The sequence below is a fragment of the Bidens hawaiensis genome, unplaced genomic scaffold, assembly GCF_021521415.1.
Source record: "Bidens hawaiensis isolate Kalapana, Puna unplaced genomic scaffold, B.hawaiensis_p1.1 tig00022282_1, whole genome shotgun sequence".
NCBI lineage: Eukaryota > Viridiplantae > Streptophyta > Magnoliopsida > Asterales > Asteraceae > Bidens > Bidens hawaiensis.
In genome coordinates this window covers 279,831-348,526 of record NW_027493454.1, presented here as the reverse complement: position 1 = coordinate 348,526, position 68,696 = coordinate 279,831, and the positions used below count along the sequence as shown (strand labels likewise).

Below are 68,696 nucleotides of genomic sequence, written 5' to 3'. Positions count from 1 at the left end.
ATAAGAGCAAACCACTAACTACAATTGTGGTACAAAGAGACATAATAAAATATAAGCATTACAGAAGTTACTTTGAATGACCAAGACTTGTAAAAAAACTTTGACAAGGACCTACTATATACTAAGATCATGTGTAATATGTGTAATGGATGGAGCTTTTATGGGGTGTTTTCCACCATGTTGTCATAGGGTTTTTAACAAAAAGGGGTGTAGTGGATGGAGCCACTTCCAATCATTAGCTCGTTATTATTATTATTTTTTTAATAATGTTTCAATCATAAACTGGTCACCTCTATTAACTTAACATGTGCAATTAGCTTATTCATCATTTCAACAAGACTCCCATTTCCCTCTCTCTTGTCGTTTCACTGCCTAAATCAAATCTCCAGACACTAAACTCTTCCTTCTTCATCCTATCTTTTCATTTACACACACACAATGCTAGAGAGAGAGAGTCAGATGACTCGGCGCTTTACACATAATGCTCACACCCCTTTTTTTTAACCCAAAGCGTCCTGGGGCAGTGTTTCCCGGCTCTTTGGGGCTTTTTGGGAGCCCACTACACATAAGAAACCATAGTAAATACAAGTTCAAACCAACACATAAGAAACCATAGTAAATGAGCAGCATATTGTTTGTTATAACAGACAGGATGGTATCACACTAATATTTACAAACTAGGTTAAATAAAGAAAACGTATAATATATATGTGTTCGTTATATATTTTAATGAGTCGCAAATGTCATATCTATAAGAACAGATAATTTTACATAATTAAATTTAATTAAAACATAATAATTATTTGATTTTGGTCAGTAAGAATAAGAAAAAAATATGTAAATCGTTTGAATATTACACAATTTGTATATTGTAAATATGAAAATGCCAACAATTAAATATAATTTTGGTTTTATACATGAAGAGAGATACCATATTATATATGTTAAGTCAAAAAATCTATCATAATTACCATTGAAGTTGAGCTGGTAATCATCTTTAGTTTGAAATATGAGGTTTTGGGTTCAATACATGTATCACACAATAATTTATTTTTAGCCGGTATGACATTTACTTGGTATCCTATATGTAGAGCCAGAGAGCATAGTTGAATCTCATGTGGACAATAGCTCTTATTTTAAGTTGAATTTCTTGTTTAAAATCTATTTTACCTATTTTGATGGTGTCAGTTACAGATCTCGAGGGGGGCGCCCGGGAGCAAACACTTACCTCGGCCGGTGTAGCTGGGAAGGAAGATCCTGGTGGATTGTCCTTCCTAGCAGTTAGCAAGAGCTACCTGAGTATCATAACCATCTCTCTAGCTGGTGTAGCTAGGAAGGAAGATTATGTATGTAGACTGTAGAGGGTCTAGTTGAATATCATGTAAACAATGGGTCTTCTTTTATTAATATAGTTAGATGAATAAAATAACTGAATTACAAGCCGCAACTACTAAAGAAACCATACCTCTGCAACATCCGATTAACAAAAAAAACATCTATTAATTTAATTACCAAAGTAATTAATGTTGGCAAAACAACGACCGTAATGCAGCTGCTCTAAATCTTAATTATGTAAACCAAATTAACCTGACACTTTAGCCCTTAACCTTTACAATAATGGCAATTTTAGCCGTTTAACTTTCAGCATTGTACTTTAGCCCTTCAACTTTTGGATAATGACAAAGTAACCCTAACTTTTAGATAATGACAGGGTAGCCCTTAAACTTTTAGATAACAACACTTTAGCCTTTAAACTTTTAGATAACGACAAGTTGGCCCTTGAACTTTCAAATAATGACACTTATGCCCTTGAACTTACAAATAACTCATAGACCCTTGAAATTTGAGAAATGCCACTTTAGCCCTTGAGCTTTCTATTAATGAAACTTTAGCCCTTGAACTTTCTGATAATGACATTTTAGCCCTTTATATTTTAAATAATAACACTTTAGTCTTTGAGCTTTTGGGTAACAACACTTTAGCCCTTGATCTTTTGGATAATGACACTTTATACCTTGAGCTTTTGGATAAAGATACTTTAGCCCTTGTGTTTTCTGATAATTACCTTTAGCCCTTGAACTTTCTGATAATGACATATTAACCTTTGATCTTTCAGATATTGACACTTTGTCCTTGAACTTTCAGTTACTAACCCTTTAGCTCTTGAAATTTTTGATAATCACGCTTTAGCCCTTGAACTTTCAGCTTTTGACACTAGGTTTTGATTCAGGGCACCCTCTAACCCAAAATAAAATGAAGCCCCTGTTTAGGTCTCACTTGGAAAAGGCGGCCCCCAAATTTTATGAATTTTTATGTAGGGTAATTTGGACTAGCCCGATTAAGCGTGCGTATATAGCATTAAGATTAGGAATGATGAAATTAGGTTTCATGACTACCACAAAATGGTCGATTCTATTGAAGAGGGAGGAGGCGAAGAGCAATTCGTTGACTCCAACCGTCATGCCCTAATTTGATTATGTTCTTGGAAGTTGGAATAGACATGTTCTTACCTAATTTCCTCTTTTAATAGAAAATAAACTTTGTTATGTTGTTTAATCGAAGCTCTTAATCCATCAAGTCAAAGATGTTAATTATAGAAGGTTCGAATGTGCGGTGTTTTTCCCCCTAATTTCCCCTTAATTTGGTTTTTCCCCTAAACATTTACTGTTTTACAACATATTTGTTCTCAATTTTTTTTTTCTGAACTTAACTCATTTTTGCTACAATGCAATCTGAAATAGCCACACCCTTATTGCTGAACACATATATAGTAATTGGTGTAGTACTAATCTTCAAGAAACCTAAATGCGCCAAGAAAGAAAATAAGTACAAGAAGACGATTTATAATTCTAAGAAAATCATTACTAAAAGTTTATATAAAACATTACATCTCTTGTTATATAAAAGGCACCAAAATAAAAAATGTAACTTGAGGCCTCTGAATAGGTTGTTTTGATTTTAGGAGGTTTTTGACTTGTTTTCATAAAAACTTAATGAGCATTCTCTCCAAGTCCATTCGTGTTATCAAACATGATTTTAATTCACTAACTTTAAGTTATGAAAAAGAAAAAAAAACAAATAAATACATGTTTGTTACTAGCAAGCAAAATAAATAAAATATTTATTTGTGAAGAGGTATTTATTTCATGAAAGGAGAGAATGGGGAGTAAGATGGGGCAAGAGGCAAATGGAGAGATGTTTTTCTTTGTTTCAAAGATTATATTATGGGAGGAGTTTCATGATTGCGGGGTAATGTCGGATGCGTATGTGGCCATAAATTAAAGAGAGATCTAGGTGGTAATTTCTTTGGCTTCATTACGATGTTGGGGAAAGAAGATCCTTACGGTCGGAATTGTTACAATTAAAAAGGGGGATGACGGGGTTATGTGTGATAGTGGCGTTCAAAGTAAAATACATAGAAGTGCCAAGTGTATACATGTTCAAAGGGTAAGACCCTACCCTTTTACCTAATACACTACCCGGACCCTTTACTCTTTTAGGAAGAAATGTGGACCCGAGACCCTACCCTATAAACAATAAAAGGGTCGGGTATAAATAAGGGTTTCAAGGGTCCAACCCTTTACCCTTTAAAGCAGTAATCGCAGCTCATCTTCTGCATTACTAGTTGCATATATCATATATGACTTTAATATATAAATCCTAGAACAATTGTACTTTCATTTAATAACACAGTAAACTCTAACTTCGAAAGTTTATTAACCATTTGAACAGATGCAAATAATATCCACATTCACAAATTTCATGTAAAGAACAATTCAGTGATTTTCGGATATATATTATATGTTTCCAATTAGTAGTATGACCTTTTATTTTTATTTTTCTTAGGAGTTGGAAAATTTATGACGAATCATATATAGAATACAAACCTCTCATGCATTTTAGATTAATCACGAAGCTGATGTATATCTAGAAACTAGTAAACGGGTAAAGAGTCTGAAAAAGGGTCGGACCCTTGAAACTCTTTTACAAGGAGAAATTTAAATACCCTTTACCCGACCCTTACTATATATTTGGGTCTAATTAAGGGTTTTACGAGTCGGGTAAAAGGGTTTCAAGGGTATGACCCTTATCTTGCTCACCCCTAGCCAAGTGTATGGCGTTCGTGAAATTGGTTAAGCAAAGACCTTATTCAAAAATCTAGAATTCGGTGAAGGAGACGACAACTCTAGGTACTTCCATGCTATTTAAGAAAATAGCCGTTTACATGGCATTGCCAAATCCAATACTTTTAAAATATAAGGCTTATGAGTTTCTTGGTGTCCGGGCATAGAAACGGAAGAAGCGGGGGAGTTAGTTAAGGAGTTTTCAGAAGTGGAGGTTAAATAGGCAGTACGGGAGTGTGGATTTCATTTCAAATTCCTTAAACCATTTTGGATACTCAGATATTTGCTGAAATGTCCGGGGTTGAAGTATGTCTTTCTTTTTGGCTTTAATACCTAAGATCAAAGATCCGATGTCATGAGGGAAATAACAAACAAAGCTAGAAAATAATAGATAAAAGCAAAAGAATCGGTAAACTATGACTTCTTTCATGCACGTGCTTTATTCTATTCTTTTTTTATTCAGATCTTAATGGTAACAAAAGAATCCCCGCACAATTGAGGACCGTTTATATATGGAATCCAATTTTATATGTGGGTGTTGGGGCTGGTCACGTAATCCATTGAGGAGATGGAAGAATTCCCGTAGCTACCTACGGCATGTCAATCCGTGCTAATAGAAACTGGTGATGACAAACTTTGGTGGGATCTATTCTAGATGATATGGGGCTGTTTAATATCAAGAGTGTTAAATAGACACCTTTCAAATGCGCCTGAATTTCATTGGATACCAAAATGGTTAATTTGATGGCTCGGAGAACTGAATGAATTAGATCGACTACCTACACGGGTTGCATAAATATAGCAGTCCCCTCACTTTCTTGTGCACTTTGTGGAGATCAAAATGAATCGGTGGAACGTATCTTCGTATCATCTGGTCTTAGCCAACCTTCATGGTGGTTAAATGTGCTTCGTTGGTTGAATGAATTTGTGAAGTCTTTCAAAAATAAATAAATAAATAAAGCTAGGGGCGTCATGTTACAACTTTATGCTTTTCTTGAAAAAGATATCTTATTGAAGCCCATATCGTTCATGACCAAACTTTTTTTTCAATATTTAAAACCAATAATGTTGGAATAAAAAGAAGTTATTTTATATTTAATATTATTAAATATAAAATTAATATATCCAAATAAAACCATCTTATTAATATATAAAACTATTTTTTCTTTTTTTTTTATATAGAAAAAACTCTAATTAGATTAAAGATTATCCCCAACTCTCTGATCATACTTTCATTCAATCTTCATCATTGATTTCTTCTTGAGTATACAAGAATACTTCAATTCATCTATGTGCTAACCTTGGAGAGCGATTGGCAACGTCTATTTGTACCCCGATAGTGCTCAAATCGCTTTTAAGGCAGTGTGATTACACACAACACAGGTTCAATTTTATTATTGCTTTCGTTTATTCAATTGTTAGGCAGATTCCTCCAAAAAATTTAAAAGCGATTTTGATTTCAAATCACCCAATTAGAGATTATGAATCTGTCAAAAATTATTCCTGATTTGTTGAAACTCGAACCATTAGACGGAACCAATTACCGTCGTTGGTCTCAAAAGATGTTAATCTTTTTCGAGCATTTGGATATAGATTATGTTTTGCTTGAAGATCCATCCAAATATTATGTTCAATCAGCCCCTATTCAGATTATTGTTTCTTCTTCATCCATGCCATCAACAGAAACTGTAAAAAATATGAGAAGGATAACAAGACTGTTCGTGGTCACTTATTAAATCACATAACCAATAATTTATTTGACTTGTTTATTGAATACAAATATGCAAAGGATATTTGGGATACATTGAATAAAAGATACGGGTGATGATGCGGGAAGGAAAAAATATGTGGTAGGGAATTGGTTGCGGTTCCAAATTACTGATGACCGATCAATAATGGATCAAGTGCACGATTATGAAAATCTTGTGGCTGCTATTTTATCTGAAGGCGTGAAGATGTGTGAAGTCTGATAAGCAAATGTTCTGTTAGAGAAATTTCCTCCATCCCGAAATGATTACAAAAATTATCTCAAACACAAGAAAAAAGACATGTCTTTGCAAGAACTAATTGGTCATATGCGAACTGAAGAGGCTAACAGACTCAAAGATAAGCTTTCCAACATTTCTTTAAATACTTCTAATGCTAATCTTATTGAGTCCTTAGGAATTGAAAAAGGATAATAAGTATAAGGGGAAAGATAAGAAAAATAACAACTTTAAAAATTATGAGAAAGGAAAAGGGAAGCTTGGGATTTCAAAAAATGATGGAAAATTCAAGAAAAAACCATCTCAATGTTATGTATGTGGGAAAACTGGTCACAAAGCTTATCAATGTCATGAAAGGAAAGATCAAGGTGCTCAACTAAATGTTGCTGAAAATGAAGAAATAATTGCTGCTGTGATTGAATTGAATATGGTGGAAAGCAAAACTGAATGGATCTTAGACTCTGGGGCTTCAAGGCACTATTGCAACAACAAGAGTTTAATGTCTGATTTTCAAGAAGTGGTCAATGGTGAACCGGTTTACATAGGAACAAGGGACTCAGATGGAGTTCACGGCAAAGGGAAGGTTCTTCTAAAACTTACTTCTGGAAAAACTTTAGCTTAATATGATGTTTTATATGTTCCTTCTCATCGTAGGAATATAGTATCTAGGGTAGTTCTCAACAAAATTATAACATTCGTCAATTTTCGGATTCAAAAACCCGGCCCGTTAATTTTTTTACACTATTATCAAGACGTTTATTATTTAATAAAAATCAATAACTTATTATTTTAATTGGTCTTTGATCATTTATTTCATTACCCGCCACCCGACTTTAAATTTTGTTCGTTAAACCAAATTTTAAACTATTAAACTATTGCAAGAACCACCTTTGTCTATATCATAAACAGAATTGATTAGCTGATCTAACTCCAAAGGCTAGAGTGTAAAATATTCAAATTAATATATTTTTTTTTCTTTCTTTCTTCTTGTTCCTCCTCATCACGTCGGCAACCCCCCCCCCACTTGCTTGGTCCTCAATCTTCGGCCTAATCGAAAAATTGATCTTGCCAAATCTTTTGTTGATCAAAAGCGCGTACAACCGACATATTAAACATGGTAATCAAATCAAAATCATGGCTAATTCGTTAAATTAAACTCGCGGCTGCCTATGGCCTCATTACGCTATAAATACTCAACGAAAACACAATTAATCGTCCACACACAATCCCTACAACATCATGACCATAAGCCCTAAGCTAATCGATTCCTTCATCGCTTTTAAGATCCAATTCGTGTTCGAATTGGAACCGTAACCCTAAGTGGCCATTATCCATCAATCTGTTATCATACCAGGTATTAATAACGTGCATTCAGTTTGTTTTTAATCGTTTAACCAAAACCCTAACCTAATTCTAATCAAAATCAATTAGTTAAACGGATTTGAGATCTAGGGTTCATACTTGAGTTAGGGATGAATGCAGGTTAGATATTTGATATAACTTTTATCATACATTAATCCCGTGTATATTTATTTTATATTTTATTAGTTTATGTTCAGTTTCTCGTAAGATTTGTATACTACTAACACGGTTTTATGTTTTAGGTTTCGGGTTTTTAATTCCGGTGAAAAGAGGGTGAAAAACGAGCAAAAACAAGCCGAACCAGAGAACCGACGCGTTAGGAAACGAACTGGACCGAACCAGGAGTGAATCGGACCAGCTAGGATGAACCAGACCCCCCCCCCTTAGGCCGGAGCGCCGCATAACGGGGAGGGGGGAGCCCGCCGCGCGGCGTGGTGATGGCGGTGCCCAACTTCCAGAATCTTCCATGTGTTAACCGTCTTAACCTATTTTTGGACTCCTGTTGCCTATATAAAGACCCCTAAACTCACCCTTAATCATACCTTGAAGTCTAGACGAATTTGGTGTGTTCCGAGGCAACCGAGAGCAGTTTCCGGCAGCTTTGGAGTTGAAGAATCAGCTGGTGTTGCGCGTATTAGTTGAAGGCGAAGAACACGGGTTTTATCTTTTGTTTCTTTCGTTTTCATTATTTTATCGCCATGAATTCTTCATTGTTTGTTTTGCTTAAACCTAAGACGCTAGGCTAAATTGCATGAACTATCTAGGCTTATGATGAACTTATTTTGATGTTTTGATTTGACTTTGGGATTTATTTACGTTATGGTTATTATGATTTAGTAAAAAATTTATCTATAATTGATTGATGCGTATGAATGCTTAGGATTGTTTGATGAGTTTTATTCCATAGTTTACCTTGATTATTGTTTGTCATATGATAGGATTGTTATTAGGTCAATTACTTTGTGTTCTTAATTATTTTATGATTGATGTCATGATAAGATCATAGGAATAATATTGTCAAATAAACCTAAGTGTGCTGCTAACCTAAAATCTGTAAAGTGCTAGGTTATTGATAAGTCTTTACTATTTAATCTTGCTAGATTTAGTTCTTCGTAAGGAGTCTGTCTAGGGTTGATTGTTTATTATTGTTTATCAAATCAATTAAGTATAGTAAATTGCCTTTGATTTTCGCGTTGTAAGGTAGGATTTCGTATAAAGGAACTAAATTATAAACAATTGGGTGACCGTAAGCGAACTTGATTTTTAATACTGGTGTGCGTTAAAACTTGTTAGAAATCCATAGGTTTTTCTTGAGAAGGGTCAGGGGCCCTGTTCGGGTTTTCTTATAAGTGTTTATTTTACGATCCCAGTCCATAACTAAATATTTTCCCGAGTCAATTCATTACTGAAATTTAGGGGATTCTAGCCTAGGTAGTTTTCTCATCATCATCTTATTTTCATAACAAACTTCGTTTTCATTTAAATTACTTGTTTTCTTAATTTGTTTTTAATTATAGTATTAAATTAGTATTTTAAATAAAAAATCCCCCAAACAAATATAATTAATAAGTCGTGTTTTGTAGTCGAGTCTAATTAGCTAATAAACGTAATTTAAAGAGTCTCGTGGGTTCAATATCCGGACTTACTTAGCTTTACTAGAGTCGATCGGTTCACTTGCCGGTTAGTAGTTTAGTCGAGTTTTAGAGAGTCAAGAGTATTACTTAGTGTTTATTTTTAGTTAATTTAGTTAATAAATATTAAACTACTTCAAGCACATCAATATTTAACTAACTTAGTTCGTACAATACCCAAATTGAGGCACTGGCCTGATGGCCAGCGCATGTTCTTTAAGTTGGAAAACCGGCCTGGGGCGCGGGCTTGAGTCCCCTAGGCCTGGTTTTTAGAATTTTATTTTTTATATACTTTTTAACCATTAAATTAAATATATAACATTTAATAAACATTATTTTAGTAAAACCGAACCCAAGAAGTGTTATTTTGGCCAAGACTCCGCATATATACATATATATATTAGTCCTATTTATTAGTATGTATACATAAATACACTTAAACATACATATATATTACATATATAATATTTTTTTTATATACACTTACATACACATAAAACAAATATTATTTTATTTATTTATTCATTCATTTATATTTTTTTCCCCAAACCGATCTAGCTTAAAGAACTAAATAAATTCTCCCATGATATGTATACATATGAATATTTTTTTATATAATTAATATTAATGTTTCATTAAACACATATATAATATTATTAACACTTAATGCTGGTTAATTATTAGTAAAATTCGTCTACATGAAAATTATAAATATTGATAAAATATATCACTTGTATTAATTACCAAATAATAGTTTTAACACAAATAATAATAATAATAATAATAATAATAATAATAATAATCATCATCATCTTAATTATAATAACAATAAATAAGGCATCTAAACCCTAAACGACTCCCATATATTTCAAACCGATTAAAATACAATAATGACGTTGAAAATAATATATCTCATGAAATCTCAAATTGTTATTAATTCTTTTCCTCATTTAATACTATCGTTAAACAATTAGGGCATCCTTGTTGACGTATCTCGAAGGCTTGAACGTGTTCATCCCCACTTTTTATTATTATCTCATCCTCATTAATTCACCTATAAGATAAGTAATTCACATCCCCCTTTTTACCGTTTTATATTTTGGGGGCGTTATGCGTTAAATCATTTTTCACTTCAATTCCACTATTTGCGTTATATGATATTGCTCAATTAGTTATACGTGCAAATGTGACTATGTGTTTAATGTTCTGGTGGTTGGTATCTCAACCTCATCCTCATCATCATCCTCATTAGTATGATCATACGCCGTCGGAGTAGCTCGTTATCTATGGGATTCGAGTGAAAAGACAACTTTTATATTATTGTTATGCTAGTTGTAGTATTTCATATTATCGCAAGGAATTGTCATTTTTATATTATATGCATTAAAAAAAACCGTGATTACTTGCTCAACTTTATGTTGACAAACTATGTATTTTCCCGCATGACGCAGGTAGCTTTTTGGGATGAAGAAACAAGTTAAGGAATAGTTGACCTTAGGTTGCATGATGATTTAAAGACTTATTGATTTCTTGTTATTTCATTGTAATATTTATTTTGATGTCACAATGTTTGTGCTTTTGCGTACTCGAATAATATGAAATGAATAATTTAGATATTGACATGTGAATTTACTTTAGTGTTTTTTGAGCTATAATACAATTATGTCGCGCCCCGATATATTCCGCCGTAGGTTGGGGTGTGACAGATTGATATCAGAGCCGAAGGCTATAATATAGGTGGTTAGACGTAACGGCCTAGTAGCATGATTAGGGTCCCCATACATGTTTCTATACGTGCACCCTACTTGTTTAAATTTTTGTACATAGCTTAATTTATTTAAATTGTTTATCATATACAATTGTACACGAAAGCACATACTTATTCCGAGGCTATGCCTCAAAATCATTTTTAAAAATTTTTGGACGATTTTTAATCGGGAAATTCCTTAAGAATTCCCACCTTTTACCTCCCCTCTCCTTGAGGATGATTCGTGTAACAGATACGTAGTAACTGTAAGGGGGACACACCTGTACACCGATCCCTTGACACCAAGGCTTGCGAGCCTAAGGAAGTGCAATGCGCATACATCTCAATCAGTCGTGAGACCTGGTTGCCTTCCTGGAGGGTGAGGTGTGAGTGTGAAACTTGTTAAGTCAAAGTGTGTCACACCAAACATTCATGAATCTACTACCCTCATTGTATCAATTGTGGTCATGTGACGATCACATCCTTAATTTATAACCGAATTCATGGTGATACGTGGCTAAACTTGGTCTTCCGTATTGTGTTTTAATTGAATAGTTGGGTGAAGTACACAAATACGGGGTGATTCTCTACGCACTTCAACCATCTATCTCAACACCCCTCAAAACTCAAATTCTCATCAATTTTGTGAAGTTAATACATAAATATTTCAAAAATTTTTATTTGGTTTTCGATATTTTCATTTCATTAGAAGGAACCATGGTGATTTATGAAATCCTAACCAACAAATGAAACCTTCTATTCCAATTCTAAGTTATTTTATTTTAGGAATATTGGCCTCATATAATCCCAACTATGGCCCATTGGCAAATATAAGGACCAACTATCGAAATGGCAAAATATAATCCCAACTACGCATGTGGGTGGAAAATTAACGGGAAGTTAACCTTCCGCTAGTTTTTGTGATGTGGCGGCTGAGTTGTCACGTAACCGGCTGACTGGGATGCTGACGGGGCTGCTGAGCTGGCTATTAATTAAAAAAAATATTTTTTTTCACTCTTCCTTTCCACTCCACACCTTTCTTCCTTTCCACTCTTAATTTCCGCTCCACACCTTCCTTTCCTTTCCACCGTCGCCATGACGGACACCACCGCCGTCGCACAAATCTTCCTTAACCTCCGAGCAGCACCACCGACGGCAAATTGTCGCAGACTGGAACCACCGCACTACTGGACCGTTCGTTAACGCCGGTCCAGTACCAAATCTGAACTGCCTAGGGCTAGCCCTACCACTCCGTTATCATGGACCGCTGCCACTTCCGGCAGCTGCTATGCTGCAATTGCTGATATCTCGAGATCTAAGGTTTGTTATACGTGTTACATCTCAAGCCACCGAACCGAACGTATGGTTTTCCGATGGTTATTAGCTTATTATTAGTCATTATTCATTCATTTGGTTGGTTTGTTATACGGTTATTCCACCTCCAGAGTCGGGCTCAGACGATTCAATCGGATCTCCACCATCAGATTTGTCATCGGATCTCCACCATCAGATTTGTTACCAGATTATCCGACCTCACTGGATCTACCTTCGCCTCTGTCATCATCACCATCACCATTAGCATCACCGTTACCATCGGCGTTTGAAGCTAGTGATGTTACTGGAGAGTTAGAGAATGAGGATCAGAAGGAATCATCGTCGAGAGGAATGAGCGGATGAAATAAGGCAGGTGATGGTGGATTGGTGATGGTGATGGTGAGTATGAATTGAAATTGCAGTAAAATGGGTTGATGATATAAACAAAAACAAAGATTAATTGCAAGAAATATTTTTTTTTAATTAATAGCCAGCTCAGCAGCCCCGTCACCAGCCCAGTCAGCCAATTACGTGACAACTCAGCCGCCACGTCACAAAAACTAACAGAAGGTTAACTTCCCGTTAATTTTCCACCCACATGCGTAGTTGGGATTATATTTTGCCATTTCGATAGTCGGTCCTTATATTTGCCAATGGGCCATAGTTGGGATTATATGAGACCAATATTCCTTTATTTTAATATATTTCAACAACTTTTATTTGGTTTTGATATTTTCATTTTGTTGGAAGGAACCATGGTGATTCATGAAATCCTAATCAACAAATGAAACCCCTATGTTTCAATTTTAAGTTATGTTATAATTATTATTTATTTATTTTTAATGCATTTATTTATTACTCATAATGTCAACACTAATAAAATCACGTCTCATAAATGACTTCATCCTCAATCTCAACCACAAACTCAACCCCAAATTGTTAAATAGAATTCACAAGTATCAATTACACAAACTCATACATTTACAACACTTACCCGAGTCTCGTAAATTTTACACATTTTATCCTTGCAGCATGTCTTCTTCCCGCCTCATCAACCGTAAACGTCATATCGGTGACTTTGGTCGTAGCATGTCATCTCGCATTGCCAAGGGAATCGTGGAAGCCCTCCCGACACTCATTTCTCAACTTCAAACCGTGAATGCCACCGCTAATGTTCCCGTAAACCCTAATGTTTTCTCTATCAAGCAATTCACCCACGCTAATCCGACCGATTACTTTGGGACTGAGGGTGCTACAACCCTTCTTCAATGGTTCGAGCACATGGAGAGCGTGTTCCTCCACTGTGCTTGTCTGGATGACAATAAGACCATGTATGCATTAAGTGTTTTCAAATCGAATGCCCTTACTTGGTGGAATAGCAAAAAGAAGGACCTTGGGGCTGAGGTTGCCATGACCTTGCCATGGGATGACCTCAAGAAGCTCATGTTAGACCAGTTCTGCCCAAAATACGAACTCCGTAAGTTGGAAGAAGAATTCATGGAATTTGAAGCAAGAGAGAGGTGATAATACCGCCTACAACGATCGATTTCATGAATTGAGCTTCCTCATCCCGCACATGGTCACTCCCTTGGAGCGTGCCATTGACAGGTACATCATGGGTTTGTTGATGCAAATCCAAAATTTCGTCCTAAGTCGTGACCCGAAGGAACTTCATGATGCCATCACCCTAGCCGGTATCCTCACCGAAAATCATGTTAAGGTTGGGACTTTAAAGCGTAAAAGTACTAAAAAGCCACGACCGAACCTTCTAACAAGGACAATGTCAAAACCTCATCAAAACCCACTAACACCAATACCCACGCTAACACCACCACCAACAACAACGATAAACGTAAACACCGAAACTATGCCCTAACTAACCCGAACCCATCACTAACCCAAGCTATCCAAGGTCAATCCAACAAAAAGCCCTACACGGAAACACACCCTTTGTGTAACACGTGCAAGTTTCACCACCCTAATACCGCACAATGCCGAAAATGCTTCAGTTGTGGCCGCTTCGGTCACTTCATTAACTCAGTTCGGGAACCTATACAAACTCAAGACAACCCATCCTTCCCTTAACCCGTTATTCAACAATATCACCAATCATATGTCCCACCTTTTGCACCCATTATACGAGCATGCTATCATTGCGGTAGCCCAAACCATCTTCTCAACACATGCCCAAAACTTGTTTATCAAATTCAAACCTATCCAAGCCCCACCAACCAACTCCAAATATATCAAGCCCAAACCTTCCAACATAAAACCCAAGCCCAACCAATGCAAGCCTAACCCATCCAAGCTATTAAACCACAACCAAACCAAGACGAGCAAACCCAAATGAATCAAGTTAACCAAGGTACACAAGGACGTGTGTACATCAACGCCAATGAATTTCAACTTAGAAATCATGGCACCACTTCACACTAGTCCTTATGCCCAAAGACCTACATACCTCAAGAAGACAAACGCTGCAAGCAATTTTTTTTTATCCTTTTCGCATTTATTACTTTTGTTTTCTCATTGGAATAATATCTCATTGTACTTTCAATATTATTAATGAAATCATGATTACATTTGATATATCCATCTTCATTTACTCTCCTCCCAAAGCACGACACGCATTGCTTATATTAATCTTTAGAATTGTAATTGTTTACTAATGATTCAACTCAATTTAACGACCTATGACCAATGACCTCAAACGTAATCGTGAGTGGAAATCGGGACCATATGCATGGCTATGTACATGGTTATCTAATAGAAAACGAAATATGGGATGCCTATGACCGGTCACTCTGAACCGGGGCTATGTACTTGGTTAATGCATAGCTATCTAATAGGAGCCCTATGCATGCATTTTATTTTAATGATTTTCCCTTCTCATTTAAGATTTATCATTATCTCAATACAAGCGTCACAAACTTACACCCTCCCCGTAACGGCTAAAACTTCCTCGAGAATATCGCGACTAACAATTTTGCGTCATTATTTCTCTAATTTTGTTAGTTTCTTATGGTTATCATATGTTTACACAATTTTTTTTAGCCTCTCATGACCTCCAATGTTTCGCAGATTCAACTTAACTATTGTGATGATTATTTTATTATAACAAGAGTTTTTATTCTTGGTTTTAATACCCGACAACTTGTTATGTCTTTCCAACATTCTATCTCGATATTCATTAACTCTAAGAATTTTGATATTTAAGCTTGTTCAATCGTTTTGGTGTTGCACTAGTTATATTGATATTTCACTTCGGGGGTTTTCTTTATTTTTTTTTTCAATGGTCGTTAACTTTTGTTTCGCCTTTATTCTGAATTTTATCTTGATTTAAAAAAAGATTTTTCTTAAACATGTATGTATGATTTTTAACCCACCCAACGGAACGAAACATGCGGACCATGCGACGAAATAAGTAATTATGAGTGCACGCATAATTACCGAAACCTTCGCATGGACTCATGGTTGGGACGTTGGTGTGCGAACAACTTAGAACCGAGGGACTATAGGACAATGGTACAAATGATATATAATACGATAAGGTCATGGTGGATACGCCGCTGGTACATCCTATATATAAGTGGACTTGTCATATTACCCATTTGTAGCATTTTCCGGGTCACTCGAGTATCTGTGTTGTTTCGGTTATTACGAAAATATTTTAGTAATTGGGTTTATATTATTATTATTATTATTATTTTTTCTCGTATATATTTTAAAAAAAGTTGTGAATACTGTAACATTCGTCAATTTTCGGATTCAAAAACCCGGCCCATTAATTTTTTTTACACTATTATCAAGACGTTTATTATTTAATAAAAATCAATAACTTATTATTTTAATTGGTCTTTGATCATTTATTTCATTACCCGCCACCCGACTTTAAATTTTGTTCGTTAAACCGAATTTTAAACTATTAAACTATTGCAAGAACCACCTTTATCTATATCATAAACAGAAATGATTAGCTGATCTAACTCCAAGGACTAGAGTGTAAGATATTCAAATTAATATATATTTGTTTTCTTTCTTTCTTCTTGTTCCTCCTCATCACGTCGGCAAACCCCCCCCCCCCACTTGCTTGGTCCTCAATCTTCGGCCTAATCGAAAAAATGATCTTGCCAAATCTTTTGTTGATCAAAAACGCATCCAACCGACATATTAAACATGGTAATCGAATCAAAATCACGGCTAATTCGTTAAATTAAACTCGCGGCTGCCTATGGCCTCATTACGCTATAAATACTCAACGAAAACACAACTAATCGTGCACACACAATCCCTACAACATCACAACCATAAGCCCTAAGCTAATCGATTCCTTCATCGCTGTTAAGATCCAATTTGTGTTCGAATTGGAACCGTAACCCTAAGTGGCCATTATCCATCAATCCGTTATCATACCAGGTATTAATAACGTGCATTCAGTTCGTTTTTTATCGTTTAACCAAAACCCTAACCTAATTCTAATCAAAATCAATTAATTAAAAGGATTTGAGATCTAGGGTTCATACTTGAGTTAGGGATGAACGCAGGTTAGATATTTAACTAACTTAGTTCGTATTATACCCAAATTGAGGCACTAGCCTGATGGCCAGTGCATGTTCTTTAAATTGGAAAACCGGCCTGGGGCACGGGCTCGAGTCCCCTAGGCCCGGTTTTTAGAACTTTATTTTTTATATACTTTTTAACCATTAAATTAAATATATAACATTTAATAACATTATTTTAGTAAAACCGAACCCAAGAAGTGTTAGTTTGGCCAAGGCTCCGCATATATAAATATATATATATATTAGTCCTATTTATTAGTATGTATACATAAATACACTTAAACATACATATATATATATATATTACATATATAATATTTTTTTATATACACTAACATACACATATAACAAATATTATTTTATTTATTTATTCATTCATTTATATTTCTTTTCCCAACCTGATCTAGCTTAAAGAACCAAATAAATTCTCCCATGATATGTATACGTATGAATATTTTTTTTATATAATTAATATTAATGTTTCATTAAACACATATATAATATTATTAACACTTAATGCCGGTTAATTATTAGTAAAATTCGTCTACTTGAAAATTATAAATATTGATAAAACATATCACTTGTATTAATTACCAAATAATAGTATTAACACAAATAATAATAATAATAATAATAATAATAATAATAATCTTAATTATAATAACAATAAATAAGGCATCTAAACCCTAAAAGACTCCCATATATTTCAAACCGATTAAAATACAATAATGACGTTGAAAATAATAATATCTCATGAAATCTCAAATTGTTATTAATTGTTTTCCTCATTTAATACTATCGTTAAACAATTAGGGCATCCTTGTTGACGTATCTCGAAGGCTTGAACGTGTTCATCCTCACTTTTTATTATTATCTCATCCTCATTAATTCACCTATAAGATAAGTAATTCACATCCCCCTTTTTACCGTTTTATATTTTGGGGGCGTTACGCGTTAAATCATTTTTCACTACAATTTCACTATTTGCGTTATATGATATTGCTCATTTAGTTATACGTGCAAATGTGACTATGTGTTTAATGTTCTGGTGGTTGGTATCTCAACCTCATCCTCATCCTCATTAGTATGATCATACGCCGTCGGAGTAGCTCGTGATCCATGGGATTCGAGTTAAAAGACAACTTTTATATTATTGTTATATTATTGTTATGCTAGTTGTAGTATTTCATATTATCACAAGGAATTGTCATTTTTATATTATATGTATTCAAAAAAAACTGTGATTACTTGCTCAACTTTATATTGACAAACTATGTATTTTCTCGCATGGCGCAGGTAGCTTTTTGGGATGAAGAAACAAGCTAAGGAATAGTTGACATTAGGTTGCATGATTAATTAAAGACTTATTGATTTCTTTTTATTTCATTATAATGTTTATTTTCATGAGACAATGTTTGTACTTTTGCGTACTTAAATAATATGAAATGAATAATTTAGATATTGGCACGTGAATTTACTTTAGTGTTTTTTGAGCTATGATACAATTACGTCGCGCCCCGGCATATTCCGTCGTAGGTTGGGGTGTGATAAAAATTGGCCTGAAAAAGTAATAGAATCTGATAAAATTATTATTTCAAATAATGGAAACTTCGTTGGGAAGGCCTATCTTACCGGTGGATTATTTGTGATGAACACTGTTAATGTTTCTGATAATGCATCTAGTTCTGTTTATATTGTTGAGTCTGCTGATATCTGGCATGCTAGATTAGGTAATGTTGGATTTTCATCTATTAAGCGACTTAAAAATGCGGGCACGATTCATGTTAGTAATATGCGTGAAAAGGTTACGTGTCATGTATGTGTAGAAGCCAAACATGCTAAAAAAATCTTTTAAAAAGGTAACTAGCAGGAGTACTGATTTGCTAGAACTTATTCATTCAGATTTAGCTGATTTTAAAAATACTAGTAAAGGAGGTAAACATTATTATATGACTTTTATTGATGATTATTCAAGATATACTAAAGTTTATCTCTTAAGGTCTAAAGATGAGGCCGAAAAAACGTTTATGATTTATAAATCTGAAGTTGAAAACCAACTTGATAGAAAAATCAAAAGGTTAAGATCTGATAGAGGTGGTGAATATATTACTAACACTTTTAAAGAATTTTGTGAACAAAATGATATTATACATGAGTTTAGTGCACCTTATGTTCCTGAACATAATGGTATAGCCGAACGAAAAAATAGAATTAAAAATATGATGAATGCTATGCTTTTAAGTTCGGGGTTATCTGGTAACATGTGGGGGGAAGCTGTTTTATCTGCTTGTCATGTAATTAATAGAGTTCCATATAAAGGAAAAGATAAAACACCATATGAACTATGGAAAGGCTATGCTCTTAATTTAAAATTTATTAAAGTGTGGGGGTGTTTGGCTAAAGTTGGATTACCTGATTTTAAAAGAACCAATATTGGATCTAAAACTATAGATTCGATATTTGTTGGTTATGCTCAAAATAGTGCCGCATATAGATTCATGTTATTAAGTGATAGAGCAATTATTGAATCTAGAGATGTTGAATTTTTTGAAAATGAATTTCCCTTGAAAAGATGTAAAGATATTGTGTTGTCTAATGCTATGTTGTTTGCTAATAAGCCATCTTCTAGTTCGATTAATGAGATTATTGATAATATTGAGCCTAGAAGGAATAAGAGATGTAGAACTCAGACTAGTTATGGACCAGATTTTGTTACGATTTTTTAACTCAAAACTTTCAGATTGATATGCTTAATGAGGAATTTGTTTCTCTATACATGATTGAAAATGATCCTAAAACTTATAAAGAAGCTGTAACTTCTGTTGATGCTAGTTTATGGAAAGAGACAATTAAAAGTGAACTAGATTCTATATTATTTAATAATAATATTTGGAAATTAACAGAATTGCTTAAAGGCACTAAGCCCAATACTAGTAAATGGATTTTTAAGCAAAAACTAAGACCTGATGGAACTATTGATAAATACAAGGCTAGACTTGTAATTAGAGGGTTTACCCAAAAAGAAGGAATTGATTATTTTGACACATATTCTCCGGTAACTAAGATCACAACTATTAGGTCACTTATTGTTTTAGCATCTATACATGATCTAGTTGTTCATCAAATGGATGTTAAAATAGCTTTTTAAATGGTGATTTAGATGAGGAAATATATATGTTACAACCTGAGGGTTTTATTATTTCAGGTCAAGAGAATAAAGTATATAAACTTAAAAAATCTTTATATGGGTTAAAACAAGCACCTAAAAAATGGTATGAAAAATTAGATAATACCTTAAAAATGGATGGTTATTTGGTGAATAATTCTGATTCGTGTGTATACTCTAAACAATTTGAATCAGGATATGTCATTATATGTGTATGTTGATTTTTGGTGCTAATGTAAATGATGTCAATAAAACCAAATATTTTTTATCGTCTAAATTTTAGATGAAAGACATGGGTGAGGCTGATGTAATTCTAGGAATTAAAATAAAAAGAAATCAATATGGTATTTCTTAAAATCAATCACACTATGTTGAACAAGTACTTAAAAAGTTTGGTTATTTTGATGTAAAACCCGTAAGAACTCCTTATGATCCTAGTGTACACTTTAAAAAGAATAAATGTGAAGGTGTATCACAACATGAATATGCAAGGATCATAGGAAGAGTTATGTTTTTAATGAACCACACTCGACCAGACATAGCTTATACAGTTTGTAGACTCAGTCATTATACACATAATCCTAGTAAGGAACATTGGGATGCGCTTCATCGATTATTAAGGTATCTTAAAGGTACTATAGACTTAAGTTTGCATTATAATAAATTTCATGTCGTGTTAGAAGGATATTGTGATGCTAATTGGGTCTCTGATAATGATGAAGTAAGTTCTACTAGTGGGTATGTGTTTATGTTAGGAGGTTGTGCAATTTCATGGAAATCTTCTAAATAAATTTGTATTGCACGCTCCATTATGGAGTCTGAATTTATTGCTCTTGAGTTAGCAGGGCAAGAAGCAGAATGGTTGAGAAGTTTGTTAGGTGATATTCCACAATGGGGAAGGGAGGTAACTCCTATTCCTATTCATTGTGATTTACAGGCCGCTATAAGTGTCGTCAAGAATGATGTGAATAATGGCAGAAAAGACACACACGCCTAAGACATGGTTCGGTAAAACATATGTTGAAAGACGGTGTCATGGCTTTGGAATTTGTGAGATCTGAAAGAAATTTGACAGATCCATTAATTAAAGCATTGACTAAAGGTTTGGTCTTATCAACGTCAAGGGGGATGGGGCTTAAGCCCAATAGTGAGGATCGTATGGTGGGCACCCACAGTGGTAAAACGAAACCATATGAATCCTAATATACACTACATTCTCATCCCTATGGCGAAAGGTAGTGTTTTAAATAAAAGTTGAGAATTATCTCTTAATGAATTCATGGCGAAAGGTAATGTTTTAAATAAAGGTAGTGTTATAAAATAAAAGTTATTTTACATTCTTAATTAAATATAAAATTAGTATATCCAAATAAAACCATCAGACATCTCTACGGTTATTAATATATAAAACTACTTTTTCTTTTTCTTTTATATAGAAAAAACCCTATTTAGATTAAAGATTATCCCCAACCCTCTAATCATACGCTCATTCAATCTTTATCATTGATTTATTCTTCAGTACACAAGAATACTTTAATTCATCCATGTGCTAACCTTGAAGAGCAATTGGCAACATCCCCGGTAGTGCTCAAATCGCTTTTAATACAACGTGATTACACACGACACAGGTTCAATTTTATTATTGCTTTCATTTATTCAATTGTTAGACGGATTCCTAAAAAAAATAATAATTCATGCAATTTGGTGGCATCATTAAACTCCGGTGACACCATTTTGTTGACCGACCACCATTCATATGAAAAATTAAAAAAACAAAAAAAACAAAAGCTATATTCAACCATCACCCCAACTTGTAATATATGTTTTCAAAACCACTACACTGTACTGGGTTTAACCAACCTAATCAAATGATACAAAATTTTTAACCAAATGACTCCCCCCTTTAAACATATAGATGTCCATTTTATTAGTAATTATCAGCACAAAGGGCGACGCCATTCCATTTCCACTTCCCTTTTAAGATATTAAACAAAACCACCCTAATTCAACTCATATCAAACTTACAAAAACAAAATATAAAACACATTTATCATCATTTTAGCAAGCCCAGACATGCAGCAGCAGCAGCAGCAGGAGGCAAGCATATATGATTTATAGCTACTAACATAAATAAAATAAACCCAACAACCTTCTTCATTCTTATCAAGCCTTCTCCCACTTGAGATCCTTCACCACCTCCCATGTGAAATCCGGGTCTGTCCGACCAAAATGCCCGTACGCAGCCGTCTTCAAAAACCTCTTATTCCCATCTCTCTTCAAATCAAGATTGATCGATATCATACCCGGCCTGAAATCAAAATTCTCCTTAACAATCTTCAGTATCTCCTTGTCCGGAATCTTCCCAGTCCCATACGTGTCAACAAAAACAGACAACGGTTCAGGCACACCGATCGCATAAGACACCTGCACAATCGCCCTCCTGGCTAACCCACCAGCCACAATACTCTTTGCAGCTTGCCTCACAATGTAAGCACCACTTCGGTCCACCTTGGTCGGATCCTTCCCGGAGAAAGCACCACCACCGTGCGCACCCCAGCCGCCATACGTGTCAATGATAATCTTCCGCCCGGTGAGCCCAGCATCACCGTGCGGTCCACCAATAACGAACCGACCCGATGGGTTCAAGTGGAAGATGGTCTTCTCATCTAGATAATTAGCTGGAACCACCGGCTTGATCACATGCTCTTTAAGATCAGCTGCAATCTCATCGTTGGTCACGGTTTCATCGTGTTGAGTGGAGATGAGAATGGTGTGTACACGAAGCGGGACCATAGCTCCATTGTCATTATGGTACTCGACTGTAACCTGTGTCTTTCCATCAGGCCTGAGTCACGCGCAAGTCCCGTTCTTGCGAACCTCGGTCAACCGGGCTCCAAGCTTGGTTGCAAGGACATGGCTAAGAGGCATAAGTTCAGGGGTCTCATCGGTTGCATAACCAAACATGTGTCCCTGGTCTCCTGCACCAATCTTCTCGGGCTTCTTGGTCAAATGACCATGAACACCCTGCGCAATATCCGGGCTCTGTTGCTCAATATTAACCAAAACCTTGCAGTTGTCAGCATCCAAGCCGACATCATCAGACACAAACCCGATCTCACGGCAGGTATCGCGAACGATCTTTTCATAATCAACATTAGCTTTGGTGGTGATCTCACCGAACATCATGACCATGTTGGTTTTGGTGCAGGTTTCACAGGCGACCTTGCTGTCAGGGTCCTGGGCTAAGCAGGCGTCAAGGACGGCATCGGATATCTGATCGCAGAGCTTGTCGGGGTGTCCCTCGTTAACAGATTCAGAAGTGAACAAGAAGGTCTCCATTATTACAAAGCTGTAGATTCAATTATAACAAACTGTTTTTTTTTTCAATAAAATGGACTTGTTACAAAAAAATAAAATATATGTCCCTTAAAACAGGTGGTTTTGTTCGTGTTTGGAAACGTGTGTCATGTTCATGTCTAGCATACGAGGCGGTCATCGTGTTGCGGCAGGCTACATGCAAATATACAATAAACTGTAACCCTAAACCTTCCATTATAAAAAGTTTAAATAAAAAATCGTGACACAATTTCTACTCTAAACCACGTAACCCTGAAAGAGGGAAAAAAATCATAATCATAAACAATAATATAAATAATAATAATAAATAAATAAATAAAAATACTAGCAAGCATATCTCCTAGATCCATGGGTAGGGGTCAAGGCCTGACGCAGGATTGAGAGATCTGTTACTAAAAAATGAATTTGCAGTTAAAATTCTCAGAGCTAATTACAATTCAACTCCAGATCTGACTAATTTGCTACATAACAATACAACCGACGGCCACCGACAGAGTTCCGTGACGGTGGCAGCGGTGTCCGGCGAGAGAGAGTCCAAGGAGGAGGTAGTCCACAATTAATTATTACCTTTTGATTTGAAGAGTTTGAAGGAACTCAACAAATAAAGCAAAGCAAATGGGGGAATTGAGGATGCGGAGGTGGCCTTTATATAGGCCACATTCATTCTCCAATCTTCAATCCTGGCCGTCGGTTTTGTGAAAGAGTTGGTGGATGATGATGTTGATGCTATTTTTTTAAATATTGGTTTTTTGGGTGTGGAAAGCCAGGATTTTGTTGGTCATGTTAATTCGTACCCGTATGCTGACTATATATACATTCATATTTTTTCGTGTTTACAATCTTACTCTAATTATAACTCATATCTTCTTTTTTTTTTCTTTTCTTAGTTTTGTACTATTGATAATCATACTTCAATTATAACCCAATTTGCTATTGTTATTTATTTAAACCGGCCGTAGTGGTAGAATAACTTGGCGTTACAATGGTGATTAGGCAGCAAGCTTTAGTTAAAATTATTACATAATATTAAAATTAGGTGGAATTATTCCGCCTTGCCCTTAACGACGCTAGTCGTTGAAAATAATCATTTATGACTGTTGGGGGATTTCACGCATTTCATTCCACGGCTAATTCTTCAAATGAAAAAATATTTTGCATTACATATATTTTTTTTTTAATCAAAGAGGACATTTATAACCTATATATATAAACTTTTACAAATTTTCAGCTGTAGAATTGTTGAACTGGCGACAACGATAACCAGAGCAACGATGAAGATAACGACGATTATTACAATTAAATACAAAGAAGAAATCCATTATTACGATTAAATACAAAGAATAAAATTTTAAATTAAAATCCATTGAGTAAAGAACCGCTGTTAAATATCCTTTGTTTTTTTTCCTCTTATTTCAAGTATCTCTTTTATACTTTTATCTTATAACTTTTATTTTTTAAAATGTTATAATATTTTATTGTGTGGTTTTCTAATTGAGATTATTTACCTACTAAATGATAAAATATTAAGCAAATAAAAAAATAATTGATTAATAAATGCCATAGTTTAAATCATTACACTTGATTAGAAGGGACTTTAGAAAATTTATTTTTGTCTACATGGTGCCTACGTGGCATTTTAGCTGAGAAAATTCATAGTCTAATCTGGAACCTTTATTTTGACAGGTGGACATGAACTCAATGCCTCCTTATTTTAATGAAGTCTTTCGGTATCTCGCCTCAACTACTTGGTCAGAGGATCACTTGTGAGTTGTGACTATTATTTGTTAATGAGTTGTTACCTGAATTATTATCATTCAAATTGCCTTTTTAAGTTAACAAATACAAAAACGTATGTTTATGAATTTATTATTTATACTAGGTTTAGAGCTCATGTAACACACGGAATGAATATATGTTTTAAATCTATCCATTTATTATTGTAAATTGTCTTATATATTACAAATTATAAATATATGCTTTAAATCTATCCATTTATTTTTCATTTAATTTAGTAAAATATATATATGTTAAAATGTAAGGATATTATATACTAATCACTTTCATATATAACAAAGTTTTTCATATTTAATTTCTTGGTTGTTTTTATCAAGGATTGTTTAGGGTTTTTTTTATGGAACTTAAATTTGATTTTTACAGGTTAAAATTTGGCAAATAAATTGTTTGGTATAAGTTAACTACATTTGGTTCAAAAAATTTGCTACTGGTCAAAAATGGGAAATATGATATTTTAAAAGTTTGAAAATGGAAATAGATTTATCGCCAAATTTGTTACGGGTTCAAAGTATTGACTTGAAAATCTCAAACGGATGAAAATTAGAATTTTAAACATGATTCGGGTTTCAAATTTATTTTCAATGGCATTTTTGGAAATAATCAAAAGGTTCGGTATTTGACAAATTGACTATTTTCCCTCGACTATTAAAATTTAAGAAAATATAGCAAACACTTCCAACATGACATCCCCATGCATATCAACGTTTCTAACTTTTATCAAATTTGAAATATTTGTGTCAACATTAACTTCTCCTTTAAAATGTTGTATGGGAAGCATGTCATGCAAAACTATGCTCAAATGAAGCAAAATATTCACGAAATTGAATGGGTTATCATGTTATTTTTTATGTTTTCATTATAGAAAAGTCGAAAAACCCCCTAAAACTTATCAAAATATTTTTTATGGTGTAGCTCAGAAAAACATATTTTTGAAGAGCATCCGTCGTTACACTGTAATATTCTCATTTTCTTATATAGGTGGTAAATTGATAAATATATCAATAAAGGTAAAGCTCCATCTGTATTTAGGTTAAGTGGTCAAAACTATTATTGTATGAAAAATCTTCTTTCCGAAATTGGTTCATAACCAAAATTTTTTCAAATATACATATATGATAGTAATGTTATGACTCCAAGATCCGCAAATATAGTTTTTAAAAGATTAGGTTTTGCAATTCAAAAAAGGGTAGCAGCGCACCTTGTTGCCCACTTGCCTTCTGTTTCGATGTAATTTAAGATGATTATCTAAATTAAAGATTTTTAACATTAACGCAGACAATATGATACTAAGAATGAAATTTTCAATAGACGGGCGTTCTCGGATACTTTTTGCACACACATTTTTTTTATTAAGTTCATTTAAAAAAAATTATTTTTTAATATAAATTAAATAAATTTATGTACACATAGTATAGATACAAGCATAGATGTAATACATTTTCCATATACGTATGTAATTATATGCTTTACTTGTAATTTTATAATTTTGGTCATCACGTGTGTTAAACGGGCTCTAAAGCTAGTAATTTAATGATAAAAAAATGCTTTTTTAACATTTGAATTATATTATTTTCAACCTTTAACAAACATGGTTTGTTGTTGATTTTTGAATTTTCTAAGTATTTTGGAATATATAGTAAAATAATATGTTAATATCTATATATACATTTTTATAAAAATGTATAAATATAAATTATAATATAAATAGAATGTAAAAGAAAATTGAATAATTATTGATATATGACATATATTATGGTCAATTAAGTTTTAAAAAGAAAAGAGTTGTGAGGTTTAACCATAAAACGACACATGCCATATTTATCTTCTATTAGGTAGATATTTATTAACAGAAAATGTTGACTTGTTGAATAACTAGGTTAGATCCCGTGTTACACACGGGTGGAAATTATGATAAAAATAAAAATTATTATATGTAATACGCAGTTATTTCATAAAATAATTTTTATTTATGACTTTTATTTTATGTTCATTTAAATCAAATTATAACTTAAAGTATTAAAATTGAAATACATGTACATAAAAAAAATTAAAAGATTCGTCCATGATATTCACCGTTTAATAATTTTAATTCTAAAATTTTAACCATTGTATTGATTTATATAGTTGAACTTTTGTTATTGATTTAAATGATTATAAAATAAAAAATTAATGAAGAATTTTACATTGAATTGTAAAAGTTAAAGATTAGTCTTTCTAAATTTATATGAATAAGTTAATATACTTTTAGAATGGTAATTAAAAGAAAAACAATGGACAAAAGATTTTATGCATTCAATGAATTGTTATACATTTTATTGAATGTTAATTAGGTGGAAAATGTATTTAAGGGAATTATGTATGTGGAATCCAATGTGGACACTATATAATGATGCCATTTGAAAAAATTATCTTGCTTTAATAGTATAGTTAAATGTTTTTAGTATAAGTTACAAACTTGGTCACTTTATAGAAATGAATTAGGTTATTAAAATACCAATTATGCTGTTATTTGATTGGAGTTATATTTTTTAAGATATATTCTGTTTCAAATTCTCCAAAGAAATGCAATAAATATTGAATAATATATTTACATATATGCTTTATCTGTATATTATTTCGATGAATAACTTAATGTTCTTTTAAAACGATGTCAAGTTATTCTAGAAAACAGTGATAAAAATAAGAAGAATTTGTGCTCATAAAAATTCCTAAAAAAATAATAATTAATAAAAAAATCATAACTCAAATATAAAAAAAAAATAAAAAAATTAACAAAACTAAAATGTTTCCCTATCTTCTTCGATAAAAAACTGTATTTGTATTTTAATATTTTCCATGTTTTTTAAAATATAGTTTAAACTTAAAATTGTAACCTTTTTACCTAAAATTGAAGCGGAGTGACTCCATTCTTAATAGGAAAAATAAAACAAAAAATACATTCAGAATCTTAGGTGCTGTTTGTTTTTGCAGACATAAACTGTCTGCAAGCTGATTTCATCTGTTTTCATGTCTGCAACTGAAGATGTGGTCTGAAGATCTGCAAGCTGAAAATATAAGACTGTTTGTTTTTATAAGCTGATACTGTCTGCATAACTGTCAAACTTATCTCACAAGATAGAAGTCATTTATTCAAGTTACATAGAAAATATAATAATAAAATTGTGGCGGCGGACGGTGGGTAGTGGCGATGGATGGTGGTGGTGGACAGTGGGTGGTGGTAATGGACGGTTTTGGTGGGTGGTGGACGGTGGTAGTTGACGGTGATGGCGTCCGACAGTGGGTGGTGGTGGTGATGAACGGTTGTGGTGGGTGGTGGACGGTGGTGATTGGCGGTGGCTGTGATGGATGGTGGTGGTGGTGGTGGTGGCGGACGATGGGTAGTGGTGGTGGATGCTGGTAGTGGCGGCGGACGGTGGGTAGTGGCGGTGGATGGTGGTGGACGGTGGCAGTGGGGGATGGTGGTGGTGGCGTACGGTGGGTGGTGGTGGCGGACGGTGGTGGGAGGAGTGGATGAGAGGGTGGCTTCAAAGGGATAAGAGTATGATTTTTTTGCGAAGATGTTTTAAGCAAGATTTCTTTGCTTTTCTTTTAAGATGAAAGAAGATAACTTAAGATCTGTTTTAAGAAAAAAAACAAACAGTCTTCAAGGGTAATGTCTGCGCGCGTGCAGACATTAGCTCCCTTGAAGATGTTTGAAGAAAAAACAAACACCCCCTAGTCCATCACATGTGATTCTACCTTTTTTCTATTTTTAAATAAAGTCTACCTTTTGAAAAACTTATTTGATGCTTTCTGACCGTATTAGCAGAGGTTAAAGCACTCGTAATTATATCCTTTTTTTAATGTTAATAATTTAGGATTATAATAGTAATACTCACATAGAATTGCATGCATAATAATTCCTTATAACATATTATCTCTGACTTGTTTTCATTTACCAACCTTGACTTCACGCAAGAGGCCGATATCATGCCTTCTTACTCCATCCATGAATTTTGACCAACCTTAATTATTAATTTTAGATAAATATCTAGCACGTATATAATATTAAATAAAAACTATATGTCTATCTATATAACTTTTATTATTAGGCATCTATAATATTAAATAAAAACTACTATATATATATATATTATACAAATAACTAGTCTTTTAAGGGCATTTTTACTTGCTTGGTGGTTACACAACTATGGTAACAAGAATCTAACAACACACTTTTAAATAACCGTCTTCCGTCCCGACTAGAAAAAGTCTCGACAATGGAAGAATTGTTATAGTAGATAACACCGACATATTCCTCGATTCACGATCTGCCATGTAGAGGTATTGCGGCGTGATTCGATGTTGCCCATCCTGTCACATGACAGTTTAATTTAATACCATACATGTGCCATGCCATAAAAGTTGCAACAATAACTCAAGTGGATCATATTCATATAATGAAGACAACATAAGAATCCACAAAATAACATATAAGAATACTTGCCTGTTGAGATAAGGAAGAAAGTCCAATTTTACTTCTGGATATTGAAATGATATCCTGTCCCCACACGGAAAAACCCGATACACCATCGCTGTGACCTCTGAATAAGATCAATGGTGTTGCCAAAATTCCTGTAAACAGGAATAATATTATATTTTTATTCTTTTTGAAGGAATTAAAAAAATTATTAGTAATAATATGATCCAAAAGATTACTTTCTAAGGTCCCAAACACGCAGAGTCTTGTCAAGTGCACTAGAAACAAGCAAGTGGTCCTCTGGAGCAGCTAACTGCAGACAGATTACTGAATTCAAATTTTGACTGACTCAAACTAAATTGACATGCCATGCAATACCTTTGTAACATAGCCATCATGAGCTTGCCACGAGGTAATTAAATCGCCACTTCTCATGTCAAGCAACCGACAGTGACCAGAACTTAGTCCAGCTGCCAACCAAGATGCTGACATGGCACCTCCACATGAGCATATGGATGAAATTAGAGAAGGAAAACTGGATTCTAAACAGTCACTTCTCCACAAATGAAGTTTTTGACCTTCCTCAATGTCTATGAATCTGAATATGATTAACGTGATTATTAATTAATTATTATTGCAAAGACAATATTTTATAATATTATTACAGTATCAATCTGGAAGCACTGATTTACCTGAGGGAACCATTTCCAGTACCCGCTACAAGCCTGCTTACAGTTTCCAAATGATGCATACAAGTATACATACTTCCATCATATGCACTACTCAAAATCCCACTTCCAAGTGAGCTAAAATCAAGCATATTAGCTTGATCAGAATGCGTCTTCGATGCAGACATCGAGTTACCATATTGTGCAGAATTTTCAGAAATTACAGATAACTTTTTGCCTGTTTGACTATTCCACACATGAATTGTACCATCACAAGAAGCTGTTCTTTCATAGGATCCTATGACACATATGTCATTCACAACCTGACCAAAATGCGCGTTAACATTAACATTAACATCAAACTTAATTCAATGAAAGAGTTAACAAACCTCTTCATGGCCATCATATCCAGGTGAAGAAACAATTCTTGATAAATCCCATTTTTGCACAGATCCCTTAAACCCTGGACCGACTCCAGCTGTAAAAAAAGTGGATTCATCTTGGCAAACGGCAAAGGATCTGAGAACTCCATGGTGGGCCCGGACCGAGTGAATCACAGATGCACTGATTTTCCATGGAATTTCACTACTTGAAGCCCCGACCCGACCTAGAAAATCAGGCCTGTCCCAGCTAGTTGCAGGACTAGGGAACCAATGCCAAGGTTCCTGTTCTCTTGACATTGAGGATGATCTCACATGATGGTTTCGCTTATGTGGCATTGGACTCTTGACCCCTTTGTTTTCTTGTGGTACTGACCATCCAAACCCATGAAGGAAAACTTTAGCAGAATTATGTTCAGGCTTTGGGTTCTTGTTGTAGCTCGTTCTTCTTGTGTTTATATTGTCCACACCACTACGAGAAGATTCTTCTGTTTTCTCCCACTAAAGATTACATTTTTAATAAAGAACACTACTTTAGTAATTTATACTCATAAAATAGTTATGCTTGAAAATTATTTAATATCCCACCTTCCAATTATGATTCCATAAAAGATACTGTTCAAGAATCAGCCATGTTGTGCAACATTGACGAAGTGTCTCGATTCCAAGAAGTGATGCAAAAGGTGGATATAAAAGTAATCTGTTAATAGAATATGCATTATCACATAAATACTGCGAGCATGACTACATGAGTAAAGGAAAAAGAACTTTACACAAGATCCATGCGGTTTTCGATTTGCTCATTCTCGACTTTATTTTTGGAAACTTTAAGGTTTGGACCACTGCGAGTTTCTTCAGAAAAGGCAAGTTTTTCAAAGAGTTCTTTAAGTTTAGGCATGACATATAATGTTGTTAATTCTGGTCCAATTTGCTGAGAAACCGCAACAAGACTTGTGGCACCAATCTGCAATACAAACTGCCAGATATTAATATTTTGCATTTCATTCACCAAAAGCTTAAACAAAGAAACATTAAAACACCTGAAGTGATGGCATTCCCAATTTGGATGACATGAGAAGTTGACTATAGAGGCAACCTCCATCCTGGTAAATTTCAACCAGTTATAAATGTAGTTGTTATAAGCATATATATTGTTTATATTTTGTAAAAGTTTCTTACCTCTATTAGCTCTTTGACAACCACCTCATTTGACAAGAATTCCACTATGCCATCTAATGTCATTAGACAGTCTGTAAGAGCCAAAGCACTCCAACTTGCATAGGTTCAGGCCTACTCACTTTGGATGCATCATGCAAGACCGTACAACATTTTTCAGTAATGGGAGAATCTGTTTCACTATAAACGTCTCTCCCAAAAGACCACCTGATTATCAAAAGTGGTTAGCTTAAATGTGTTAGCAAGAAATTGCTGCGAAAAAAGGTAACCAATTTTGGTCTTATTTCCATTTTAAGTAACCATAAAATGTAACCAAAGCAATCGTCTTTAAAAAGAAGACAGATTTTTAAAAGCTATGATTTAAGGGAGACCATATGTTTGATCATGTTGGCATTACTTTTTACACATTGCCCAGAAAACTAGTTACCTGCTAAAAAGGTCGCAGATTACCTAAATATGCTATTTCTTGAAAGTTGGTTATGTTTTTATGCAATAAACCTAGTTAGCGACTCTAAAATGAAAGTATGACTTTAAAAGCTATAATTTAAGGTAGACCATACGTTTGACCATGTTGACCTTTTCTGATGTGATGATCTGAATACCAGTTACCTGCTAAAAAGGTTGCACATTACCTTAAATGGAAATTTTTTAAAGTTGGTTACGCTTTTATGCAATAAACCTAGTTAAGAATTAATAATAAACGGGATTACCAATTCTAACAATGACATCAATTCCATCACTGCAAAGCCCCTTCCCGAAGCATTGAATCAGAGGTAATATTGTCTAGATAAGGAATGACGAGTTAGCCAAATGGTAGTTAAAACCGAATGGGTTCTAATATCAAAGAAAATTTAGAAGTTGAGAGCTTAATAAACCTGATGAACTGTAAGTGGTACACCGAGCTCATCAGTTGAGCCAATTAGAAGCACAGATGCAGCTCCAGATGAACTCTTATGAGGAGAAACATATAGATTTGATAGAACCATAGAATGTATACTCTCTAAATACACTTGTTTACCAACTTTGCTCCATAACTCACGCACAAACGAGTCTTGAAGTAGAGAAACCTTCATATGTGAATAACCAGTCATCTGCAAAAGTCACACTTTAAGAAGTCAATATAAAGAACACTTATAAGCCAATATTTAGGAAAAATAAAAACAACAAAGTTTGCAACGGGCCTGCAGAATCTTCTGGATCACAGGCAAGACAAGTGTCTTCACAGCTTTCAGATTCAGACACTTCAAGAATTCTTTTAATATTACATACGCACATTCTGCTTCAGTGTCGGATAGAGGTTTGAGCAAAAGAGGTAAACAGTGGGGCGCACACATTTCAGCGGCAAAATTTCCCATTAATTTCAAAGCTCCAGATTTTGCAAAACTTGAAACATAATGGATTCGAGATCCGTCTATTGATAAAAGTTGAAGTGGTGCTAGAAACAAGTATGATGACCTCACTGTTGCAGGAAAATAGGGAGATTCCAAAAGAGACTTGATAGACGGTCTCCTGGTTATTACAATTGAAAGGATTAAGATAACTTATACTGTAGAAAAATATTTAAAAGAACTACCTCTTCCAATCTTTCTGAATGCATACTTCAACAAGAATATTAACTTGAGGTGGCAGTTCCTGCATCAATTTTGGTAGAACACCACTGTGTAAATACTGCGCTAAAGATGCAGGATTAAAAAGTGGTCTCTTCAAATGAAGCTCTGCTAGTATGCAACCGATTGAAAACACATCATTTGCAATTTTTGCAGAAAGATTTGTTGAACAAGACAATTTCTGTCTCCATAGAAGAAATTCTTGATACCCTGAAGTACTACAATCATCTGTTTCAATATTCTGAAGAAGAAAATTTATATCAACAGCTAATGGTAAGTTTTTATCTCTGCAATATTCATACGTATCAGATGTAACTTCTGCATCCTGAATTAATGATTCTTCTATATTAGGGTTATATAAAGGACTCAAGTGTGAAGCATGTTCAATAAAAGTAGCTGCATTTTCAAGTGCTTTCAAATTAGATGTTTCTTGAAGTACATGCGTCTCACTAACTGAATCAGGGTTATGCTGACTGTACTTCTTTATAACGCCCCAACGAGCAGGATGTGGTAGGATAAAGAGCTGGCGTCGCCCTGCTGACCTAGCGCTTGTAGGCTCTGAAGGGGGCAGCATGACATTTTTTGCAGCAATAGCTGCTTCGCCTGACATTTTGTAACCGAATATGATATCTATCCAATGATGAATCTGACATGATACACGACAACTTTCTAAAGCATCTCTATGCAGTTTTATAAACTCTTCGGGATTACTTGCCCATGAAGGTACAGCTAAATCAGACATCCCAGAATGTTGGGATTTGAATATCTTTGGATCATAATAAAATTCTGGGATGCATTCATCTGGGGTCCACTGGTAAAGTCTATGCATTGTAGAAGGATACTCGTTCGGTTCGTAAACCGAACGTACAGCCAAACGAAGAACACTTAACGGTAACCTTCTTGCTTTGTAACTACAAACGGCTAGCTCTGACAAGCATTCATCTGAAACGTGATGTGGGATTTCTGATGTTAAATATGTAAAATCCAACTGCTCATCACCTTTTGCCAACCGCCATTTACTTTTACTCAAATCTCGCCACCCAGTTTCGTTATTTTCATCCGGTTTTACACTAAAATCAATCACCCACGGCATGACCGTGTGAAAAGTGTGATCGCCCCATCTCCTACCCGCGATTTTGTTTAAAAATAATAGATAGTCAAAGTTAGTCAACTCTCCACTCCACCAACGAATAAACACAGTATGCCAATCAGTAGAACAAGATAGCTTCAAATCAGCATATATTTCATTTGAGTGACAATCCTTGGTACAACAAACAAGTTTTTCAGATGATTTGGAGTTTGACTGTAGTGTTAATGTATCACCAATATTCAACCAACGCCAGAATGAATCAGTTAACAAGACATTCGATGGAGATAAGTTAGCATGAGCAATGCCTAAACCATGCATGTATCTCAAGGGAGATAGTATTTGATACATTAAAAACTTAATATGCCAATTTGACTTTAAGGCATCGGGGCTGTAATGAAGAATGTTTTCCAACGTATAAGGAGTTTTTGGTAATATTACATTGATATGTCTGGATGATTTCATCATGCTCAAAATCGGTACTATGTTTGGATGTCTTACGCAACCAGGAAAGCTAGTATCAGTAAACGATGGTACCCCAATTAAGTTAAGAAAGTTTATGACATCCCGTCCTGTGGCTTTTCCTTGTATGAGAAGATTAAGCGAGTGCAGCACATGATCTTCCGCAACTCCAGATAAGAAAGTTGAAGCCAGGTCATGGAAAGCGGGAAATGACGCAGGGGCGATTTGAGAAAGCCAGGTAAGGATGTGTTTTGTGGAAAATGGTGGTTGCTGTATAAAGAAAGAAAAGGTTATAAGATGGAAATACAATAGAGATGAATGCAACAAGTGTAATGGTATTATTGGGGGAAAGTGAAGTTACATGTAGTTGGTGAAACAGGTATGCTGTTGATCATGAATCGGCAAATACATTAAGACGAATTGAGGTGAAATCTCGGCATGGGAATTGGAAACCTGCAGTCCAACCCTAGAGATATGAATATGATAGCACACATACACAGACACAGAGGTACCTGCACGAGGGCGTTGGATGCCAAAGGAAGATGAGGAGGAGTCTGTCGTCGTCGGAGGAGAAATAATCAGTTTGGATTTGACGCTCAACACACTCCAAGCACAAGCACAACTCAGGACCTTCCATTTTACTCTACTCGTTGATTTTAGTCACCTTCTCCGTTCGTTAATGGATTTCAACCAAACAGAGACACAACAGAAGGATCTGTTGATGCTGATCCCTAACATAACAACTCAATATATTTATATTTAGATCATGCATGAAACGGGGTTGAATTCTTAAGGATGAAAACAATTTGTGATATACATGTTTCTTAATAACACTCAAAGTAACTTTCAACTTACAATGATTTGAATGATAAATTAAAAATTACAAGTGTAAAATTAATAAACTACTAAAAACACTTCCTCATAAACCGCATTGTAGTTTTATTTATAACTTTACATTTCTTGTCTAATATAAGCATTTTAACACCGTCTCTCCTCTTTACTTTTGATAAAGATGCATAAAGTTGACCATTTCTTGTCTAATATATGTCAACTCTTACTAGTGATTGACTTTTGTTAATGGTCCTTGCAAAGCAAACTGTAACTGGAAACTATATTTGAAGAAACACTAAGTGACCCGGTACAGATTATAGGTAATCTGGGGGTTAAGTAATGTTTCCCACGAATGAGATCTAGCTGAGAAGGCTGTTCTTCAGGAGACCTGCAAAACAAACACCGTAAGCTCGTCACTGAGAAGGGGGGGGGGGTTCCTCCTTGTGACCACCCTCCGGCGTGAGAATCAGACTAGGTTGCTCTGAATATAAGTGTATATTAAGAGATTGCTAGATAGCTGGATAGCAGATGATCTTACCATTCCAAGATGTTGGAGTATTTATAGCCGAAGGTAGGTTTCCTAGAAGGTACAGCCGGCTGAATAGTATTCCTGTTCTACCAACAGTGGACTATGCACAGGCCATACTGGTTGGTGGGTAGGTTACGGCCAACAGTAACAAAGTCGGCTGCACTATTCCACCAACTGTAGATTATGCACGTCCCACCTACTGTGGATTGCACGCAGGCCATGCTGGTTGGTGAATAGGTTACGGCCAACAGTAACACTATTCCACCAACTGTAGGCTGCGCATGCCCCACAGTAAGGGTTGGTGAGTAGGCAGCGGCTAATAGTGACAAACAGTACTAGAGGGTGCTCCTCCTCGCACTGTTGTCGGTGAGCTGTCACCCTGTGATTGGCTCATGGGCTGTTCTGGTCAGATCGTCTGTCCTATCCATACCTTGGTAGGTATAGTACAAAAGATCTTTCAGAATCATACAGACTGGCTCATTTAGGCGGGATTGTTCCCGCCTTGCTCATTCCTTCATGTGACTACTGAAGTATCTAGTGTCTTGTGCGTGTAGCCCTGCTGTCTGCGGGTAGCCTTCCCTGATGGCTTGTATCCGCAACTGCGGGAACAGGCGGGGTACTTCACCATTGGGAGGCTTTCCCTGCGTGTACAGCTTGCGTACTGCGCGTAAGATTCTATGAGCATGGTGGGTCCTGCGGGAGCAGATGGCCTTTGCGCAGACGTCCCTGTTCAAGGTGAGTCTTGCGGGACCAACTGGTCTCTGCTGGGACCTACCTCTTCAAGTCCCCCCAGTCCAATGTTCTTCTCATGAATGTTTAATAAAGTGAGGTGAACTTTTGGACTTTAAGCAAGGGGTTTTGAGAAGGGTTTTTAGTTTTAAGGTTCTCCGTGGGGATTCTTCCCGCGGGTTTCCTAATGTCACTTGCAAAAATTCCCGATTTTTTTGCTTGATCTTTGGGTATGATGCGGGTAGGTATGTAACCTTCTCGCAAGTCAGGAGCGTTGAGTCTCACTTGTGTGGATTCTCCCTGAGGTTTTGGTAGTTTTGAACATAGTGATCAATTATGTTTAAACCACCAATTCCATCCTGGAGCCTCAAACAATGTAGTTCTCGACGTTCCCGCTTTGCGGGGATGTTATTTCCGTTTCCGCAAGCATTGCCCAGAAGATCCTTCTTGGTTTCAATTCCCTGCGGAGCGCTAGGTATGTGAAGGATTTTGCCTGAACACTGTACCCGCGCTCGTCTTACGGTTACTTTACTTTCAAGGTACCCCTGGCGTCAATTCCCTGCGGGTGCTAGGTATGTGAAGGGTTTTGCCTTAACACTGTATCCGCACCCGTCTTATAGTTACTTTGTTGCCGGGGTATTCTTGGCTTCAATTCCCTGCGGGTGCTAGGTATGTGAAGGGTTTTGCCTTCACACTGTACCCGCACCCGTCTTATGGTTACTTGGTTGCCAAGGTAAGGGGTATTTTCCCGCTTACTTTTGAATCTTTTTGAATTTTGAATTTTGAAATTCGAAAGGTTGGTGAGGATAAGAACAGTCCAAACATCTGAAACGTCGTGTGACGGTTTCTTCTGACTGTGTCAGGACGTGCAGGAAGTTATGGTGACGTGACAGAACATGGTCATTTCAGTCGCTTTTTCAGGCGCGTGGGCATGATTTTTCGGGCACGTGGCCGCGAAATTACTGGCACACGTCCTTTCAGCAGCTGTTGCCAGCTTGCTTTTTGCCACGTGTCATAGTTTCATTGCACCTCTGATTTCTCTCTCCTCCGCATTAAATTCACCGCATTAATTGCGATTACTATATAAAGGGGGAGAGGGTTATTTGCAATTCACACTTTTCACTCTTCTTCTTCTTCTTAGTGATTTCCGGCAAATACTCCCCTTTTTCAGGCAAGCATTTTCCCGAAATCACTCTTCTTTCTGCAAAAATGTCCTCTCGTGATGCTGAAGCTATAGCTGACGACAGGGGTACTGCTGGTGAGTGCCAGTGTGCTCTGCCCGGCGATCAGTACCGGTATGTTGTCAGGAAGTTCATGCTCGATCATCTCGAGCCTGAGTTTCCTGAATCCCACCAGACCGTGTACGATGCCCCCAGTGGCAAGATCGGGGTTTATGCTGCATTTTTTGTCTATGGGAATCTTAGATTCCCATTGACAAAATTTGTTTACCGTGTCCTTGAGAGGCACGGTGTCCATTTGACCGAGCTGCACCCCATGGCGATCGCCAAGATTCGCCATTTTGAGTGGGTGTGCCGGGTTTTGGGCATCGAGCCCCATGTGGACCGCCTGATGACCTTCTATACCTGGAGGTGCATCCAAGGGTGGTACACCCTGACGACCCGTATTAAGGGTCTGAAGATTTGCGACACCGAGCGTAGTCTTCGCGCGTGGAAGCAGGAATTCTTCTACATTTCTGCCCGCGCCATCCCCCTTGCCATGAAGTTTAAAAATGGCCAAGCGATACCGAGCCTTCACGCCCCCAACTACCAGGAGGCGGAATGGTTTTCGAAGATATCCCGGATCCAATCTCCGGTTTACCGGTTTGCGGAGTCCGGGATGGTCATGTTAGGGATGAGCCGGGTGTGGAAAGATGCATCTCTGGTTCCCATCCTCCTCGAATACGGTTTGAACTCTATTCCCTATGGTATGTCTTGTTTTTCTTTTTTGATACAAGTTTGTCTTCTAACTGTTTCTTTTCTTTCAGAGGGAAATGATTTGGAGTCGCTTCTGTTTCCGCGGGAAGCCGACGGTCCCGCGCGGATGGGTACTCGTGCTTTGGACGAGGGCGAGTTGCCCATCCTGGAGCAAACAGCGGATCGGTTTGTGGAGGTCTATCCGCTGGGCCACGAGATCCTGAGCCAACGGCGGCCAGGTAAGGCGATATTCCTTCCTCAACCCCTTAATGCTGTACCCGCTGTTGGAATTCTTGACCTGTCTTCTTCTGAGGAATCCTCAGATGCTCCTCCATTGGTGCGGAAGAAGAAAGCTGCTGCCGGTGGGAAAGGGAAGGAGAAGGCCTCCACGGCTGGTCCGGTGGTTCTATCTGACTCGGAGTCAGATAGTGAAGAGGTGGCGGGGAAGCCCGGTGGTGAGAAGACCACTGTTCCGGAGGCTACGACCGTTACCTCCGGAGAATCAACGAAGACGACGGTGACCGGTACCAAGAGGCCGGCTCCATCGGGTTCCTCCCCGCCCGTCCGTACGTTCAGGGTCAAGAAAACCCGTAAGTACAATCATAATGTCCTTGCAGATTTATTACTTCTTAAATTTAACTATTCTTTGTGCAGGCGTGTATGTTGACGCATTCCGGGGTGAAGCGCAGGGGGGTACCTCCCCGCCAATGACGGTAGGCTCGGTCAGCCTTCCTGAGGCGTCGACCCAGGCGCCTGCGTTTGCATCCGTTGGTCCAGTTGCTCATTCATTTGGGCCAACTGTTCCGGTCGAGATGACGTCACCGCCGGCCGTGAGTGCGATTTTTACAGCATCCTTCACGGAGTCGGCGGTTACTGCTGCTGCTGATGAGGCGGCGACCGCGGCGGCGACCCCAACGGCGACCACGGCGGCTGCCACCATGCCCGCGCCACCGGCACCAATGGCCGGACCATCAGGTACGCGCAGGGCTTCCCGCCGATCCTTACCACCTTCCCGTCTGCCTGACCTGTTGGATGGATTTCCTTTAGGTTCAGGTGATGGGTTTGGCGGTTATCGGCCTGTCATTGACCCTACAGGTGCGTAGGGTTCCTTTCTTTTTCCCTTATGTTTTTTATCATCTTTTCCTTACTGCCTTTGTTTCTTTTGCAGTGACGGATTCCAATGAAGTGTATGTTCCGCGATGGAACATACGCCGAGGAACAACCCTTCGCACACCTGTGGAGTGCGTGGACTGGGTTCGCCACGCTGCTCCCCCGGGTGCGTTGGGGGAAGCCATGGTTAGCTACCAGGAGGGTAGGCTAACCAATGAGCTTCGGGTTCTCCAGGCCCGGATGCAGCCGCGCGTGGAGCTGCTTTGTCGTGAAAACGACAAGTTAAAAGCAGCTCGCGCAAAGGAAGTATCTGAAACACGGGCTCTTCGGGAAGAGAACCAACAGCTGGCGGCAGCTGCCGCCGCCAAGGAGAAGGCCTTCAAGGCCCTCGAGGTTGAAGTTCAGGCGCGACTCGAGGCCCGCTCCAAGGCTGCCCAAGCTGTGAATGAACAGCTTCGGCTGGCCAGGGAGACTGCGCGAAACGCAACCGAGAGGGCTGCCCAGGCTGAAGCCGTTGCTGAGCCTCTGCGTGTGGAGAATGAGGAGCTGAAAGGCAAATTAGAGGCTCTCCAACGCGCTCATGATGCCTTGGCAATGGAAGATGCCAAGAAACTCCAGGAAATCCTGGACCAGAGGGGGGTGCTTGACCAGACCCAGCGGAAGCTTAAGGGCGTCGAAGAGGCTGCCGCAAAGGAAGTTTTACTTGCCAACCTTAACAAGAGCGAAGCCGAACGCGCCCATAACGAAGCTCAAGCTGCCCTCCAATGGCTTCTTCGAGAAGCGTTGCCTCAGGTATGTTTAACTTTGTCTTCACGCTTTTCTTTTGCAAGAAAAGATTCTAACACTTGTATATTTTTTATTTTTTATTTTTTTTGTAGGTTGTGCGTCGGGTCTTTTCAGAGACCTCTTACGATGATGCTATGACCGCAGCCCTCAACGCTTCTCATGAGGATGGGGAAAAGGCCGGCTTCCTGCTTGGTCTAGGGTTTGTTGAGAAAGGCGTCCCGCCTTCCAACTTCCCTTTGTTCGATGTGGATACCGAAGCCATTTATGACCAAGCATTGAACCAATACGCCGCCTTCCCGCATCCAGTGGTGGAAAAGGTGGACGAAGTAGCTGTTGCTGATGATGGGTTAGCTGTTCTCAAAGCGTTCCTCGAACCACCCCGTTCTTCTGACGGAGCGGGTCCAAGTGGAAGCGGCCCTGAAGCTTGATCCTGAAGATCCCTTTCCATTGCTAAGATAGACTTGTATAGATTTACTCTTTCAGGCGGGTAGTAACCCGGCCATTCTTGTAATATATCATTGAAATATAAATCTTTTTGCGGATAAGATTGTTATTTCCTTCTTTGGATTCCTTGCTTTATAAACTCATAACTTGCATACTTAGTTTTAGCAATTTTCCAAGTGTTTTAGAATAAGTTAACCTGTTGAACGTGGTTGATGATGGGTTAAAGTTTCGCTTCCTCCTTCGTGATTGTGCGGGTAGAACCGTCACTTGCACTTGGTAGGATGGCTAAATTTTAACTGTCATCTGACCTGCGTGTAGGTTTTCCTCATTTTTCCTCGAAATTTCTAAGTATTTAGGATAAGTTAACCTTTGAACGTGGTTGATAGTGGGTTAAAGTTTCGCTTCCTCCTTCGTGATTGTGCGGATAGAACCGTCACTTGCACTTGGTAGGATGGCTAAACTTTACCCATACCTGACCTGCGTGTAGGTTTTCCTTTTTTCCTTGTATTATTATTTTTTTTTTCTTTAGGATAACCTTTGAACGTGGTAGATGATAGTTTGAAGTTTTGCTTCCTTATTTGTGATTGTGCAGATAAGACCGTCACTTGCACTTACAAGGATGGCTAAACTTTACTTACGTCATACCTGCGTGTAGGTTTCCCTTATTTTTAACGTTGTGTTTATGCGGGTTTTGCCGCCTTCCACACGTAACGACTTACTTCTCCTCATTTATGCGGTAAATACCGGCACCAGTGGGGAGTTCATAAGGATAAAGGTAAACACATTATGAAAGGAGAATCATTTCCATTAGAAGTGGCTCTTGGCCTTTTCTTTACAAGTTTTGGAATTGATCTACATATAACATTTGCGTAATTGAGCTCCATTCCATGTTCTTGGGATGGGAGTGCCATCGAGCCTTTCGAGCCGGTATGCGCCCTTTCCCAGAACCTGTTTGATAACGTATGGCCCTTCCCAGATCGGGGCCAACTTTCCTGGGCGTTCTTGGTTCGAAGCCTCGTTGTTACGCAGTATGTAGTCTCCTTCCTTGAAGTTGCAGAGTTTTACCCGCGTGTTATAGTACTTTTGCATTTGTCGTTTGTAGTTCTCTTCACGCACTGCGGCTAAGTCTCTGCGTTCCTCGGTTAGCATAAGATCCAACCGTCTTTCCGCATCATTGTCTTCTGGCTGACTTAAGACCCTTGGTGAGGGTAGACCAATTTCGACCGGGACCATGGCTTCAGTGCCATAAGTGAGGCTGAACGGGGTTTCTCCCGTACTGGCCTTCTTCAACGTTCTGTTTGCCCAAAGGACGTGCGGAAGCTCGTCCACCCAGCCGGATCTGTGTTTCAAGAGTCTTTTCTTTATGCCTTCGACGATGCTTTTATTTGCTCTTTCCACCTCACCATTTCCTTGTGGGTGTGCCACTGAGGTAAAGGTGTGGGTGATTTGAAGTTCCTTTAGCCATTGTTTTAGCTTTTTGTCAGCAAAGTTGGTGCCGTTATCGCTCACCAAATTCTGTGGAAGTCCAAAACGACAAATTATAAATTCCCAAATAAATTTTTTAATATGCTTTGCGGTTGTTTGGGCTAAAGGTTTTGCTTCTATCCACTTGGTGAAGTAGTCGATGGCTACCACTAGGAACTGAACATTTCCTGCTGCTGTAGGAAATGGGCCTGTCACATCGATGGCCCACTTCTGAAATGGCCACGAAGAAGTGACTGGAACCAGTTCGTTTTTCGGGCGATGCGTGTTAGGTGCGTAAAGCTGGCAAGACCTGCATTTTCTGATGTATGCCAGTGCATCCGTATGCATCCCTGGCCAAAAGTATCCCGCGTTGTTTAGCTTGGCTACAACAGCGCGGGGACCTGCGTGTACCCCACAGATGCCTTCGTGTACTTCCCTTAGGAGGTAGTTGGCATCTTGGTTGTCCACGCATCTCAAGAGTGGGCCAAGAAAGTTACGTCTGTAAAGGATGTCATTGACGAGTTGATAATTCAGTGCTTTACAGCGTAGTTTTCTTGCCTGTGTTTTTGACTCTGGTAGTATTCCTGCTGCAAGGTAATTTATTATTGGTGTCATCCACGTTTCTGTACTGGTTTGGATGACACAAATTTCCTTGTGCGGGACCGATGGCGCTTCGAGGAGTTCAATGCGGATGTCCTTTCCCAGGTGGGTGAAGGCTAGTGATGCAAGCTTGCTTAACGCATCCGCAGATTTGTTTTCGCTGCGCTTGACGTGTATGACTTTACAATCACTAAAATCACGCATAAGGGTTTTTGCCTGGGCGAGGTACAGGGCCATGGTGTCATTCACAGCCGTGTATGTTCCATTTATTTGGTTGGCCACCAGCATGGAATCCACGTGGGCTTCTAAGTTTTTCACTCCCATCCTACGCGCAATTCTCAAACCGGCCAAGAATGCTTCATATTCGGCTTCGTTATTCGTACTTGGAAAGTCCAGCCGAATAGCGTAAGTATATTCTTGGCCCGCTGGGTTGGTTAATTTTAACCCTGCGCCTGAACCCTCGTTACTGGCTGCTCCATCAGTGTAGAGTCGCCAGACATCATTGACGTCCTGTGCTGGGGAGGGTTGAGCCTCCTCCTGACACTCTTTTTCCCGCGAAACGGGGACTTCTGCAATAAAATCGGCCAAGACCTGGCCTTTTATCGCTGGTCTTGGCTTGTAGTTAATTGCATATTCTCCCAATTCAATTGCCCATTTGGCTAGACGTCCCGATAATTCGGGTTTGCCTAGAACATTTGAGAGTTTGAAGTTGGTGAGAATGGTGATTGGGTGGCCCTGGAAATATCGTCTTAACCTGCGTGAAGCGTGTATAAGTGCTAAGACCAATTTTTCGAGGGTAGAGTACCGGGTTTCTACGTCTGTTAGTACACGGCTAACATAATAGATTGGCATCTGGATGCCCTTTCGTTCTACTAGTAAGACTGCCCCGGTTGCTCTATCTGTTGCGGAAAGGTATAGGATTAACTCCTCTCCCGCTTGTGGTGCTGTAAGTGTTGGGAGTTCGATCAGGCGTGACCGAATCTCCTGAAAAGCTGCTTCCGCTTCTGGTGTCCAGCGGAAGTGCGTTTTCTTCAAGCAATTTCTCAGTGTTGACACGAAAGGAAACGACTTATCCGCATGGTTTGCCAAGAAGCGATTAAGTGCGACCAGTCGCCCATTCAGTGTCTGAGCCTGTTTGATGGTGGTAGGTGATTCCATTTTAACAATGGCTTCGACCTTTTCAGGGTTCGCTCTAAAGCCATCTTTAGTAACAATGACTCCCAAGAACTTCCCTTCTTCCATCCCAAACGAACACTTGCTCGGGTTGAGCTTCATGTTTATCTTTCGGAGCGTGTTGAAAGTTTCTTCAATGTCTTTCAACATCGCCTCAGGCTCGAGGCTTTTGATGACCAAATCATCCATATAGACTTCCAAGTTTCTCCCGATTTGGGCATGAAACTCTTTGTCCATTAGTCGTTGGTACGTGGACCCTGCATTCTTAAGTCCGAATGGCATCATTTTATAACAAAATGTACCATCGGGCGTCCGAAATGCGGTTTTGTCCTGGTCATCAATGGCCATGTGGATTTGGTGGTACCCCTTATACGCATCCAAGAAGCATTTAAGGCGAAATGGTGCCAACGAATCCACTTTGAGATCAATTTCTGGTAACGGATAACAATCTTTGGGGCATGCTTTGTTCAAGTCTTTGAAATCTATGCACATGCGCCATTGTTTGTCATTCTTCGGTACCATTACGGGATTTGCAACCCATGTTTGATATCTACTAACGCGTACGATGCCTGCGTCAAGGAGTTCCTTGACTTGGGTTCTACACGCGTTAGTTTGTTCAGGCCCCATTACCCTGCGCTTTTGTACGACTGGCGTAACAGCCGGATCGCATTTGAGCTTATGCTCCGCTTTACTTCGGGGTACACCAGTCATGTCAGCTGGTGTCCACGCAAAGATGTCAGCGTTTTTCTGCAGTAAGCGCTTGAGTAAGGTGCGGGTGGGATCAACAATTGTTGGTCCAATGGTAACGGCCTGGTCGGGGTATTTGCCATTGAAGGCCCATTTTTCCGGTTCGGTGATGGTTGGTTTAGCCTTCTTCGGTTTGGGTTTAGATGAGACAGATGCGATGCATACCTGGGGAATGCCAGAGATCATTGCTACACCCTCAGCTGTTGGCCATCCCATCATGCCGTGGACTGAAGATACCACGGCGTTGAATCTTGCCATCCCGTCTCTTCCGAATAGGATGTCGTATGTGTGGTGTGGCTTTTTCATCACGACAAAATCCACGTCTTCTGTGCGTGAATGATTCCCATCAGTAAGAGTAACGGGGAAAGAGAGGATACCCAGGGGTGATTCTGTACTGCCATCAAACCCTTCCATTGAAGCGTAGACCGTCTCCAAGCGTTCTTTGTCTTCATCGTCCAGTTTATCAAAGAACTGCCTGTACATCACTGTCGACGAAGCGCCGTTGTCAGCAAGAGTGCGGGAAGTGATGTAGTGCCCCAGCTGGCTTCTGATGACGATGGGGCCTTCTTTGCTGGGGCCTCCTGGCACTCGCGGGAAGCGTACTTCAGCTTCCTTCCACGCGCATGGTTCTGCCACCCGTCTTTTTCTTCCTCTGACCTTGCCATGAACCATGTTGATGCTGATGTCGACGGGCTTTCGTCCGTTACCTCTGTACCGGTTGTCATTCCTTCCTCCCTTCCTGATCGATGCCACGAGATGTGCAAGCCTTCCATCCTTGACAAATGTTTCAATAATATCCTTCAAGGATGTGCACTCTTCAGTACCATGACCCTTTGTCCCGTGGAAATCACAGGATTTGCTTTGATCCGCATTAGGTTTCTGCCGGATCGATGGGGCTTTGGGCCATGGCAATTTTTCCGTGGCAAATATCTCCGTGACGCTCTTTGTGAGTGGCGTCCACCGGTGCTTTCGATTTGAAGGGTGTGTGTTGTCCCTTCCGCCAACAAGAGGGCGAGAGCTGGATGAGGTGTCAAAGTTTACCCTTGACTGCCAAATACCTAGCCTCCTCTTTTTGTTCTGCCGGGCGATCCGGACATTGTTCTCTCTTGTCCTCTGCGTGTAGAGGTGCGTACTCTGGGGAAGGTCCCTTCCCAGCTGCTTTTCCGTCTCGGCAAAGCGCTTTGCCGCCGTCATGATGGCATCCCAAGTTGATGGCATGCCATCCTTACCCGTCAACGTGCGGATAAGTTCTGGGTATTCGGCGCCTTGGATGAAGGCGGCGCGAACCAGATCCTCACTTATGTTGCCGAGACTAAGCTTTTTGGAGTTGAAGCGAGTGATGAAGTCTAGTAAAGATTCATCCTCCTCTCTTACGCAGTTGAGGATCGTCCACTGCTCTTCAGTGTACTTCCTCTGTTGGCTGAAGTGTTGGCTGAACTTGTTCTGAAAGTCCGCCCAGTCATATATGTGGTGGATCGGTAAACGATCGAACCATGCCCTGGCTGCTCCGACCAGAGTCATCTGGAACATGTAGCACCACGTAGGTTCCGTCCAGTTGCTGACGGTAGCCCCCGCAATGAACCTGTTCAGATGGTCGTCTGGGTCGGATAGACCATCATAAGTGCCAATGTTTGACATTTGTTTGGCGCTTCTTGGGGCGATTGCCTCCGCAATGTCTCTTGCGAATTTTGACCTTCCTGCATTTGTAGCAGTTGGTCTAAAGGTCTTGGAGAAGTCACGCGGGTTTCTCTCCGTGATTGGTTTAAAAGCTTCCCCAAAATTCCTTTTTGGTTGGACGTCCGTGTCCTTACGCTTCCCTTTCGCCTTATGGCGAGGGTTCGCGTCGGTATCGGACTCCAACTCGTCTTCTGAGTACTCGCAGTCACTGCTCATATTGAGGTGTTGGCGAGTACTGGTGAATTCGTCAGCCTGTTGAACTGAACGCAAGCGTTCATCCAATTCGGCTTGGAATTCTCTTTGCCGTGCTTCGGCCCACGCCTTCACTTGATCTAGTGTTTGGCGAGGGACCTTCGTTCGTTTTTCCAGTTGGGTATCGGTGAACCCCAATGGAATATTTACTCCACTTGCCCCGGCTTGGGTAGTCGGGGTAGTGTTCGTAAGGATTGTATAACCGCCGGTGTTCCCCCCAGTTGCTGGGGTTGTTACCGGGGTCTCTTGGTCGGTTACAGGCCTTTGGACCGGAGTAACGTTAACCATTTCTTCAGAAATTGTGAAAAAACTAAAATAGTTCTAGCTTTTATGCACGGATGGCGCCAATGAAGAAACACTAAGTGACCCGGTACAGATTATAGGTAATCTGGGGGTTAAGTAATGTTTCCCACGAATGAGATCTAGCTGAGAAGGCTGTTCTTCAGGAGACCTGCAAAACAAACACCGTAAGCTCGTCACTGAGAAGGGGGGGGGGGGGTTCCTCCTTGTGACCACCCTCCGGCGTGAGAATCAGACTAGGTTGCTCTGAATATAAGTGTATATTAAGAGATTGCTAGATAGCTGGATAGCAGATGATCTTACCATTCCAAGATGTTGGAGTATTTATAGCCGAAGGTAGGTTTCCTAGAAGGTACAGCCGGCTGAATAGTATTCCTGTTCTACCAACAGTGGACTATGCACAGGCCATACTGGTTGGTGGGTAGGTTACGGCCAACAGTAACAAAGTCGGCTGCACTATTCCACCAACTGTAGATTATGCACGTCCCACCTACTGTGGATTGCACGCAGGCCATGCTGGTTGGTGAATAGGTTACGGCCAACAGTAACACTATTCCACCAACTGTAGGCTGCGCATGCCCCACAGTAAGGGTTGGTGAGTAGGCAGCGGCTAATAGTGACAAACAGTACTAGAGGGTGCTCCTCCTCGCACTGTTGTCGGTGAGCTGTCACCCTGTGATTGGCTCATGGGCTGTTCTGGTCAGATCGTCTGTCCTATCCATACCTTGGTAGGTATAGTACAAAAGATCTTTCAGAATCATACAGACTGGCTCATTTAGGCGGGATTGTTCCCGCCTTGCTCATTCCTTCATGTGACTACTGAAGTATCTAGTGTCTTGTGCGTGTAGCCCTGCTGTCTGCGGGTAGCCTTCCCTGATGGCTTGTATCCGCAACTGCGGGAACAGGCGGGGTACTTCACCATTGGGAGGCTTTCCCTGCGTGTACAGCTTGCGTACTGCGCGTAAGATTCTATGAGCATGGTGGGTCCTGCGGGAGCAGATGGCCTTTGCGCAGACGTCCCTGTTCAAGGTGAGTCTTGCGGGACCAACTGGTCTCTGCTGGGACCTACCTCTTCAATATTCTTTTCTATTTAAACGGAAGTTTCTTATCTGAAGGGGTTAGACCACTACGAGTTATATAAGTGCGATAACCAATACTAGTACCTGAGATAACCTTTACTTCGATAAAACGTTTGCCCAAGTTAATTAGTTGCAATCTAGTTACATTGCACAAGCCGTTCTTCTAGTCAATTTTCCTTAGTAACATTATTAGTTCACCGACTTTTAGAACCAATCTACGGTTGGGCATTCCAGACATTTTTAAACCATTTAGAAAATTTGGTGAGTGCAATGCTGGATCAAAGCTAGGGCCAACACTATCAGACTGATTTATACTGTCAGAATCGAGGTATTCAACTTCGTCTTCAGGAAATAACGCCAAAAATCTGTCATAAATGTCTTGGACAACCTCATTTAAAGGTGCGAGTATAGCCCTTTCTTTAAAATATGTATTATCAATAAAAATTTCCAATAATGACGGATATATAAAATCAATCAAAACAAAAATTGGATCTGATGAATCACCAATCAAAGATCATTCGGTATATCTATAATGCCTTGACCGTCATTTTCACCACCGAGTTTTCCTTCACCAAGTTCTAGTAGCCATTCTGCAAATCTTCTGGTAGCTTTCATATATGAAGATTGACACCTGACAATTAACCTCATGTTTTTTGTTAGCCTAAGCACCTAGCATTTTGACCAAATGTGGGATGAACTAAGTGATGCATTAACATGTCACTCCGTGATCCATTTTGTACTACTAGTAGGATTTGTCTAAATCATCCCCAAAAACAATAACCCCCCCCACCCCTAAATAGATCTTGACAACTGTTACGGTTGCCACCTTTTTAAATGTCTTTTAAAGTCCTATCCAGGGCTTCAAAAGCATGTTTATGTGTCATAGGAGCCTCATCCCATATAATAAGATATGTTTTCTTCATTAGGTTGTAAATATCTGGATTTTTTGTTATTGAACATGTAGAATCCTATGTCAGATTTATAGGAATTAAAAATCTAGAGTGGGCGGTTCGACCTCCCTCTAGTAACAAAGATGCTATACCGCTAGAGACAACGTTTAAAACTATTTTAGCTTTAGATCTTACGGAGGCCGATAGCATATTCCGTAGAAAAGTTTTTCCCATTCCACCGTAACCATACACAAAGAAAACACCGCCCTTGTTTACATAAACTGCTTCCATTATTTCATTATACACATCGCGCGTAATATTCGTTACTTTTCAAACCTGAAAACCCGACCCTTTTTTAAATTTCCGGTTTTGTTTACTAATGTATATATATATAGTTCAACGTTCGTTCATACATTACTATATTCGATTTCGTATAAAATCCCGAGTCTTATCGTTAACCGAGTTTTACGGGTTAAACACGTAAATACTCAAAAGTCTTAATATAATTCAGAAATTATAACATCCTCAAAGTTCAGGGCTAAAAATGAAATTATAAATATTAAACCTATTTTTAAAATCAATTTTAAAAGTATTTGATAATGCAGGGACTAGAATGCAAATATTTAAAATATAATAAATTAACCCAAACCCCCTCCCCTAACCCCGCTTCTTCGATTCCCTTCCGGCCGCTGGAATATAGCGCCGAAAAACCCCATTTAGGCCGTAAACATCGCTTTTTGGCCAAGATGATTATTACGCAATATTTTAATTTACTTATTAATTGGATTATATTAGCCGTTAACCGCCATAAATCCCGTAACCTTAGCCGGGCGTGACTCACGTGAATTAACTCCAAGATTTGACTCCCTCGTTACAATTCACCTATAAATAAGACCATTTCTCGTCCTCTACAACTCGCTCATACCACTCAATTTATCACTATCACTCTCAAACCTGTTCTTTTGAGTTCAAGGTTCTGTTTCTCCGACCAGTCACACATTCCGTCAAAACAAAGTCGTGATAAGATAATTGATATAGGGATAATATCGATTTAGATGAGACAATCAAAAACCCCATGCTAATTCCACCATACATGGAATAGATTCCTCAATTGGAAACCCTAGGGTTCCAAATGAGGAAGATGGACTTAAGTTTTGTTTGTTATTATTCGTTTCAATGAGTTAAACGATTGAGATTGTTAGTCCAGTGGTTAAAGCGTGGTTTGTTAAACACCAGATCCAGGTTCGAAACCCGGGTCAACCAGTTTGTAACTGTTTTTATTTCTTTTGAATAATAAATAATATATCCTCAAAACTAATAGTGTGTATATATATATATATATAATTAAAACCATAACTTTAACGAATATTATACTTAGACCAGCTAGTTAAGACTTTACGCTGGTAGTGCATAGACCCGGGTTCGAAACCCGGGTGGGTCAGAGCCTATTTTTTTTTAATATAAGTTTTATTGAATGAATCTTTCTTTATTAATAAATTATAATCAATTAAAAATCTTAATAAATCATAAAAATCATTTTTTATTTAAATAAAAATTATCTAAATTAACCATAAAATATATCTCTCCATTCCACACGTAAAAACCGAAATTTTTGTTTTTGTAAATCGTAATTAAAAATCATTCGTTAAAATGAAAAGTAAACTTTAATTCTTTAAAAATCATTGCGCTAAAACAATAATTATAATTTCAACTTATAATCCTTAGTTCAAGACTTTAGAACGTTTTGCCTATGCCGTTAAAATGATTTAACCAAATAATACCCTAGTTGCCGTTAAAACATAAATATTAATATAATAATTAAAAGCTTTAGAATATTAAGTAATCCTCGATATAAGTTTACACAATAAATAACCCCGTAAGATTAGCGATTAAGTCTCGTATTTCTTTATCATAGTTAGTGCAGATCGTTGATTTCGGTGTTCATGACGCTTTCGGTTCTTTTGCCATTTTTAACCTTTTCGACGCCTTCAGATTACATTATTACATCCATTTATAAGTTGAGTTTTTCATAACCCCCTTTTCATCTAATGTTTTGGGGTGTAGCACGTTCCAAAATTTTATTTCATGTTGCAAACTAAAATTCACATGCGTGTCTTGTATGTATTTGCTTCGTATCATATTGTTTGTAAACTATGTGGTTATGTGTTAGTTGTTTATTGTTTTGTTGGTGGAGATTCATACACCTACTTAAAGTGGGAGGGTCCGACGGGACGTACCTGCGCCGTCCATTTTTAAATGGCGGTATCATTATCATTATTCTATACTCCTAGTAGCTCGGCGAACGGGGGTTCCTTAGTAGATTTAACTTATGTCAAGCGAACCGGAATATCATGTATTTACTTTTCTTTTACTTTATGATTGAGACGATACATCTTGACTTGTTAATTTTACACTTTTAGTATTATATATACGCAAAACTTTATGAATTCTCACCAACATTATTGTTGACAAAATATATTATTTTAAACGTACTGCAGGTTGAAGTTTAAGGATGGAATACTAGAGTAGTTGGACCATTAGGTTATTATAAACGAAATTCAGAGTTTATTGTATTATTATTTGATTGTGTATTTGTGATGTGTTGAAATGAAATAAATACAAGTATTGTCGCTTTAATAGCGTTACGAGCTTATGAGTGTACGTCACACCCGGGCGTATTCCGCTTAAAGCCGTGGTGTTACAGATTGGTATCAGAGCCGTAACTATAAAATAGGTTGTTAGACGTATCAGTGTTGTATAGTTATAGTTTATTTTAGAGCCCAAACTGCATGTATATTCTATGTGCTATGTGCCCGCGCTTACAAGTTCATTAATTTGCTTTTATTTATATTTATAATATTTTATAACGTCGCTTGCACACATGTTCACACACAAACTCCAAGGCTTAGGCCTAAAACAAAGATTTTCAAAAACTTCCAAATCGAATTTTTACTTGGGTTTTTCCGATATTTCTTCCTCATAAATCACAACTTCATACTTTCAAGCGTGATCATGTCCTCTTTGTGATAAGGATATGGTTACACTCCTTAGGATGTCATACAGGTCATGGTGATTCATGCGACGTTTGACTCCGACCTTCAATGTTTTACAATGTGTTTTAACCGAAAGTCTGTCAAGTCGTGGTGATACACGAGTACCCAGCTTTTGGTTTGATTAATTTTGAATTTTGATTTTTGTGCTGGAACATAAACTGTCGATACTATATTTTAATTTACTTATTAATTGTATTATATTAGCCGTTAACCACCATAAATCCTGTAACCTTAGCCGGGTGTGACTCACGGGAATTAACTCTAAGATTTGACTCCCTTGTTACAATTCACCTATAAATAGGACTTTTTCTTGACCTCTACAACTCGTTCATACCACTCAATTTATCACTATCACTCTCAAACCCATTCTTTTGAGTTCAAGCTTCTGTTTCTCCGACCTGTCACAAATTCCGTCAAAAAAAAGTCGTGATGAGGTAATTGATATAGAGATAATATCGATTTAGATGAGACAATCAAAAACCCCATGCTAATTCCACCATACATGAAACAAATTCCTCAATTGGAAACCCTAGGGTTCCAAACGAGGAAGATGGACTTAAGTTCTGTTTATTATTATTATTCGTTTCCATGAGTTAAACGATTGAGATTGTTAGTCCATTGGTTAAAGCATGGTTTGTTAAAAACCATACCCGGGTTCGAAACCGGGGTCAACCATTTTGTAATTTTTTTTATTTCTTTTTGATAATAAATAATATATCCTCAAAACTAATAGTATATATATATATATATATATATATAATTAGGAATATTGGTTTTAAATAATCCCAACTATGGTCTATTGGTAAATATCAGTTCCAACTTTACACTTGTCTACTAACAGTCCCAACTATTGTTGTATTTGTTTTTAACGGTCCCCGACTTGACGGATGTTAACTTCATTAGTATAATGCTTACGTGCCAACTTACGTGGCACAATCTTTTCATTTTATTAGTATCTCTCTCTCTCTCTCTCTCTCTCTCATATGCCTTTACCCAACTTTGTTCAGAGAATCAATCTGGCCATCATAGACGCCGACCACCAGCATTGGCTACCACCATTGTTGTCATTAATATGCCATCACCATGTCCTCACGATGAACTTTCATGCCATTTTTAGATCTAGGTTTATGATGGTGGGGATTTTCATTAGAACCCTAGAAATAGTCACCAATCAGAACCCAAAATTCGTGTTAGTTAATTACAATTTGCAATTAAAATCTTAGGGATTTTATTCGGTTGATAAAAACGAGTAAAATTATATATTTATTACCTACAACGATCTCTCTCACCAGCCTCTGAAATGGAAGCTTCCGGATCAATAGCTCCGTGCTTTTCTGGTACTTCCGAATCTCCCTCAGCACCACCGTTCCTCGCCTAAATCTGTGCGGCTTCTTCACTCCTCCCGTCACTGGAGCTGATTTTCGGGCAGCTTTTGTCGCCAGTTGCTTCCTCAGAGCCTTTCCGCCGGTTGATTTGCGGGCGGTTTGCTTGGTTCTTTCCAAGGTTTAGAGATGGGTGTTTTGTGATTTGAAGTTATAGGATTGCTTGGATGATGTGAGATTGGTGATTGGGGGTTTGGTATTTATTTATTAGGGTTTTGATGGTGTTCAAATGGATAGCCTGCAGCACCTTGCCGGAGTTCAAACGCTGTTCGGTTTCTGATTTTCTGGTTTAAACAACCCACGGAAAGATAATTTTGATTTTATCGGTTCAAGAAACACACTGGTGTTGTGGTGATTCATTTATTCACTGGAAAAATGTGGGTGATGGTAGGGATATTAGGTGGGAGGGAGGAGTCGGAACACCTGCAAACCGGCATAAAAGACATGTTAAAAGAAGAGTCGGAATGGGGATGGTGGCGGTAGTAGCTGCTAGTGGGGATGGCACGGCGGTGTCGTGGTAGCTCCTGGAGAATAAACAGGGAGGAAGAAGATGCATATGAATACATACATATTATATAGGAAAATTGGTTTTTATTGGTCCCAACTATTTCATTTTTGTCGGCGCTGGTCCCAATTTTCATTTTGGCTGGCAACGGTCCCAACTTTCACATACGTTTCTTCCACCAGTCCGCGACTAACGGAGTACTAACTCCGTTATATCTTGCTGACGTGTCCATCCTACTTGTCAAAAACACATGACATGGCAGCCTACGTGGATATTTGTTTTTATATAACAATTTTACATTCATAATCAAAATCCCCAATTCTCTCCTCCACCAACTCCGGCGACGGTTCTTTTTCGGCAACCAGAGAAAGAGATCGCTAGCCATCCTCCAAGATCGCAACTCATCCACAGTAATATCGAAGGCTTATTCACAACCTTCTCATCGTTAATCGTAACCTCGTTCGTTCCGTTGGAAGAGAAAGCCCTGACGGATGATGTCATCCAGACCGGAGGACGGCGACACCGAAGTTGAATGCCGATGCTGCGGAGGAAGTTGAACGATGACGGTGATGACGGCAAACATTGTAATTGATTCGATGATTCAATTAGGGTTTTTGAGATAAATTGGGGATTTTTATTTGGGTGTGCCTTTGGAGTCAAACCACCCAATTTATCATATATGAATCGGGTTCCTGAATCGAAACATGGGGGTGGGTCACCGGAAAAATGGGACGAGTAAATCGGATACGAACTGAGATGAATAAAGAATATGGGGGAGACGGCTCAAATGGTGAACGTGACGGCGGCCAATGCGGCGTTGGGCGGTGGTGGTGGGGGTGGCGGGAGTGGCGGTGGGACGGTGGTGTGGGCAGGTGGGTTTGAGTTTGATGGCAGCGATGGGTTGGAGGTCGGAGTCCGGTAGGGGTTTATGATTCTCCGGTCTTTGACAACTCAGATGGCTGCCACGTAACGTTTTTTTGACAAGTATGATGGACACGTCAGCAATGACATAACGGAGTTAGTATTCCGTTAGTCGCGGACTGGTGGAAGAAGCGTATGTGAAAGTTGGGACCGTTGCCAGCCAAAATGAAAGTTGGGACCAGCGCCGACAAAAATGAAATAGTTGGGACCAATAAAAACCAATTTTCCTATTATATATTACTTTCATTGCCACCTAAGATCCTTAATACACAGTCAGCCGCCACATAATCTTTTACGTAAGAAGTTCTTTGACAGATGGGATGGCCAACTCAGCAATGGACTAATGGAGTTAACATCCGTTAGTGGCGGACCGTTAAAAACAAATACAACAATAGTTGGGACTGTCCACAGGCAAGTGTAAAGTTGAGACTGATATTTACCAATAGGCCATAGTTAGGATTATTTAAAACCAATATTCCATATAATTAAAACCATGACTTTAACTAATATTATACCTAGATCAACTGGTGAAGACTTTATGCTTGTAGTGCATGACCCGGGTTCGAAACCCGGGTGGTTCAGAACCTATTTTTTTTAATATAAGTTTTATTGAATGAATCTTTCTTTATTAATTAATTATAATCAATTAAAAATCATAATAAATTATAAAAATCATTATTTTTATTTAAATAAAAATTATCTAAATTAACCATAAAATATATCTCACCATTCCACATTTAAAAACCGAAATTTCCGTTTTTGTAAATCGCAATTAAAAATCATTCGTTAAAATGAAAAGTAAACTTTAACTCTTTAAAAATCATTGTGCTAAAACAATAATTATAATTTCAACTTGTAATCCTTAGTTCAAGACTTTAGAACGTTTTGCCTATGCCGTTAAAATGATTTAATTAAATAATACCCTAGTTGCCGTTTAACATAAATATTAATATAATAATCAAAAGCTTTAGAATATTAATTAATCCTCGATATAAGTTTACACAATAAATAACCCGTAATATTAGCGATTAAGTCTCGTATTTCTTTATCATAGTTAGTGCGGATCGTTGATTTTCGGTGTTCGTGACGCTTTCGGTTCTTTTGCCATTTTCAATCTTTTTGACGCCTTCGGATTACATTATTACATCCATTTATAAGGTGAGTTTTTCATAACCCTATTTTCATCTTTTAACGTTTTGGGGTGTAGCACGTTCCAAACTTTTATTTCATGTTTTATGTTGCAAACTAAAATTCACATGCGTGTCTTGTATGTATTTGCTTCGTATCATATTGTTTGCAAACTATGTGGTTATGTGCTAGTTGTTTATTGTTTTGTTGTTGGAGACTAATACATATATTCAAAGTGGGAGGATCCGAAGGGACTTACCTGCGCCATCCATTTTTAAATTGCGGTATCATTATCATTATTCTATACTCCTAGTAGCTTGGCGAACGGCGGTTCCTTAGTAGATTTAACTTATGTCAAGCGAACCGGAATATCATGTATTTACTTTTCTTTTACTTTATGATTGAGACGATACATCTTGACTTGTTAATTTTACACTTTTAGTATTATATATACGCAAAACTTTATGAATTCTCACCAACATTATTGTTGACAAAATATATTATTTTAAACGTACTGCAGGCTGAAGTTTAAGGATGGAATACTAGAGTAGTTGGACCATTAGGTTATTATAAACGAAATTCAGAGTTTATTGTATTATTATTTGATTGTGTATTTGTGATGTGTTGAAATGAAATAAATACAAGTATTGTCGCTTTAATAGCGTTACGAGCTTATGAGTGATCTGTATGTCACACATGGACGTATTCCTCTTAAAGCCGGGGTGTTACATCGCGTTGCTCATCTGTTAATGAAAGAAAAAGTCGTTCAAACTCACCTGTCATAACATCCGTATCATACGCTAGCTCCTCGTTCATAAACTGATTTGTTGATGCAGATATAGAATCCTGATAAGGAAACGACATTGTAGGAAAACAACGCAGAGTAGAATTATTTCGAACCAGGAAGATTTCAATAGCGCCAGGTTCTTTAGTTGTGCGTCTAAAAGAACCAAATTTGTAAGGTATCACAAAAGATTGAAAGTGAATATTTTTTTCAACAGATTGGTTAGTGAGTTAAAGTATTTAAAAAAATAATAAAGTAAAATTAATTCCATATCTTTATTTTTCTGCTCGATTTGTTGTTTGTAAAGAATGCCATCAATTAAATACTGCCAACTCTTTTCCCATACATCTTCTGGTCTAGATAAGCTGTACGTGATTAAAATGGTAGCAAATAAAATTCTTAGGTAATAACCAGTTGCAGTAGAACTTCCCTCTTCAATAGCTTCTATATACTCGTTGTCATCGTCTAGTAAACCTCTTTTGTAACACGCATCTCGATAAGTAGCACACACTTCACTATCAACCGTACGAAAATTTTCAAAGCATGTAGAGCCTCTAACCTTGTTTAACAGAATTCTTAGATAGTATGCCTCATTGAAAGCTGGAGGAAAATGATGAACTCGTCCAATTGAAAAACCTTGTTTACGTAGCTCCCAAGCGCGTTATCCTTTTTCCAAACAAATTTTGGTGGAAACTCGGCATATGTTAGCGTTCGGGCAACGTCATACTTCTGATTACACTCCAACCAACCTGTAAAAATTGAGGATCCAACAGTTGTTTTGTTTATAACGTCTTCAACATCGTTGTCATCTGCAAACACAATGGTTTGTTGGCCAGTTAAATGAAAGGGAAGCATAGTAACATAAGGAAGTCTATAATTGACTTCAAAAGAAAAAAATTCTCCATGCAACCTCACATGCAAATATATATTATGCAATCATAAAATGCCTTAACTTCGTCTACTACTTCATCTTGATTATCACTATTGTTTTGTACAATTGATATTGTAGCACGGTCCAGACCTTTATTAATGTACTTAAACAAATACTTTATCGAACCTTCTTGATTACACCATTCAACATTGATATGGGCTTGATATTTTTTTTAACAATTTCTTGTTATATGGTACAACATGTCTGTTGTCTAAATTTACCACAGACTTGACAACAACGTTACCCCAATCTCTTCTTCGATAAACAGGAAACCCATTAGAATCAATTAATGTCTCATTGTGGAATTTCTTTGGGAAATTTTTTGAACAAAAGTTATCAACCATGCAAGAGCATTTAGGGTTAGTAATACCACAAGGACCATGCATCATGTGGTCGCTTACCAGCAAATACAACTCCGGATCTTCAATCTTATCTGGAATTTCCATGTAGATAAATTTGTCTATATTTTCAGGATTATGAATTTTGTGATCGGAATGCAAGAACAACAAAATATGTGCATGGGGCAATCCACGTTTCTAAAACTCAATAATGTAAACAACTGCATATGACAGGTAATAGTAGATTAGATAATTTACTAAATACTAATATAAATACCTTAAGATTATAGGTTTGAGTAACATAATTATCACAATGGTAATACACACTAATATTAAAAAAGTACATTTTGAAAACAAACAATTACCTGCTTGAAGCTTTCCAAACAAAGCTTTATCCTTCAAGTCTTTCATTAACGAATCAAGCTTCATCTTGAATAACCTACATAATATATCAGGCATGTCTTCGAGCCTTCGATTTTTGTTTCGTAAAAATCGTTTGACTTCGGGCCAATTTGTGTTACATGTTATGGTTATAAAAAAATCAGGATAACCAAACCATCCGCATATTGTCATTGCATCAAGATAATTCTGCATCATATATCTAGTGCCTCCGGTAAATGAAGACGGTAAAATAATACGTTGTCCGGCTGTAGAAACATCGGATGTTCCAGCTGAATTGTAACATACGCGTTTTGAGAATTATTAAATAAAATAAGTTCTTAATTATTTGTCATGTGTCGTTATTTAATTCTATTTAATAATAATGAGATGAGGGAGTAGGCTTAAGAATTGTTTATGGACCTAAGAATGATTACAGGCCTAAAGTCCATGGGCCTAGAGTATTTAAATTCATAAACCTTCCTAAAACCCTAAAAAATTTCATTCCATCATCTTCAACCTCAGACACACGTACACACCTCCTGTTCACACACAAACATTCCTTTCTTCTTATTTCAATCAAGACCTAGAGAGTTAGCAAAGTTGATCTCCTATTCATTCACCAAAGAAGAACCCATCTAGGTTTACAAACGATTCAAGATCCAAACTAAACCAAATCTATAAAGGTATGTTATAGGTTAAAGATTAGTTCTTTCTATTTATTTAGCTATTTATGTTTCTAGTTTGGTGTCGGTTTGTGTTATGAAGTAATATTAAACAAACGTATATTGTAAGTTAGAAAACGAAACGAACTAAGTCACCCGACTCAAATAAACTTTGTTCGAACCGAGTGGTTGGATTGAACCTTGGTCCGAATGGCTTGACTTGAACCAAATGGTTATACTCGGACCGAATCCAATAGAATAAGGGACCCGAAGTCGGTTCGAATGAGATCGTGGGATTCTATCTCAATCGGATCGACTGGAAGCATGGGACTTGGTCCAAAATTGGATCGACTCAAAACAAGGAGTCTCTACCCAATTTGATTTGATTGGGCATAGGAGAACTCAGTTAAAATTTCATTCGAATAGGGTAAAAAGGACTTGACTCGAGTCGAGCCAAATGAAAACAAAGTGAGACTCGACTCCTATCGAGTCGACTGGATTTACATAAACTCGACTCAAGTTGAGTCGATTGGAGTAAAGGTAGGACTCGATCTGATTTGAATAGATTGGGTATAATGGTACGCAACCCAAATGACTAGAATGAGATTGAGGTACTTGACCCAAGTTGGTTCGAATGAAAATGAGGTAGGTCGGCTCAAATTGTAACTCGAATGACAGTAATGACTCGATCCAAATTCGAGTCAAGTAGAATAAGGGGAACCCGACTCCAAATGGCTCGACTGGGATTGAAAGGACTCGTTTGAAACGAGTCGAGTGGAATATGGGGGGCCCGAATTGAATTTTGATTCGATTAAAAACATGAACTTGATCCAAGATCCAATTTACTAAAGGGCATGTTAACTTATAAGTTCGATCCGTAACTGAAAAGTTCGGTTTTAGTTTCGTTAACTTATAAGTTCGGACCATTAACTTAGAAGTAGGGGATATTTAGAACTAGACGATTAATATTTGTAACTTGTTAAACAGTTAGCCGTGCACAACTAAGGAAAGGGATTACTATTAACTCTGAGCGTAACAGGATCCAGGTGAGTTTCTAGCCCCTTTTCTTGTGACGTTTTTAGAGGCTGTGTGCATACTCCTATGTGTTAGTTAATACACTTACCTTAAGTGGTAAGTGTATGATACGTGAATGTTAATGAATCAAATGTTATTAATAAAGTAAGACCATGTATGTTATCGTGTATGAATATGTGCATTTATATAGACATGTATATAACTGAAATATATGTAAAGGATGCATGAATACATGGTCGATTGACGAGCTATGTATGATTGTATGGTTGTATGGTTAATCGTAAAAGAGGGACCAGACCCTAATAATATCTGAAACAGAAAGGACCAGACCCTAATAATATCCGAGACATAAGGGACCAGACCCTAATAATATCTGAGACAGAAGGGACCGGACCCTAATAATATCTGAGATGGTAAAGATAGAATAGCTTATGGTATATTGTAGGAAATTATGAAAGACAATATGTATGTATGTATTTATGTATGTATGTATGCATGTATGCATGAAAGAAAGATTAGTAAGTAAAGTATGTAATACGTAACTTCGGATATGTATAAAATAAGAAAATGAATGTAATGTATGTTGACTGATTAACTAGAACTCACTCAACGTAGCTATTTTTTAGTATGCACGTAGGTGAAAGAATGAGGCAGGTAACTTGAGGAGAGACACGCGACAATAAAGTGAAGACTGGCATATGAAGAAAGAAGACTTACGTGTCATTTTATGTTTATCGTTAAGACTTTTGTTTTTGTTTAAGACAAGTACTTGTCGGTTTGTAAGAATGGTTGACTTTTATATTTCCGTAAAAAGTTTTAATTAACTCTGATTTTAGAATTGTGTTTATGAGTAAATCCAACACCCGAATGTAGGCTTACCGGGATCGGGGCCTTACATGAATGTATGTTTCTTAGGTTTTAATAAGTATCAGACCTAAGATTTTTTTGCTGTGTGCGTACGTAATGCAACCTTTGAGTCTCTATCATTGTGTATCCATCTACCAACAGTTGTTGAGTTGGTCTTCCACCATTTAAAATCAATGGTTAAGTGTGTGGCCTATCTTAAATTCTGTATGCAAAGAACTCACGCATCGTGCACTTCTTGCGTTTGGGTTTTGTCGAACCCAGAAGTTCACGATGAGGTATGTCAATTCTATAACCATCATCACCATGTGGAAAAAAATATAGGATACTAAAGAGGAAGATATGAAGGGTGTTGTTCACTTATACGTTTTAAAGATCCACCTTGAGTCGTCACTATTATATCTCGTTTATCTATGGCGTCACCAATACCGCCAACGATTAACGCAACGACTTCAGAAGTTATTGGGACATTATACGTCCTTTAATCTTTTTGCCTTGTTCCAATTATTCTCAACTTTAATTCCAAATCTGGATTTTGTTGAAAACAATCCCTTATCATCCGTTAACTTTGAACCAAGGGATTATGAGAATCCAACATCGTCTTCAAGTAACGAATTATTTGCTTATCAAGCAATTCATTATTGGATTATGTGTCGCTGCATAACAAAATGGTTACGAATTAAACATAATTTACTAAAACAACCTAAAATTTAGGCTGTTCATAATAAATAGGTATTTAATCTAATAAAATGTTGGTGTTACCTACTGAAAAATGGTTTGTCTGTTTGATATTTCATTTTCAGTATCGTAAATGTATAGTTGAGAGAACCGTGGTTTTTGTCCAGGCATAGGAAAAAGGCTTCCCAAGGAATGATAGTTCTCTCCACCAAGTCTAAAAGTTTATGGCGCATTTCCTCTATTAACAGAATTATCAATCTTGCCACCAAGAGACATAAATGTAAACATGGAATTATAGCGTCTTATGTTTTTCAACAAAACTTGCTTGCACTATCATGACCAAGAAACAAGTTTACGTAACTCATTGGTGGCGACTTAAGCTCTGGAAGTTGTACATCCCCATTACTACAACAAAGTGAGCAACTTGTAATCCCACTGCTTGTTTTGCCTCTGTTGGTCTCAGGTTTCCATAATAATACGTTGCACGTTTCACACATGCATGTCTGATCACCAAGATCTAAATACTCTGGTAAAAAAAAACAATAGTACAACTTATAAATATATTGGCTAAAATGAATATTGTTCAAAAATAACCAAAATATTGTATTAATATTTTAATGCATATCTTTAGATACTCCTTTGTAAATGTCGACATTATCGTATGGAGCGTCAAATGACTGAAATTCATTTAACTTAGCTATGTGTATGGGTGAAAAGAATTCAAGTTTCTGAGAGATGTGTGCTGTGTTGATGACGACAGAACATTGGACGTATTTGTAGTGGACGATGATCCATGGTTTGATATAATCGACGAAGACATAAAGCGTTGTTTTGTAAGATTCGACAATGGTGTCAAATTATAAGAAGATGAAACATTCACACCTAAAAAACAAAAGTAGTTAATAAAATTTAAAGAAAAATAAAATTCACTGATAGTAATAAAGCAACATATGTATTAGAAAAAAATTTTGACGTGTGTAAATAAAAGATTATTTGTAATTGTCTTACCTACTGATATAATGCGTTGCTTTAAATTTGTATTATGATGAGTATTGGTGTTTCGTCTGCAAATTCGTATTATGATGAGTATTGGTGTTTCGCCTTTCTTCTAATCATAACATTCGATGTGTTTGGTTGTCCGCTGAGTAACTTTGTAATGTGCTGGTAGGACAATCTAAATATTATGAATTAATTACAAGTTAGCAGAAAATAAGAATTAATAATGTACGAAAACATAAACTGAATAGTAAATAGGATATTTCAAAAATAAATTACACTTAACTAACCTAAAGTAGTTTGATCGATAGCGTTACATGTCGATAAAGTATTTGATGGTTGATAGCGTCGTCCAATTTGCGAAGTAGTGACATTAATTGATGATATGGTAGTATTAATTCTCCTAGGGTAGATAGCGGCAAATTAAAGCATTAACTGCCAAAGATTACAAATACTGTAGTGATTCTTAAAATTTAAGAATCATGTTAAATGTTTGGTTTCACACATATGGACTCAATATTCACTTATTGCATCACGTGTATTTGTGTGTAATAAAAGTAGTCACAAAATTCAAAAACTATTAACCGGGAATATATTGTATGAGTTTTATGGACCCATATTTTGAAACCCGGACCAACCGGTTCAACCAGAACAACCGGGCACCGGCAGGCACTCCTATCCAGTTTGCATATTTTAGCCCGTTGTTTAATGAACCGTCTTGGTTTGCTGTCTACGGTCTGACTGAAATCGGTGAACTGCCGGTTAAACCATTACATCTTTTATATTAAAACAAAAATAACGTGCAAGTAATATTAGTTTTAGATGAAAAAAATTCCTAAATACTTGAATGAATTTGCAATGATGGTGTAAAACATCGCATAATTATTAAATTAATGAATCAATTTAACAACCGAAGCAATTAAAAGAGCAATTAAGGATTCAATTTCCAATTTCCATTCATGTAGTTGTAGTTACTTCAAATAGTAATTGAAAAAAATTAAAAGTAAGCTATAGTACAAAGTTTATATATATATATATATATATATATATATATATATATATATAGATCAGGATCATGTGAAAACTTTTTTAAAATTGAGAACTATGAGAACCATTTTGGACCACAAAAAAACCCAAAAATAAAAAAAATCACAAAACAAAAAAAAACACAAAAATAAAAAAAGTAAAAAAACCAAAGTTCTTATTTATCATCCCGGTTTCTAAAAAAAAACGTAAAAAAAATTCTCGGTTTAGCTAAATTATACATATACATATATGTATAATATGTACATATATGTACACACATGTTTTTTTTCCTATACACATATGTATAATTTAAGGTAAATGATAATGTACATATATGTACATTACATAACTAGAGATTAAATGAAAGTATACATATGCGTATAGGTATAATACGAATTAAAAAGAAAAAAAAAATCGGTTTTTTTATTATACATATATGTATAATATGTACACATGTTTTTTCCTATACACATATGTATAATTTAAGGTAAATGATAATGTACATATGTGTATATTACGTAACTATAGATTGAATGAAAGTATACATATGTGTGTAGGTATAATACGAATTAAAAAGAAAAAAAAATTTTGGTTTTTTTATTTTTTTTAATGAAACCTGAATGAAATATAAGAATTTTGGTTTTTTTACTTTTTTAAAATTTTCGGTTTTGTTTGTTTTATAATTTTTTTAATATTTTTTAAAGGGTTTTTTTAGTGGTCCCAAATGGTTCTCAAAGTTCTCAATTTGCCAATGATTCTTTTAGGATCCTTACCCTATGTATATATATATTATTTATTACGTCATCCATATTATTTATAAACGTACATCGGGTCAATATGCAGTCCAACCTCCTGGGTTGGTCCGGCTGGTGACCCGGTAAGACATCCGGGTCGAGGACCGGTCCGGTATTATGGACAAAAAAAATCAAGTATTCAAAACAATCTATCATCAATTCATGAACTAAAATGAAAAAGTTTGGATGTATATAATAAAATGTAGACTTAACCGTTTGATGTAATGCGAAACACCCTGGCTTTATGCAGAATAAGCCTGGGTGTAATGTACAGATCACTCATAAGCTCGTAACGCTATTAAAGCGACAATAATTATATTTATTTCATTTCATATCATAACAAGTACACAAATTGTTCATAAATAAAAAGGAAACAATAACACTTCATCGAAAAAGTAAATAAGTTATTTTTTTCAAATATCCTAAGGTATACTAATGATTTTCATCCTTAGTACACAATCGATTTAACCTGTAGCACGTTGAAAATAATATATTTGTCAATAATTAAGTTGGTGAGAGTTCATAAAGTTTTATATATGTATATAATACGAAAAGTGTAAAATTCACAAGTCAAGATGAAACGTCTCAATCATAAAGTAAAAGAAACTAAATACATAATATTCCCGTTCGCTTGACACAAGTCAAATCTACTAAGGAACACCCGTTGCTGAGATACTTGGAGTATAGATAATGATAATGATACCATCAAATGTTCCAACAAATGTGGAAGAATAGGCGGCGTAGGTACGTCCCGTCGGACCCTCCCACTTTGCGTTTGAGTATGTGTATGATTCTTTTCCACCAACTAAAACAATAAACAACTAGCACATAATCACAAAATTATCAAGCAATATGATACGAAACAAATACATACAAGACACGCGTATGAATTTTAGTTTACAACATGAAACATGAAATAGGAAATAAAAGTTTGTAACGTGCTACACCCCAAAACACGGTAAAGTAAAATAGGGTTATGAAAACTCACATGCTAAACAAACAAGAATGAGTAAATAAGCGAACATGTCTTTAAGCGAGTGAACCGACAGGTTCGGTTTAACAAGTGACCCTAGATAAATAAATAACTATAATCAAAATAAGGTTGAGGAAAGATAAGAAATAGATGGCCGCCATGTTCAGTTTATAATTCTAAAAACGAAAAGTATGTTAAAAATATATTTTTATTCTATTCTTATAAGCTAAATGAAATAAGTTAGTTATTTGAGTTTTAATCAATTTATTTTAGTTTTAGAAAATAAAAATAAAGGCTATAATAATTATCAGTTGATTTTAATGATTTCGGTTCGTTTGCAAGCCGAATATTATTTAATAAAACAAGTTTAATGAACGGTTCGTGTTTTTGGTTGGATATGAACTCGGTTTAGATTCGGGTTTATGTCTAACATGCTTGAAATGATAAGATGGCATGACATGTTGGATAATCTTGGTCTTGTTTATTAGTTTTGCAAAAGTTAGTTTTTAACATTAAAATTTTTTTAACCGAACATTAACGTGCCGACAAGCGATAGTGAAAACACAACCACGGTTGTTAATTTAGAGTGACAACATGATGATGAGCACATGATATGATATACATAAATAAGACAATAATTATCCGAGGATGGAATATCAAAGAAGAAAGAAGAACTTGAAGCTTTGATTTTAGAACCAATTGAATAGCAAGAACACAATTGAGAGTGTAAAGTATTGTGGTAAATAATCTGTAAAAGTTTGAGAGGCTTTATATAGGTTTCAAATCGTTAATAACAAGGTTTTAAGTGATTAATTGCATAAGCTAGTCATAAGGCTAGTCTTAAGCAATAGTAATCACCAAATTAATGAGTTTTGACCCAATTTGGTGAAGGAGGGAATTAACTATCAACAAAAAATAGTCTAGGTTCATCCAAAACTTTGAAAAACTAGTCAAATGGCGGAAATTTAGAGAGGATGAGAAGAAGGCGGTTGACCCGTCTTGAAAAACACCAACAATTATAAACAATTAAATAACACAATCAAATACTCATCATATATGGAGATTTTATTAATAATTAATCATTCGAAAAGTATCAAAATTTTAAAATGGGTCGGGTTTTTGGGTTTTTGAAAATGACGAAGGTCACAGGGTAGGTGACATTTTGGAATTTTGGAATCTGAAACAACAGGGTGGTGATAACGTTGCTTACACCGCTCGCTTCAACGAGCTTAGCATCTTGGTACCACATCTTGTCACTCCCCTCTTTTGTGGTATTGGCAAGTATATTCGGGGATTACCAAGGCAAATCTAAGACTTAGTCCAAAGCAGTTCTCCCAAAACTCTTCGTGATGCCATTGTCCTTGCTGCATCCTTTTCTGACAACCATGTCAAGGCAGGAACTCTCAAAGGCGTCAAGAAAACTGTTGAGAAAACTGAGACCGAACCTTCCGATGAGGCCATGGTCGTATCCTTATCAAAACCCGCCAACACCAACCACAACAATAAAAGCAAAAACTATGCCTTAACTAACACAAACTCAACCAAAACCCAAAATACCCAAACCTAACCTAACAAAAAACCTTACACGGGAACACACCTTTTGTGTAACACGTGTAACTTCCACCACCCGCTACAGCTCAATGCCAAAAATGTTCCAATTGTGATCGTTTTGGTCACCTCACCAACTCATGCCAAGCGCCAAAGCGTACTTAACACCACCCTTTCATCTCACTACCTGTTATTCAACCATTCCAAAAACCATGTGCCCTACCACATGCTCCCACTCTCCCAATCATTCGAGCCTGCTATCATTGTGGTAGCCCAAACCATCTTCGAAACGCATGTCCAAAACTCGTTTGTCAAATCCAAACCTACCCAAACCAAACCAACCAACTCCAAGTATATCAAGTCCAAACCTTCCAACCACAAACCTAAGTCAATCAAGCTCAAGCCGATCAAGCACAACCAATGCAAGCCCTACCCATCCAAGCTATTGGCGTAGGCTGTCATGGTCTACTCAAAAACAATTATTTAAAGACTTAAATACCTATAAACTAGTATGGGTAAGTAAGCTCGTCTCCACAGGAACTCAAGAAAAGTGCTTACTAATTTAATTATTAAACTAAGGCGGGCAGTCGATGTCAAGAAATTTTAGAAAAAGATTAATTAAAACTAAACGAGTATTTTAAAACGATATGTAAACAATATTAATGAAAAGTATTCATTCTAGGTTCGGGTAATGTGATATTCAACTTAATTCCAGATTTACTTATCTTGATTGCGCAGTAATTACGAGACCTATTAGTTTGATTATGATGACAAACGATACCCTAACCGAATTGTTGACACAATTGAACTCGATCTACCTAATTACCAATTTATGCTTTACGGAAACTAATTAGGTGACAATAGTTGATGATTATAAATTCAATGACACAAGAGCCTAACCCTATGTATTGATGAATAAAACCAAACAAGTGATGCACTAATCAATATAATCGAAAATATAAATTGTTTAAACAATCAAGCACTAAGTTGAACAAGATAAACCAATAAATCAAATCAAGTTCATAATCATTAAGCATAATAAATCTGGTTTTAAGTTAGAATACACAAACCCTAGCTTATAATGAACACGGAAATTTAGCCGAACATGATCATAATGTCAAAACACTTATCTTTGATGAACATGTAAACCCAAGATGAACCGGAATCTTTGAAATGGTAGAAAGTTGCCCTAATCAGCCTCTTTTGCCTCTGGAAGTCGTAATAATCTGAATGGTGAGGTTAATGGGTTTATATAGGGAAAAACCTAGATTTTTTCAGTTTTAAGGCAGTTC

General features: G+C 37.2%; 2 protein-coding genes and 2 pseudogenes across 3 annotated transcripts; 1 reads left to right on the top strand and 3 right to left on the bottom strand.

Annotated features, from left to right (window-relative positions):
* Positions 1-19,501: 19,501 nt before the first annotated feature.
* Positions 19,502-19,873, top strand: LOC143565082 (putative mitochondrial protein AtMg00820). Its single transcript, XM_077052171.1, has one exon. It carries the CDS (start codon positions 19,502-19,504, stop codon positions 19,871-19,873), a length of 372 nt encoding a protein of 123 aa, XP_076908286.1.
* A 2,148-nt stretch (positions 19,874-22,021) lies between these two features.
* LOC143565085 (S-adenosylmethionine synthase 5-like) lies at positions 22,022-23,241 on the bottom strand (annotated as a pseudogene).
* A 5,995-nt stretch (positions 23,242-29,236) lies between these two features.
* Positions 29,237-35,518, bottom strand: LOC143565081 (protein GFS12-like; annotated as a pseudogene). The gene is made up of 15 exons (XR_013140992.1): positions 35,394-35,518; positions 33,299-35,347; positions 32,907-33,234; positions 32,601-32,816; positions 32,436-32,508; positions 31,729-31,932; positions 31,590-31,652; positions 31,323-31,513; positions 31,138-31,249; positions 30,559-31,050; positions 30,194-30,492; positions 29,880-30,099; positions 29,738-29,814; positions 29,529-29,652; positions 29,237-29,395 (listed from the first exon to the last, which is right to left on the bottom strand). The product of XR_013140992.1 is annotated as a protein GFS12-like (transcript).
* A 21,587-nt stretch (positions 35,519-57,105) lies between these two features.
* On the bottom strand, positions 57,106-58,906 carry LOC143565080 (uncharacterized). Its single transcript, XM_077052170.1, has 4 exons — positions 58,813-58,906; positions 57,815-57,987; positions 57,505-57,737; positions 57,106-57,334 (listed from the first exon to the last, which is right to left on the bottom strand). The coding sequence occupies exons 1-4, from the start codon at positions 58,904-58,906 to the stop codon at positions 57,106-57,108; spliced, it is 729 nt and encodes a 242-aa protein (XP_076908285.1).
* Between the last annotated feature and the right edge of the window lie 9,790 nt (positions 58,907-68,696).

Excerpts from the sequence above, each read along its gene's own strand:
- LOC143565082 (XM_077052171.1), top strand. The coding sequence starts at position 19,502 with ATGATTGAAAATGATCCTAAAACTTATAAAGAAGCTGTAACTTCTGTT.
- LOC143565080 (XM_077052170.1), bottom strand. The coding sequence starts at position 58,906 with ATGCCTGATATATTATGTAGGTTATTCAAGATGAAGCTTGATTCGTTA. Across the intron at positions 57,988-58,812 it reads GTTTGGAAAGCTTCAAGCAG|ATGACAACGATGTTGAAGAC; the intron begins GTAATTGTTTGT and ends TTGTGTTTGCAG. Across the intron at positions 57,335-57,504 it reads GTATGGGAAAAGAGTTGGCA|ACGCACAACTAAAGAACCTG; the intron begins GTATTTAATTGA and ends TGGTTCTTTTAG.